Consider the following 67,271-nt stretch of genomic DNA (forward strand, 5'->3'; position numbering starts at 1 on the left):
AGTCAAGGTTATGGAGATTTCGGAGGGGAATGAGGATGAACCGCTCTCGTTGGCAGGGAAACTTTGTAAAGTACCCGAAGCCTTTGAAAGCTATGTCTCCATAACCACCCGTCAGTACATGGGTCACGTGCTCGGGTTGGTAAAATCTTACTGGCCGACCACGCATCTGGACGCACTAGGGAAGGGCGCAAGGTCTGATTGTACTAATGATTAGTTCAATCAATATTTGCAAGAGACCTCTGTGGTAGCAGATCAAATAGTGGAATCTCTTAACAAGCCTGATTTTCCTTGAACTCTAAATGTAACTGATTTGGCATTTGGGCCGGAAGTACTTTTGGACAAATATTGAATATTTGTGTATTGTTTAAGTACTTGTTATATGGTAGGATTGTGGAATCCTTTGGTATGTCGAGTAGTTGTACTCGAAGGACCCGAGTGCTGGCAGCATCGTGCCTACTCTGTTATAATAGTAGATACGAGGAATTGTATCCGTAGGTGTCTTAGGAGGCAAGGTATTCTCGAATGGGATCGAGTTTGAATGGTTCTGAAGCAGAACTCTAGTGCTGGCTGGTTAGGATTGAATCCCACAGGATTAACCAAGTGGGAAAAGCACTATAAAGATGTTAAAAAGCCATAGCTTTTAAAGCGGATTTCCTTTATAAAGGAAATGCTCTATTGGAGGGAAGCTCACATGGACTTTGTTGTCCAACGGGAGTAGAACTCTTATCGAGTATTTGGAGAATTAGGAGCTTAAGATATTCCTTGATAGATAGGTGAACAGGAGGCTCTTGTCAACCTATTTTAGAGTATCAAGAACTTATTCGTACTCCTTGAGAGATTTTCGTAGTTGATCAGTCAGGATGGACCTTGCTTGGTCACCCAGATAGTATAAAGCTATTGTGAAAATATCCCAGACTACTCAATCTTATCGAGTAGTATATCCTATACATGGACTGGATTAATTTCTAGAATAGAACTGTTAGGATTGAACTCCGCTGAGTTAACCAAGACGTAAATATCCTATAAATATCCCAAACTTACTCGAGCGAGGCAAGTAAGGTGTCCTACCCGAGGACTAAGAGTAACTCTTATGGCAAGTCTGTTAGGTATGAACTCCGTCGAGTTGCCTAAGATGAAAATGCCGAAAGAGTATCCAGAACCTACTCGAGCCAGCGAGTAGGGTGTCCTTTTAACCAAAGACTGGAGTAATCCTTAAGACAGAACTATTAGGTACGAACTCCGTCGGGTTGCACAAGACATAAATGTCGAGAGGATATCCAAAACCTACTCGAGCCAGCGAGTAGGTTGTCCTAAACACGGACTGGAGTAATCCTTAAGATAGAACTGTTAGGTATGAACCCCGTCGGGTTGCCCAAGACGTAAATGTCGAAAAGATATCCAGAACCTACTCGAGCTAGCGAGTAGGGTGTCTTTTTAACCAAGGACTGGAGTAATCCTTAAGACAGAACTGTTAGGTACGAACTCCGTCGGGTTGCCCAAGACATAAATATTGAGTGGATATCCAAAACCTACTCGAGCCAGCGAGTAGGGTGTCCTAAACACGGACTGGAGTAATCTTTAAGACAGAACTGTTAGGTACGAACCCCGTCGGGTTGCCCAAGACGTAAATGTCAAAAGGATATCCAAGACTTACTCGAGCGAGGCGAGTAAGGTGTCCTACCCAAGGATTGGAGTAAATCTTCGGACAAGTCTATTAGGTACGAACCCCGTCGGGTTGCCCAAGACGAAAATTTCGGAAGAGCAGTCAAGGGTAAACCATAAAAACTACTCGATAACTGCTCTAGTGCTGAGCATGACTTTCGAGGTGGAGTATTGGTCGTATGAGCGAAAGCCAAGTAGTCGATTTATGGAAGAAATCAACTTTTATTTGGATTTGTCAAAATTACAATATTTGTAAAGTGACAGACTCTGACTCTTAAGACCTACCCCTTTCCCATTTGGAAGTGAGCAATGGTTTCCATGACTGAATAAAACTATTCGACAGTAGAACTAGTCGATACGGGGGTCGACTAGATTTTTGGTAGGGTCTCCTTCAGGAGTGGTGCCCCAAGGGCCTTGCGGAGTGAGTCATACTGAAAGATCGTGTGAGAACTCTTCGGGTGGATGAAGGACTTGCGTAGCAGTGCTTTATTGATCCTATTCCCGCCCTGAGACGATTCTCCTTGGTGCGGGGAGCGCGTTTTACCCTGAGGACGGGTATTGATGGTTGCCGACTTGTACTTGTAAGGATCACCGGGGTGTCCAACCCTAGAGGGGGAGGGGTGAATAGGGTCGCTAATCGCTTTATATCCTAGGGCTCAATCTATTTGCATGAGATAAACCTAACATGTCCTACACATGCTAGTTATGACTAAGGTTTATCTATGCTACTCTCTACTTACCCCTAAAAGACTTGCAACCTATAGCCAATCCTAATCAAACTAACTAGGAAAGTAAAGGTACGCAAGATAGAGTAAATGCGGAAACGTAATACGGTAAGTAAAGAGGTAAGGGAGAGAATATGCAAACTCTCGTGAAGACACCAAGACACACAATTTAACATGGTTCGGTTAGGACACCAAGTCCCTCCCTACGTCCACGGCTGTCCAACAAGAACAAGTGTGATGCCAAGTCTCTTCGCTTGATCACCGTCTTGCGTTTGCCACCAAGGCTTCTGGCAAGCAAAGGCTAAGTGGCGCCAAGTCACCAAGACAAGGCCACCGCCACCGTCTCTCTCAAAGCGTCACCAACGGCACCGTCTTCACTATTGGAGCTTCTCACCAAGAGGGGTCTCCTTTCCCGCACAAAGTGTCGTTGCCGCTCCACACCAAGTCGGAGGGTCACACGATGAGTACACAGTTGTTTGCCGTAGCAAGACTTTGCTCAAGGGAGCTCTCGCAAGAACTAATCCCTATACAAGTGCACAAAGCACTCTCTCAAAGCTTCTCACAAGCTAGATATGACACTAAGCTTTGCTAGGATGGTTGGAGATGTTAGTTTGCTTGGGCAACACTTCCTTCAACTTTTCTGGCGTCCAAACATATGCAGCAACCGGCCTTGGGGGTATATATAGACCACACACCCCAAAAGAGCCATTGGAAAAGTGGCTGACAAAAAGCGCTATCACCGGTTAAACCGATGACCCACTTTGTGTCATCACCGGTTTAACCGGTGAGCACCTTTTTCCAACTAGCCGTTATATTTCAACGGCTACCTTAATCAACCGATGTAATCAACCGGTGAATGTATCTTCATCACCGGTTTAACCGGTGCATGTAACTATCCCAGAGTTCCCGAAAACCAACTCTCTGGACAACTACACCGACGTAATTGACCGGTGTATCATCGGTTCAACCGATGTATGCATTTCCCTTGGTCTTCTTCTGCCGTTGCACCGACGTAATTGAAATATGGCATGAGAGGCCATTTTCGCTACAGTACTTCTTGAAGGATGCGGAAGCTTTTGGTGCTATACGGTAGTTGGAAGAAGGGTTATAAGCCTCGACTTCCTCGTGTTCTTTTCTCCTTGAGATGATGACGTTGTGCGCATCGCGACCAACATTGATCACGTTGCGGAGGTTGCAGTTGGAGTAGTCGTAGTTGTCGTCTTGCTGTTCCTACTGGCTGTTGGCGAGGCGCTGACGCCTGAACGCCCTTTTCTGGTTCAGCAAACGACGACGCTCGTAGAGATCTTCTGCTGGTTGTTGTTCTTCTAATTGCACAGTGACTGTCACTGCTGGAGGAGGTGCAGGCAGATCCTGCTTGATGGTAGGTTGGGCCTGATTGTGGGAGGAGTAGTTTCCATGTTGTCGGAAAGGTACTCGTCGAAATCATCAGAGTTGTAGTCGCTGAGGTTGAGATGCTCCGCAGAATCGCCCTCAGGTTCCTGAACTTCGGAGATGCGAACCTTGAGGATTTCCCGGCAAAGATCTTGAATCTTTTGGTCTTATTTGCTTGAGGACGGGTCTAGAGGGGTGCTTTGCTGGAAGGGTGGATCCATTGGCTGTGAGCCAGAGGTATTGGGATCTTGTGTCTTCCTTAGGTGCACGGTCCGTCCTTGCGGCATTGCATATATGACCAAGTTAGGGAGGGAGTCCTGGTCGGACTTGGAGTTCTTAGCCGAGTTGGACTCGACTTGCTTGCTGTACTAGATTAGGTCATCCAGCTCATCCTCCAAGTTGGAAGAGTACTCGGATTCGGTGTCAGTTAGTCCACCGATTTTAAAGTATGTGTGCTTTGGGTGAGCGAGAAGCGGGATGCCCATCTCTACACGGAGGGCGTTCTCGTTCATCCAGTGTAGCCATGATTGAGTGGGAGTCAGCCCTTCAGGCTCCTTAATCCAGGGTTTGTCGAAAATAGACTGACTGGATTGTTCTGGAGTTTTGGCTTTTTCCTTTTTAAGTTTGGCCGGTTCCCAAAGAGCGTTGCCGTGTTCGGGTCGATTGGCCATAACGTCCATGAACAATTCGACGTTGTCAGACCAATCTTCGAGATCGTCGAATAGTTCGAAGTTGTCAAGATTGTTCATGAATTGATCAAAGTCTTGATCGAACGAGGACTCGACTGGTTCAGGAGTCCGAATGTGAGCAGGTTTTGGTGAAGGGCTCTGAGGTATCCTGGAGATAGACTGTCCCATCCGAACAAGCCGGGGGTTTGTCTCACCAGTTCCCCCACAGATTCCTCCTCCCGATTTCAGCTCCTCATATTGCAGGTTGTTTCAGCTATCTTAATGCAGTCGGCGAGCTTGGAATCCACTCGATCGATCCCTGAGAGTATATCACCCGACCTTTTCTGTGGCGGGTTCAACACTTCTAGGTTCTGCTGTGATGTAGATGAGCCTATAGCAGCTTCTGCAAGTTTGATGCAGCCCTCGATTGATCGTGAAACTTGTCCTACTCCACTGAGTAGTTATAAGTTGTTGATCTTGGGGCGTTTGATCATCTTGAGATGAGTCAAGTATTTTTCGAGAGTTTCGGAAAAGTGGAGTTTTTCGGAATCAGAGTTTGTGTCGAACTCGACTGAATCGAGAGTTTGAGTTGGAGTTGACACGTTTTCTGGTTTGTCCTAGTCAAGTTCGGATAGAACTCTTTTTTCGTCGAGATCTGCGGACTCGCGAATGTCGGCGAGTTGGGGGTGGTTTTCGGTTTAGGCGAGTCAGGCGTGACAAGGTGGCTGGAGAAGCCGCCCGATCCGTCAGCCATGCATGCCCAGGAACCGAAAATAAGAGTTGTGCCCATAGGCATGTTGTTGGCGTCGCTTGATCTGGCCATCGAATTTGCCGATGAACTCGCCGAATCCCCTACCTGGGGCGCCAGCTATCGGTATTTACCGCCAACCCTGCTCAAGGTACCCTTAGCAGTAAGGTTTTGTAACGACCCGAAAAATTCACCAAATAAATCACGCGCTAATAATATTTTACAAAACTCTTTTTCATCGTTGAGCTCAGTTATCCCTAAACCCTAATTCCCTCCCAGTTTTTCCAATGTCCTGTCATCCGATTTCAAACGCCGACCGAACCCTCCTCTCTTTTTCCTCGCCGCCCGTCGCGATCGTCGCCGCGAATCTCTCTTCTCTTTTTCTCTCTCTCCTTCCTCCCCCTTCTCCCTGCCGCGTGCACCCGAGCGCCGCTTGGCCGCAAGCGCCACGCGTGCCCCACCTCCCCTGGCCCGCGCACGCGTGACCGACGCCGCGCGTGGCCGACCGCGGCCGCAGTCGCCGCCGGCGCGCACTCGCCCTCTCCTTTTTCTCTCCCTTTTCCCTTTTCCCATTTCCTCCTCTCTTTTTTCTCCATTTCTTTTCCCCTTTTTCCTTTTTCCCTCTCCCTTTTCTCTTTTCTTTTCTCTCTTTTCTTTTTCCCTCCCTCTCCCTTCTTTCTCCTTCTCCCTCCTCTGCTCCGCTCCCGCGCGCGCCCTGCCCAGCCCGCGCGCTCGGCTCCCGGCCTGCCCTGCTCCGCACACGCGGCCCGGCCCGACTCCCCACGCCTCCTGCGAGCAAACCGCCCGCTGCCCTGCTCCGCACGCCCCGCTCTCGGCTGGCCGGCGCAGGCGCTCGCCGCGGCGCCCGTGCACCGGCCCCCCCTCCCTGGCTGAGCGCCGTGCCGTGCCAAGCTGACCCGAGCCGTGCACGCGCGCGCGTACGCGCTCGCCGCGACACCGGCCGCCCGCACATGCAGCCGTGCCGAGCCGCCACCCGAATGCGCACGCCGCCTAATGCCTTTCCCCGCTCGCGCGTGCACCGCGTGCCCGCACCCCCGCCGCTGCCACCTCCGCGTGCCCACGCCGCGTGCCGAGCCGCAACGCCGCGAGCTCCGCCGAGCCCACGTGCGCCGCCCCGCCACCACCGCTGCCACCTTCCTGTGCCAGCACAGCGCTGCCCGCGCCGCCGCGTGACGACATGAGCGAGCGGCCGGAATGCCAATAATGCGCTCGCACCGCTAGCTAGCCTCCGCCCGTGTCACGCCAAACCCCCACCGCCCTGCCGCGCCTTTAAAAGGGCCCTTTCCCTCGCTGCCGAGCTCCACAAGCCACCTCCATCACCACACGGCCCCCTCCCGAGTTCCAGCGCCGCCGCTCGCCATTGCCGCCGCCGGCCACCACGGAGCTCCCCTCCCCACTGCCCCTCGGCCCGAATCGAGGTAGGAATTGGCACCCCCGAGGCTCCCTGGTGCTCCTCCTCCTCTCCTTGACCGCCGCCGGCCCTCTGGGACAACGATCCGGGGCCACCGTCGCCTGCTGCCGCCGGGGCCAGGCCATCTCGGGCCGCCTCGGGCTGAGCTGCGGCCGGGGATCCGACCCCCGTGCTGCCCTCCCCCTTTTCCCTCTCATCCCGACCGTCCCCGAGGCCCGGGCCACCGGCCAGGCCGTCGCCGGCGAGCCGCCTCCCCCTCCCCTGTTTCCCAGCGAGGGGAAAGGGGGAAGAAAGGCAGTTTTGCCTTTAGGCCCCGCCCTTCTCTCTATTGCTTTAAGAGTCCTTCCACCTTTCTAACTATTTTGCAAAAGAAACCCCCTCTCTTATTATATTTCAAAACAGACCCTCCCACCTTATGAAAACATTTAAAATAAGCCCCTGCCCTTTCTAGTATGCCCCAGACATTTCTGGAAATTACAACCTAGTCCTTCCCTTTCCAAAACTAATTACAAACAAGTCCCTGGACCCTTACTTAACCCCTAAAACCTTATACAACCTATCATTTCATGCGCCAAAACAACACCGATTGACCCGAAACTTTGCCACGCCTTTTCTAATATAGTTTTGGGCCGTGCCATTAAGAAACCACCCAAAAATATCACTCCTATCTCCATATCTTAATTATCTCCGAATCGAGCTCAACGATAAAGTTTTTATTTCTTTTTCTTGATTGTGTGTTTGTTTGTATGTGTCGTAGACCACGGTGTGAATGAAGGAGAGCCCGTCGATGAGCAGTTCTGTGAGCAAGCGAATGAGGACCAGTTCCGCGACCCCGAGCCTGAAGGACAGTGCTTCGACCAGGACCTTCCCGAAGGCTTCGAAGACGGCAAGTTCAATCCTGCCCTTTGATGCATGCTTTTGTCCTAATTTTTATAAACACAACCTATTGACCTATTTTACAAAATTGCATATGTTTGCCTGCTAAAAACACGGTTGGATAGCCACCCCTTGATTTGTTATAACCATTCCTTGACCACCTAGATTAATGTCTGAATGTGTTTTGTTTGGATGTTAATCGCTGCTAGAACACTTAGGACCTTATACACAATACAACTTGTTTTATAAAGAAAATGTGTGCGTATGTGGGAAGGGAAAATGTGGAATTTCGAAAGATGAGTTTAGACGGGATGGATGACATTTCTGTGTGATTTGCCGATTGGTGTGCTCGTGCCTGTGTGGCAGAGCAAGGAAGGGAGATATCCATCTTGTCACCACTAAGGACCGAGTTGGTGTGTCATCTCACCTAACTCCACTATCGTGCAAACCACTCGACCGTTGAATGGGCAACGGCTTAGCATAAACCCCACTAGTTAGTCTGATGGCCATCACGAGAGCTGAGAGCAACGGGTGATCAAGGAGAAGGGATTAGCTCTGTGTGACTTATGCCCCGGTTACAACCTCTGTGATAGGTCAATGACCCCTTGGTGCATCCCGTGATGGCTAGTCAGGTCTAGCTAAGGTGGGTAATGGCTTTGTTGGGATCTGCACCGACACTAAGGTGATCGAGTTGCGGTACCCCGCTTGTGGGTAAAGTTGCACACCTCTGCAGAGTTAAGAATCTATTCGAATAGCCGTGCCCACGGTACTGGGCGAGTTACGGTGTGGTCACATAACTAGTGTTTATTTTGGGATGGGTTGGCGTGAGTTGTTTTGAAAATGTGTCCGGCAGTTGTGCCGTGTGCTACGGCGGATGAGGAGTCCGGTAGCAGTCTTAAAACTTGGATCCTGTGTGGATCAACCCCTCGTGTTACTTGGTACAAGAAAACTAGTTTTAGAAATGCTTGTTTTCAAATGAACCCTTGCATAAAATATTGTTTTCCGCAAAAGTAAACCTTAACCTTACCCTTGAATTACCCTGTGCATATTACTCTGCTTATACCCCCTCCGTGGGTGTGGTTGGACTTGCTGAGTACGTTTGTACTCACCCCATTCTTTATTTTTACAGAAGAAGATCCAGACGTTGTACCCGACGACGTTGAGTAGGGGTACCGTCCTGCACCCAGCCTTGCCTGTGGATTAGGGTCACCCGCAGGAGATACCGCATGGCGCAAGACTCTGATGACTTCCTTTTTATATTTAATATCGTCGCGTGTGTGTGGATTGTAATCCTCGCGATAGTGGCGCTTCTCTGCTCACTACCGCATAGAGTTGTACGGTAATGAACCATCTGATATAATAAATGTGTCATCAGCCTCCTGGAACACATTTAAGTCTTCTCTTATGAGGGGACACTTCAGGTTTGTAGGTAGGAATCGACTGCTTTGGAACTCGATGGTAGAAGGAACACAAAGATTTAGACAGGTTCGGGCCACAAGTTGCGTAATACCCTACGTCCTGTGTGGTTGTTTGTATTGCCTTAGGTGTTGAAGATTATTTGGAGGGGGTCCCTGCCCGCCCTTATATATCCGGGGGGACAGGGTTACATGGAGAGTCCTAGCCGAGTACAGTTAGAGTCATACTACAACACAATCGGGTACTTTCATTTGTATTGCAGCTAGTTCTACGCCTATTCGTGTAGTTACAAAAGAGATAAGGTACATCCATAAGCTATCTCTTATTCTAAAATATTCTATGTCTATAAGCAGTTCTGCTGCCCCGGATTTGATATAGGGTGCCCCTAATCATGGTACCCGACAAAACCAAACACGGCCATGGAACCGAGGGTGTGTTTAGTTCATCCGTTTTGGAATTTTGAAATGGAACTTTTTTACATTTGAAGTATTAAATATAGACTAATCACAAAACTAATTACAGAACTCGTCTGTAAACTACGAGATGAATTCAATGAGCCTAATTAATCTATCAGTAGCATATTGTCGGCGTCCCGACCCGGGGGGCCTGGATCCCAACTAGTAAATGCTGCGTGTTTCCTCGTCCCAGATGATGATGCAAGAGGCAACACAGTAATGCACGGTTTATCCTGGTTCCGGCCGCGGGGCCGTACGTCCAGCAAAGGGGGTGTGCGAGGGCACTGTATTATCTTGCACCAAGAGTGCTTGTAGTAGGGGATACAAGCGAGTCGAGAGAGGGAGGGAAGCTCCCAGGTCTCTGCTAGAAGAGGAGTCGGGTATGGCGATGATCGTGAGTGTAGGTGACCGCGATAGCTGATGTCCAGAAGAGTCCGAAAAGGGAGTCAGCCAGTCCCTTTCGCCAGTCCTCCGTTTAAAGGAAGCCCGCCTCCTCCTTTTATAGTCACAAGGAGGGGCGGTGTACATGAGTGGGGGTGTGGAAGTCATAGTTTTCCCCTGAATCGCGGGGGTACAGTGACCGAACACTGTAGGAAGTACACTGTGGGGCATGGCGTCAGGCGTGGCAGTCGTCCTGGATATCGTTCTCGGTCCTGCAGAGATCGCGCCGGCGTCCTGCCAGCCCCTGCGGGCGGCGTGGTCATCACTGTAGGATGTACGGGCCTCCAAATATGGCGTTCCGTGGGCCCTGCAGGTCAGGGTCCTGCGTGCCCCAGCGGTGGCGAGGCACGCAGCGGTCCCGGACCCTTCTGGACAAAGTACCGGTGTGCGTACTAGGGTCCGGGGGTTGCGTGGAGGTCCCAGACCCCTCGAGGGGGGAGGTCCGGGACTTCAGCTGCGTGTGCTGAGCATCCCTCGAGGAGGGGTACGTGGCATCGCCGGGTCCTTTTCCAAGCAGGAGGCGGGTCCGGGGCCATGCGTATGATGAGGTGGAGTCCGGTCAACCGGAGTTGGCAGAATAGTAACGGGGACTGTGCTGAGCGCGTCTTGTCCCGCGTCGCAGGTTCCACAGTACCGCCACAGCGTCCGGGATGGCGGAGCAGTGACCGAAGTCGGCGGATGGGACTCCGGTCGCAGCCATCATGAGGAATGGCGGTCTGACACCGTCTGTCCTGGGCGCCGTGGAGGAGTGGTCGGCTTTTAATTCCCCCGTACGGCAAGCGGTTGAGCGGCGGGGCCGTTTGTCCTTATGCCGAGGGGTGTCCTCGAGCGAGACGGAGGTGCGTTGCTTGCTCGAGGGTAGTTCCGCTACCCTCGAGCGAGGCGGAGATGCGGGGCGTTGCCGAGGGTCTCGATAGGAGCCCTCGAGCGAGGCGGAGATCGTCCCGCGGGCCCGAGAGGGGTGCGAATGGGCCGCATGCTGGGCTTCGTCGAGTCCTTTCCTTTCTTTCAGATTGGAAGGAGGTCGTGTGCCTTCGTGGGCCCAGTTATCTTAACATGTGTTCGTGTTTTAAAGCGATCTTAGTACCCCGATTAGGGTGTCCCTAATCGTGGTACCCGACACATGTTTACTGTAGCTTTACTATAGCATTTTAGTGTCTAACCACGATCTATTTATGTCCATTAGATTCGTCTCGCGATTTACAATCTATTTGTGTAATGCGATTTTTTTACTATATTTAATACACCAGGCAGACGATTTACACTTTTTAGAATTTTGAAGTTTGGATGTAAACACACGCCGACTCCAACTCAAGCGTAAACTAACTGAACCCGTGCTGCTTGTCTCTGCTTTGCTCACCAAATCCTCTGTTTGATGATTGCGGTAGCTTGACCCACGCCTACCTGAGCCTCTCATGTCACTCAACTGTGGGCCACAAGTACATCGGCTCACTTGTCTGTTGACTGACGAGCTTTTTTCATTTTTATATTTAAAAAACAAAATTTCAAAAATATATGGCGAATAGGAAAAATTTTAAAAATGGGTGTCTGTCGCCCCCACTAATGGGCGATAAGGTGTCTGTCGCCCATCCAGTTGGTGACATGACCTAAATGTAAAAAAATTTACATTTAGGTCCTGGCGCCCAGGGCGTATTAAACAGCAAACTTGTAAAATTGATATAAATTCATAGTAAAATTGGAAAAATACAAACTCAACTGTTCTGGATTCTATGAAATAAGATCTACAACTTCTGTTACATAAAGTTTTTCATTTGATCAATGTATCGAAATCAAGAAAATAGTTCTTGTACCTAGAAAAATATGAAATAATTCATTTGGTCTAGTTGTGCTTATCTAAAATTTACCAAATTTTTTTTATAGCTCTTAGGAAATAAAATAATGGTACTGTAAAATTTATGGGTTCTAATACTCAGTATAGCAGCATGGATAAATAACTCATTTAAACTAGACATATTGCAAGATCTAATTTAAAAACTTATTCTAGAAATGTTTTCTGTACCTACCAATTTTGTACAAGCCTATGCTCACCATATGCAACACTCTGTACAAAGATGACATGCATCCAAAGGATGGATCTTGAGATTTAAATAAAAGTGCATTAAACTGGTATTTAAAATAGAGCAAGATACATTGATCAAATGAAAAACTTTATATAACAGAAGTTGTAGATCTTGTTTCATGGAATCCAAAACAATTGAGTTTGTATTTTTATGATTTTTTTATGATTTTATATCGATTTTACAAATTCACTATTTAATGCGCCCTAGACAACCGAACCTCGATATATATTTAGATCTGTCGCCACCTGCATGGCGACATGAAAATGAAAAAAGCGCGACTGACGACCCATCTTCTGGGCCTTCCTCCGGCCTCTCTCGAGCCCCCACCAAAATACCCTCGGCCGAGAGAACCCAGAAAATCGCAGCGCGCGAAAACGCAGGTGAAGCCCGCCCACTCGCCACCGCCGCCAGCGCGCACAGCAACCACCACCGGCGGCGACCGCTCCGGCGGAAGACTAGGAGATGGCCCCGCTAGTGCCGATGTCGCAGCCATGGGTGGAGAAATAGTATGCCCCCACCCGTCCCCTTCTCATTCCTCCCAATTTTTCCCCGGATTCGGAATGGAGCCCCCGTGACTTCGCTCTAATCGCGCCGGTTCCTCCTGCAACTGCAGCCGGCCGAGGCAGGTGAAGGACGTCGCGCACCAGGAGGAGGTGATTCGGGTGCTCACCAACACCCTCCAGACTGCCGATGTGAGCCTCCGCTAAACCCTAACCCTCCTCCGGTCCCCCAAATTCATCGTTTCTATTCGCAAGAACCCCTTGGAGATCTCTCTTATTTGCTGTTTGGTCCCTCGCAGCTGCCGCACATGCTTTTCTACGGCCCGCCGGGCACGGGGAAGACCACCACCGCGCTCGCCATCGCCTACCAGCTCTATGGGTACACCCTCTTCCTTGACGTTTTCTTTTTTTGTCACTTTGGTTTCTGTCTTCTCGGTTTGGTTGCCTAGTATGAATAATGTACTGTGTAATATTGGATTGTCTTGTACTTTCCACTGCCAGTGTAATGGCAGTGGAGCGATAGATGGCTATTGTGCATCTTGCTACGCTCAATCCTTTTTAAGTGACCAAAAGAACAGTGATACCTCTAATTTCATTGCATGCACTGTCCGTTCTAGCTTCCTAGGTTCCATAGACATCCTTTTAATTAGAATAGTTAGAACTTCTGTTGAATGACTTGTATGTGGATCTACATAGGGGTACGCAAAGTTGCTTTGTTTATGGGGAAGTTGCTCAGTGGTCGTTCCCATTAAGGATGGACCATCGAGATGTTAGAAACTCAGAATATTGACTTATTTGGCAAAGATTGACATGTCTGTTTGTAAAATCTTAAGAATTGAACTGAACATCCTCAAAGTGTAAATCTTTATTTCTAGGTCATTGTTGATTCCTAGACATGCCAGTCATTAGCCAATATATATGTTTGTGTAGCCCTAATGAGTTGAATGATACATAGTTAAGTTGCAACTCAAGTTAATTATTTCATGCAACTGAAGAGCAGCAAAAAATGAAACTATATGTGTTTAAAACATCCATTTAGAATGAGCTCTAATTATTACAAAAATAGCAAAGTTCCACTTCCTCTTGAACTTGCAAAAAATCTTAACTTATTTAGAATGATTGTCAACCAATTTAGCTTCGCCTCCTTTATCTGTTTTAGGCACGTGATGGCTATCTCTCTTATTTATTCATGAAATCTCTGTAATCGTGACAAGTAAATAAAGAAATGGAATTAGAAACTCTTTTTTAAGTAAACTATGCAACACTACTCTCAGAAGGTTTAAGGACTCACAGTTTTCTGGTCCTCTTTCCATAACACAGTCCAGAGCTGTACAAGTCGAGAGTTTTGGAGCTCAATGCTAGTGATGATCGCGGAATTAATGTGGTGAGGACGAAAATCAAGAACTTTGCTGCTGTTGCTGTTGGTACTACACGGAAAGCGTAAGCTCATCAAAATTAGAAAGATTTTCAATGCTCATTTGATTTTTAAACTCCTGACTAGTTTTCTTGCTGTGGTGGACTTCAGTGGTTATCCCTGCCCACCTTACAAGATTATTATACTTGATGAAGCTGATTCTATGACAGAAGATGCCCAGGTATATTGTCACATACACTCAATCTATTTGGAATGATTTAGACCTATTGCATATGGTAAGTTTGTGATATTTAATGCCCTTCTGTAGAATGCTTTGAGGCGTACTATGGAGACTTACTCCAAAGTGACCAGATTCTTTTTTATATGCAACTATATCAGCAGGTATTTTGTCAACTTGATCTTATATTCTTCTATGGTACAAGTATTGATATTCTGAAATTCATTATTGTTAATCTATGTTACAGGATAATAGAACCACTTGCATCGAGATGTGCAAAGTTTAGGTTCAAGCCTCTTTCAGAAGACGTGATGAGCAATCGCATTATGCATATATGCAATGAAGAAGGTCTCAATCTTGATTCTCAGGTATTATTTAAATTAGGCTCACTCCTGATGGATCAGATGATACTTAACTGCGTCATGAATTATTATGATAATTATAGGGTGAACTATTTCGCTCATTCTTTATGCTAATGATGATTACTCATGTTGAGATGCTTTGAATTTTCAAATTAGGCTCTATCCACACTGAGTGCCATTTCTCAAGGTGATCTTCGTCGTGCTATAACCTATCTTCAGGTCAGTTTTCTGAATCTGCTCTTTTGCATAATGCTGCAGTCAGTTCTCAGTTGACCTTAGCTTCATATACCTTTTCTTTTTTCAGAGTGCAGCCCGCTTATTTGGATCTTCTATTTCCTCCGCTGACTTGATCAGTGTTTCTGGGGTACAGCACCATTCACTTTTCTTCTCTTTTGTCTGTGATGTGAAGAGGCTAACTTACCTCATTACAAATTTTCTAGTTCCTATACTATATGATGCTGGAGCGTATGGTTTTTTGTTTCGGATAGTAAGTTAGTAACATTATTTTACCTTGGCGCATGGGTTTGAAAAGTTCATATTTTCTATGGTTTCTCTCTACAGAACTTGGTAAAGTGGATCTTGGTATTGTCTTCAGTAAGGAATTTTTGGGATATAAAAGAATTTTTGCTTTGCTTGGAAATTTATGTCATGTCATGACAACTTCTGTCGTGCAAGTAATTGAAGGACTGAGCGAACAGTTAGAAACTGCCTTAGCTTTCTTTGGAAACTGAACTCTACCATTCATCATGTTGGCCTCCCTGTGTCAGGTCATCCCGGAAGATGTTGTCAAGTCACTGCTTGCAGCCTGCAGGTCTGGTGAATTTGACGTGGCAAACAAAGAAGTTAGCAATATTATCGCCGAGGGATATCCAGTTTCACAGCTGATGGCACAGGTCATTTACTTACTTTTTGTATCTAGATATCATACTCTAGTTATTGTCATCTTATAACTACCACTAACTGAAGTAATTATTCAGTTTCTAGATGTGATTGTTAGCGCAGACGATATTCCAGATGAGCAAAAGGCAAGGATATGTAAAAAGCTTGGGGAAACTGATAAGGTTTGTCGGACTTAAATTACATACTACATTAATTCAACATTTTTCTTGTTATCTTGAGTATTATTGTAAAGGAAACTTGGAACTTTCTCTTCACGCATGGCCAGTCGAGTGGTACCTTAATGTTGAAACCTGCCATTTTGGAGTTCCATTTATTCTCATTTAGTGTGCATCCACTACCATATCCATACATGTCCAAAATACTGAGCCTTCGGAATTATGTCTCTCCATTACATTTTCTTATTTCTTTTCTCCCTTTGTGGGGAGTTTGCAGTGCTTGGTCGATGGTGCAGATGAGTATCTTCAACTTTTGGATGTTGCCAGCGAGACTATTCGTGCTCTTTTCAACATGCCACAAACGTTGGTGTTCTGAGAGAAGTTTACAAAGAGGAACGCTTCTGGTAATGACCGATTATGAACATTTGCAAGCCCTGGAAGGTGTCTTTCTCGGTGCTTCTGAGATGCCGCACAAGGCTAATCTCCATCGCTATGCTGTCACTGCATTTCCGGTAGACTTGTGATGGGTTAAATGTGATGAACTCGCCCAAAAACTTTAACTGAACTGCACCTGTGGATGTCCAGTATGGCACGGAACATTTCTCAACTTACATCTTGTGCATTATATTTCCTTTCTTGCTCCCTGATGAGGTGACGCATTGATGATCATGGCAGATAGCAGCCTAACATTGGCATTTCAATTTTCGGTGACCTCCAACTCCGGAATGCATCCAGTTGACGCGCTCGTCATCCCTAAGGATTGGGCTTCACATGATATAACACGTTATTACCCAAAAAGGCTAACTCCTTATGAACAAATCCTTGATCTTCTCTAACGGAATCATGGATAGAGATTGCTACTGTCCTTTTGTTTTTAGTGACAATGCAATTTGATGGGAAACACCCGCATTTTCAACTACAGAGAACAAAACTGCTCTAGGAAAATTGTATGGCAAGAGGAACACAGCAACATAATTCATGCATTCAAAAGGCGAAATTTAGTTGCTGAGTACAATTTGCTCCAAGAACTCGACATATTTACATAAACGCCTATTGGTCATCATGCCAAATGTGCCCTAATTTTTGTAATACGGTATCAATGCACACTAAAGGTTGTGTGCTAAGTTAGATGCTTTTAGTCATGCGTAGTGTGCTCAGATATTTCCCTCTTTTTTCCTCTTACCTAACATATTTTCATCACATTAGTCAAGTACTCCATCCAATACCTGTAGGGATTGTTTCGAAAAAACTTACAAAATTGTTAATCCACAATTACATAGTTACCTACGCATATATAGAAGCAATTGATATGTATAAAATTCTATAATGTATATAAAATTCTAATCCGTCTTCTATACATATACAAAAAAAAAACTTGACCTGCGGGGGTAAGACCGCCCCCACGGTATTTTTTGAGAGGTAGAATGACCTTTTCACAGCAGGCCAAGAAAATCCCCGAACCCATGCCCCACCCGTACACGGGGGCCCGTCGCCTTGTGAGTTAGGCCGGGCTCCACAGTGCTTTGGACATGAGGCAGGCGAGGGGATTTTTTTAACCTCAACCTGAAATTCGCTCCCATGAGGAGTCGAACCCAGGACCTGAGGAGTGCCGCTGGGTTCCCCTAACCAAGTCAGCTAGAGGTCCTTTGGCCTTCTATACATATACAGTGCTACCATCTTAAAATTTACCCAATACCCGTCCATACTTCAACAAAAGTAGCCATCATTTTTCGGTTGGAGTTACACAATTGCCACCTCACCATTTCGTAAATTCCTTCCCTTCCGTGCGTGTTTTGCCTATTATAAGATTATTAGGAAAGCATAAACTAAACTTAAACCTAATATTTAGGTTTGAGCTTTAAAATTTATCCCGGCCAGTTGAACCCTACTAACTGTACGTCTGTTCCACACAAAATTCAAATCTAGGCCGTGTTTGGTTGCGCTCGGTAAAATTTTTGAAAAGGCATCTTTCTACATTTGAAATACTAAACATAGACTATTCACAAAAATAATTACAGAACTCGTCTGTAAATCGCGAGACGAATCTAATGAGCCTAATCAATCCGTCATTAGAGGTTGTTTACTGTAGCATTAATGTAGCAATTTAGCATCTAATTACAGCCTAATTAGGTTCATTAGATTCGTCTCGCCATTTACAGACAGCAGTCGCAATACGTTTTTTATTTCGTCTAGATTTAAGTCTCCATGCATGTGCCGAAATTTTTTTTTTGAATTTTGAATTTCGTAACCAAACACGGCCCTAGAGGAAGAAATTCGAATGAGCTGAAAGTACTCCTCGATCGGCTCACTCCCCTTGCACGTGCTTCCGACCAATCGCCGTGGTCCCCTCGCTCGCGGGCACACTCTCCGGGCTCCCACCACCTCCGCCTCTTCCGCCGCCGCGAGCGCCGGCGACGATGCCGCGCAAGGCCTCCTCCACCTCAGGTACGCGCCCCGCCAAGCCCTCTTTGCGCCTCGCAATTCCCGCACCCCCCAGAACCCTAACTCCGCCCCTCTTCCACTCCAGATGCGCGGGCCAAGTGGCGGAAGCGGAAGCGCGCCGCCGCCAGCCCTTCCCCGTCCAAGCAGCAGGCCGACCACTCCGACGATTCTGACTCCGCCGCGGCGGCGAACGGCGACGAGGACGCGCCCCGCGGCGCCTCTGCCAACGGGGGCGGCGGAACCCTAGCTGCCGGCGGCGGCGGCGGCGGCGATGACGACCCCGTGCTCGACCTCCGCGGGGCGGAGGTGCTTTCATCTCCCGCCGAGCCGATCTCCTCCTTCCCCGTGGCCGTCCGCCGCTCCGTCGGCCGGCCTCACCCCTCGGTGCTTGCTATCGTCGACGCGGAGCGCGCGGCGGCCGGTGCCGACGGTGCTCCGGCCGCCCCAGCCTCGGTACCCGTTCTCGAGAACATTTCGCACGGTCAGCTCCAGGTGATCTCGGCGATGCTGCCCGACCACCCGTCCCTGTCACACGACCCTGACAAGCCGTCCACGTATGTCTGCACCCCGCCTCCACTCATGGAGGGATGTGGAGTGCACAAGCAGTTCTACGGCAGACTTCACATCGTGCCCAGGCACTCAGGTTTCTTCTTGGCACTAAAAATAATTGTTGCCATTGACACTACCTGGTAGAACAAACTATTAATATGAATTTTTGGGGGGCATTTGTCCATTCCTGATTGTAGATTGGTTCATGCCAACAACGGTGCACAGATTGGAGAGGCAGGTTGTGCCGCAGTACTTCTCTGGAAAATCCCAGGGGCAAATACCAGAGAAGTACATGATGTTGAGGAATAAGGTGATTGCAAAGTATTTGGAGCGTCCTGGGAAAAGACTCGTGTTTGCAGAGTGCCAGGGGCTTGTCACAAGCACACCTGAATTGTATGACCTGAGTAGGATAGTTAGGTTCCTGGAATCTTGGGGGATCATTAATTACCTTGCAACGGGGTCTGTGCACCGTGGCCTCAGGATGGCAGCATCACTAATCAAGGAGGAGACAACAGGGGAGCTGCAACTGGTATCTGCACCGATGAAATCGATTGATGGTTTGGTTTTGTTTGATCGGCCAAAATGCAGTATCCGGGCAGATGATATAGCTTCTGTGGTGTCAACTTCATCTGCTTCAGTGGTGGCAAATGGTGATATTGATTCTGCGAATTTGGACGAGAAGATCTGGGAGCGCTTATCAGAGACTTTTTGTAGTTTCTGCTCACAAACTTTGCCCAGTTTACACTACGAGTCACAAAAGGAGGTGTGTGCACAATAAAAAATTTCTACTTAGTCCTACTTCATTCTTCATATTTTTGCTCCTTAATTATGTCGTCAGGAATCTTGGTTATACAATCCACTTCACATACATATCCTCGTATTGGTCTTTGGTTATACAATCCACTTCACATGCATATCCTCATATTGGTCTATTTTGTTCATCATTAACTATGTAGAATGATACTGTTATTGGTTATCGTACATTCAAAACTCAGCATTTGTTTACCACATGACTCACTATTCAAAATAGCTGACCATTTTAATTAACGGCATTTATTGTGACCACCAAGAGTCCATTTACTGGCTGTGAAGCCTGCCATGTATTATTTGATTTTCTTAATAATCTTTCTGAATTGATTGAGTATTTGGTTTTAGTGCATTATATGCATTACACTGATTTTTCCTATATATGTGCTTTATTTCGAAGCGTCATATTTTAAGAATGATATTCATTTTAATGCGGTCGTTCTGTTAAGGCGGACTGATATAATTATTTTGATTTCTTTTGTAAATTTGATATTTTCATCAAAGAAGCATATAAATGAGACTATCAGCCTAACAAGTTGGTCTTATTTAACTGGTGGAGCAGGCAGACATTGCTCTTTGTTCAGATTGCTTCCACAGTGCAAGATTTGTTACTGGGCATTCAAGCTTAGATTTTCAGAGAGTGGATGGGATGAAGGATCGATCAGACACTGATGGGGACAGATGGACTGATCAGGAAACTTTACTGTTGTTGGAGGGCATTGAGAAGTTCAATGATAACTGGAACCATATTGCAGGGCATGTCGGAACAAAGTCAAAAGCACAATGTATTCACCATTTTATTCGTCTCCCAGTGGAAGATGGTTTGTTGGAGAACATTGAAGTGCCAGAAGCATCCCTACCATCCAGAATTCAAAGCAATGGGTTTTTGCATTCAGATTCCAATGGCAGTACTTCAGGTGTGTTTTCTATTTGTTAAACAAACTTTCTCATTTTATTACACTCTGGTATTCAGATCGCAAATTTTATCAGCCTCCTTTATTTTTGGCTGATGATTTGTTCTTTAGGTTGTTTACATCAAAGTAGCCAATCTGGAAACCAGATTCCATTCATTAATTCTGCTAATCCGGTCATGTCACTGGTGAGTTACAAACTTATGCACTTCTATATTCAAATTTGCATACTGAAATGTCTGAATGCATTGACACTTGTCTTCACTGGCCTTTTATATGGTCCAGTGATGTGCATACATCTGTACTACAAATTTTAGGTTTCTGTGACTGATCTTTTTTAACCAAACCCTTACTGTCTCAAAGAAAAATTATCTGTGAACTTAATACCGTGTATATGTAGTTGCCAACCATGACTCTGGAGTTGCTATTTGCTAATCCATGTTCTATGCTGTATTACCTTAGAAATTGATTCGATAGCGACTAGACAGTTTACTGCAGCTTGTTTGATTGATAGCTGATCAGGCATCAAAATTAAAAAGACATACAATTCTGGTGGAAAGCTGTACCCACATTTGTCTTTTAGTTATAATTTGCTGCTCAAGTTCACAAAATACTTGATTAGGGCACCAGTTGTATAATCATAAGGGCCACTCCACGATAATTGGAAATCCATGTGTGTACACTTGATCAGAATATCGAGTGCAGTTACATTTCAGTGTGAAGATGCTATCTCTGAACATGCACCACTGGTGGGTTGGAAGCCATATATTAAGGGAACAAAAGGAATAAATAGGTTAAAAAAGTTTTGCGGATCATGGTTGTACCCCAGCACATGCAGTTTTGTGTTCTTATTGTATCTGTCAATGGTCAATCTGCTGCAGAGATCTATATATCTCCGGTCTTACTTATTCAGAGATGTTTTGCAGGTTGCGTTTTTGGCCTCTGAAGTAGGACCAAGGGTTGCAGCAGCCTGTGCAAGTGCAGCATTATCAGTTTTGACAAGAGATGATTCCAGGTAAGCCACCTGGGCTGCAATAAGGGATGTCTAGTGATGTAATTAATGAACATTTGCTGATTCTGACTTGTCATGTTGATTTTATACCTAGAATGCAATAAATAGTTTTTTTATTAATAGTACTTGATTTATTTTCTCTTTTGGTCTCACATTACTGGAGCTATATTTTAATATGGTCTTTTCCATTCTGTTAAGGATGTGTTCAGAAGGCATCAATGCCGTGGGTCATTCTGCTCGTCAAAATTATGGTAAGTGTTTTGTTCCACAAATTAGTAATTCCCTTTCTTTTACAATCTTATTCTGCAATATATTATATTATAAAATGAAATCTTATTCTGAAACAGGACCCTCGTCGTCCATCTCTCCTGAAACTGTCAAACATGCTGCCATTTGTGGCTTTTCAGCTGCTGCAACAAAGTCCAAACTTTTTGCAGATCAGGAAGAGCGCGAAATTCAGAGATTAGCTGCAACCATCATAAATCATCAGGTTTGTTGCAGTACCAAATTTATGGGTGTTGCAATTTTGCTATGTTGATGTCTGGCCCTCATACCTTTTTTGGTGTTGTTTTGCATTTTGGTGCACCATTACTGTGTCAGTGCTTGCATCTTTATGACAGAAGAAAAAAGAAACCCTGATTCTGAGTTAAGTTAGCTATATCTCTGGAAGAACCTTTCGTTCTTAGTTGATAAAAAGTTGAATCTCAAGCACCCTTGACATAATATTGGTTGCATATTTTGATATGATACTTCCAAAGTCATAGTTGTATTTGAGCAACATTGACCAAATAGTGAGATGAAGAGGAGGTTTTTAGGATGAAAGATCCACTGGGAAAAAAACACAAATTCCCATTTTTCAAGGTTTGGCATTTGCCTAAAAGTTCAGTTCTAATCTTTCTGATTCTCAGTTGTTTTATAGTTTGAAGGAAAGCAATTGTTCTGGCATAATATTTTGGAGTTTTAGAGTTTTAGGGCAGAGGTGCCCCAGTCTTAACTATTTCAGAAAAGACCATTAACCAGTTTACAGCATCGAAGATTCTCCAGGCAACCTTTTGTAATCATCAACAAAATAATTAATCTCGAGCATCCTTGAATTTCTGAGATGATTTCCCGTCTTGTCTTTTGTTTTGGTATTTCAAAGTGATGGCTACAGTGTTACACATCGATAAACATTGAGATTTTGAGCATGAAAGAAAGACTGGGAAAACACACACAGTCTCCATTAGGCTAGGATTTGCATTTGCCTAGCCGGTCAGTTCTTAACTAATCTGGCCAATTCTTGGTAGTTTCATAGTTCGAAGGGAAAAAAAAACTGTTCTGACAGTATTTATAGATAATTCAACAAAAAAACCCTTAGGCCAGACTGAACTAGGTAACTGAGCCGGAGGAGTGTCATGGTGATGACACTACCATGACACTCCTCTCACATCCCATGACACTCCCCCTTCTCTCTCTTCTGCCATATCAGCAAATTTAATGCTCATGATACTCCCAGTCTCCCACCCCCATTGAGATTGGCTTTATACCTCACTCTTTAAAACAATCTTTTACTAACAAGCATGAGGATTCAACCAGCTGGGCCAATTGTCATCCTCAAACCTGTCCTAAATGGATTTTGGCTTTGAAACTTTAACTGCCCTGGAACTTGTTTTAACCAGCTGTACCAATTATTGTTCACAAACCTTTCTTAATGTGGTGAGGCCTTAGGACCATTTTCCTTTGATAAAACTTTTTGAAATTTATACTAGTAATGCTGGATAAAAAGCAAATGATCTCACTTTCAGCTTGACATTTTTGTGGACATGCAGCTAAAGAGACTGGAGTTGAAGTTGAAGCAGTTTGCGGAGGTTGAGACCATGCTCTTGAAGGAAAGCGAACGGATTGAGCTGATGAGGCAGCAGCTGGCAGCTCAGCATGTCCGAATATTATCAACCCGGTTACCTTCGACGGGTGGCACTCTACCAGGAGGTGGCAGTACCATGTCTTCAAATCCAATGAATCAGGCCACCAGCATTAGACCGCAGATGATGCAGGTCTCGATGCCGCAGTCCAGCATGCCGTCCATGTATGCCAACAACATGCAGGGGCATCCCCAGATGGCTGCTCTGCTGCAGCAGCGTCAACAGATGCTCTTGTTTGGGCCTCGCCTGCCGCTCTCAGCAATCCACCCTGGCACACCATCCTCGTCTTCGCCCAGTATGATGTTCAACCCTGGTATGCCCAACTCGGCTGCTCCAAATCACCACTCGCTGTTGGGACCACCCTCAGGGAACAATTCAAATGTAGGTTAATGAGATAAGTGTTTTTTTCCTCGTCCCGGATCTATAGATTCATGGGATGTAGCCCCTGATTCTGATGTTTGACCATTATTGTAATTCGATTGAACAATCACATATAGAGGTTGTTGGTTACCAGCAATAGGTTTTCCATTGTCTGTAGGCTGTGGACCGTGTGTATGTGGTTTGTTGGTCTGATAAGACTGATGTTGCTAGTGGCTAGGCAGTGCATAGAGAATGTAGAGGTTCGTCCTGATTAATTGTTATTACTGTTCCTAAGTTCCCAGGAAGTCGGGGAAATTGGATCCACATGTATTCCTAATCATCTGTGTTTCGTATTTGGTGTGCGAAAGTGGTCTATATATTTGGAACTTTTCTGGATGTTGACGTGGTCTAAACTCTGAATTGTGCTTTGATATCTGGGACCTGGAAGCTCGATTCGGATGCATCCATCGGATCACATCAATGATCACACGGAAATCAGCAAACCATGGATCATTTCATCGGACCGCATCAGCATACAGGGAGCCTCCCTGAGGGAGGGGCTTATCGTAGTCACAACTCACAAGATGTGCCTGCAAAACCCAGCGCTCGAAAGCCTCCAAAACACGCACATCGCGTGTAACGTACGGTCAGAGTCAAGTCAAAAAGTCGTGGAGTCACCAAGAAGTACTTGTGCCTTTTTTATAATAAGCATCTGCGCCTTAGGAATTCTAAAATAAATTAACAAAAAAGGTAAAATGATATGTTTGCTTCTATTTATTTTTATTATCTATATTTGGTACCGATTGATTTTTGCATACACATACACTTTCTCTAACTAGATAAGATGTTTTATTTTTTGGAACAAATTTTAAGTGCTAGAATGATTTGTTTTTTTTTTTGGGACGGAAAGACTAGACTGCTAGAGGAAGAGGAATAGCTAATAAGAAATCCAATGAAAAAAAACTTGGGAATTTGGTGATCCTACCCTTACTTTGAAGGCCAATGGTGATTTTGTCCTTGTTTTTTTAACTTTGCGTTTTTACCCTCATTTTTCTCAAACGAACCCTCCGTCTACCCCTATTATATAACACCGTTGGTACTGGTTAAAATAAACTGCAAAAAAAAAAAAGAAAAGACAGGCGATCGAAAGGACAAAAGTGCCCCTGCGGCTCCTCTCTCGTCGTCATCCCCTCTCCCCGTCCTCTCATCCCGGTTCGCTCCCGGCGGCTGGCGGTGGTGCTCCCGCGCAGCAACCCCTCTCTCGTCGCCCTCACCACCTCCCCCATCGTCCTCACCCACAGGATAGCCATCATGGAAGAAAGGATGAAGGCGGCTGAAGGTTGAAGGAAAATCTGACGACTTGGGCCCGCATGTCAGTCGCCCTTCCCGTTCCTCGCGCGCCCGTTGGGCAGCTGGGGCTCCATTGCCGCCGCCGCCTGGAGCTCCGTTGCCGCCGCGATTCGTCGCCTGCGGTGAGCCGGGGCTCGATTCCTCGTGTGGGGAGTTTCCCCTCCCTCCCTTCGGCCGATTCCGCCCCTTAACTGGCCTCCTCTCTTGCTGTGCAGGAGCCCCGGCGAGCCCCTCCCGCCGGTGCCGCCTGCCTTCGCCACGCGCGCCGTCCGCCGCCATGGTGAGCTTCGCCTCGCCCTGGAACACGTCGTGCGCGCACCTCCCGCCCTGCTTCGACCTCGCCTGGCCGCGCCGCCGTTCGCAGCGTCGTGGGTGCATCCTCGCCCTGGGTCAAGGCGCCGGCCTGCCTTGACACGGCTTGGGCCACACTGACCCCTTGGGCCCACATGTCAGTGAAGGTAGAGAGAGGGAAGCAGCTGAGGTAGACTTGTCCTTTTGCATAAAAGTTAACACCGTTAGGTGTACTTAACAGACGAGGGGTAGACTCTCCCTTCATGTTGAAAAAGTGAGGGTAAAAATGCAAAGTTAAAAAAGTGGGGGTAAAATCACCATTGGAGCTAAAAACGAGGGTAGAAACACCAAAACCCCAAAAAAAAACTTTAGCAAAGCTAGCTACTCCCTCCGTTTCAAATTATAAGTCATTCTAAGATCTTGGAGAGACAAACCATCTCAAAGTTTGATCAAAATTATAGAGAGAAACAAAAAGATTTATGACATCAAATAAATATACTATAAAAATATAGCTAACAAAAAATTTAATGATACTTAATTGGTATCATAAATGTTATTATCTTGTTATATAAATTTGGTCAAACTTGAAAAACTTTGACTCTCCAATATTCTTGGAATGACTTATTTATTATTTGGAACGGAGGGAGTAATTTTAGTGAGCGAAAACATTGACTCTCAACTGATTTTGAAACTAAAAGTATCAAAACTAAAACGGGTTATACTGTTCTGATACTATTATGCTAAAATATTTTTATAAATCAATATTTTGATCAAATACCGGTTTGTATTTTAATCATTCCATGGCCCAAAATAGATTCTTCAACTGGATACCTGTAGCTCTGCACAGTAAGTAGTATAGGCACTAGTTTTTTCTCAACAGTAATACCTTTTTCTGAATTCCTCTGCACAATATGCACTCATTACAAAATGATGCAAAGCCGATGAGCCAGGCAATACCTTTCCTTTCTCCCCACAAACAATCAACACAACAGTCACTGTTCCTTGACCCCCATTTCTCCCTTTCCATGCTGAGGTTGCCTTTGCCTAGGTGAGTGACGAATGCAGCTGAAAAGGTCTAAGAAAGACCCTGGAAAAGGGAGTAGTATAGTTAACTGAAGGTCCCTTCCATTGCATCTTTTTGTTCCTTGCTGCTGCAACAAATCCAAGAAAGACTTTCCCCGGGGAAGGGGAAACTTCCACTGCACAACCCACATACACACCTTCATCTTCCTCCCTATAAAAACCAGCCGGCCATCGCCACACCACCCTCCTCTCACCATCGATTCTCTCCCCCTTTTCTCTGAGTCACAGCTGAGGAGAAAAAAGAAAAAGATTTCAGGAGAAAAGGGGGAGAAGACAAGAGGCTGCCTCCCCTGCTTCCAGGTCCAGGCTCTGTCTTGCTCCCCTTTCTCCCACCCATGGCTCCGAGGTGGGCCCCGCCCGCCGGCCTCGTGCTTCTGATGCTGCTCCTAACGCCGGCGACGGTGCGCGGGGACAAGCCACTGAGGGGCGGGCCGTCCGGCGCGGGCGCGGAGCTGGAGGCGTCCTCCGCCGTCTTCCCGCTCTACGGCGACGTCTACCCGCACGGGTGCATCCCCCCTTCCTTCTCTCCCCCCTCTCTCTGTTTCCTTCCCCATGGAGCCATCCGTTTCCGCCCATTCCCCTTCGCTTGACTCCAAGAGCCACGAGGAACTAATCAACTGATTGCAACCTTCGGTCCCATCTGCAACTCCATAGCTCCCTTCTCTCTGAAGCATCAGTATTCAGTAGTATTTTTTATTAGCATCATGATGTCTTTGATGTGTAAGATCAAGTTTCCGTGACAAAAGAAAAAAATGATCCTTTTCGTTTTCTTCGCAGCTTGTACTACGTGGCCATGAACATCGGCAACCCGCCGAGGCCATACTTCCTGGACGTCGACACCGGCAGCGACCTCACCTGGCTGCAGTGCGACGCGCCCTGCATCAGCTGCAACAAGGTACCGTTCCGTCCCCGTCACCTTCCGTGGCTTCTCTGCCTTTGGATTCAGGCTGGCACACGTCTGCCGATTATTTCCAATCTAGGTGCAGGTGTTATTTCAAGGTCCATTGTGGGGGATCTTGACATTATTTTGGCACAAAGTTTTTACCTTGATTGACTAGTCTATAAATGGCAATCAATTCAGTTCAAGAAATGTTTGTTTTGTTTCAGTCAGACTTGGTTTCCATTTCAAGATTTGGTGTCGGGTCATTCCCTAACTTTGCATCACATCACTGATGAAACATGCTATTTCTTTCTAGCCCAACATATCAGCTTCAACTTGGAATTAGCTTTTGATGTTGCCTGTTATGTGAACTGTTGGTGCAGGTGCCACACCCACTCTACCGACCAACAAAGAGCAAGCTGGTGCCATGTGTGGATCAGCTGTGTGCATCTCTCCATGGTGGACTAACTGGCAGGCACAAGTGTGACTCACCGCATCAGCAATGTGACTATGAGATTCGGTATGCTGATCAGGGGTCATCCATTGGTGTGCTCGTCAATGACAGCTTTGCTGTGCGCCTTGCAAACACCTCCGTTGTACACCCCAGTCTAGCATTCGGGTATGCTACTTGCATCTTGCGATCAGTATACAACTTTGAAAAATCAACTTCTTCAAATTTTCCTGTGGTTGGTTTTATTTGTACAGGTGTGGATATGACCAACATGTTGGCAGTAGCAGTGATGTGGCACCCACTGACGGAGTTCTTGGGCTTGGAAGTGGATCAATTAGTTTGCTCTCACAGCTCTCGCAGCATGGGATCACCAAGAATGTTGTTGGCCACTGCCTCAGTTTAAGAGGAGGGGGCTTCCTCTTCTTTGGGGATGATCTTGTGCCTTATTCGCGTGCAACATGGACTCCCATGGCTCGCAGTGCATTCCGGTGAGCACTATCATCCTTGTATTTTATTCTGGATTCATCTGAGAGTGCCAGAGGGAATGAGGTTTCTTGTTTGCAACTTTCCCCACACACAAAAGTAAGCACCTATTTTTAAACATCAGCGATTAATCATTGCTAATATGGGAAGGGTTTTTGGCAAGTTTTAAAATTGTGCACTTGTCATATTTGCCATGCTAAATTTTCTTAAAAATCATCAACATTTGCATATTCATACTTTGTTGAGTTGATTATTTTAAACTTTAACTATGTGGAATTGCTGGATGTATATGCTAGTAAATTGTGGCCTTATTTTCTCCGATTGAATTTGACATTACCTTGTATTTCGTGAATTACTATTCTAGCTTGACATGACCTTGCATTTCCAGGAATTACTACTCCCCTGGTTCAGCAAGTCTCTACTTTGGAGGTCGGTCACTAGGTGTGAGGTCAATGGAAGTAGTCTTTGACAGTGGCAGCTCATTCACATACTTTGCTGCACAGCCATATCAAACACTTGTCACTGCGGTAAATTTCAAAACATTTTTCACTTGTAATACCACATGACTCTTGAATAAACATGGAGCTAGTGAGGTTTTGCTCTTGCAGCTTAAGGGCGAGCTAAGCAGGACGCTGAAAGAGGTGTCTGACCCCTCCCTGCCTCTGTGCTGGAAAGGGAAGAAACCATTCAAAACTGTGCTTGATGTGAAAAAGGAGTTCAAGTCATTGGTTTTGAGCTTTGCCAATGGAAAGAAGGCACTCATGGAGATCCCGCCTGAAAACTACCTCATTGTCACCGTAAGTAGTACTCCATAACTCTATGAATTATTGGCAATGAATGAAAGTTTTTGGTGGCTGAAGTCTATTTATGTGTTTGTGCCAGAAATACGGGAATGCATGTTTGGGCATCCTCAATGGATCAGAAGTTGGTCTCAAGGATCTGAACATTCTTGGAGGCAGGATATTCAGACAAAACCAGTAAACCTAGTTTCAGATTCCATGACTTGCATAACAATTGATATTCTTTTGTCTTCTCTTGCAGACGTTACAATGCAGGATCAGATGGTGATTTATGACAACGAGAGAGGGCAAATTGGATGGATTCGTGCACCCTGTGATAGAATCCCCAAGTTTGGATCCTCTGCCCTTCTGTGATCATTTCACACCCCCTGTACAGCGAACATAAATACCCTTAATTTATTTCTATTTATTCGACCAGCGACAATACCATTCATGAATTTGAGGAAGGTTATTGTTGGCCTCAATTCCCTGGGATCATTGGTCTTCCGGACGAAGATTGCCCAGCCTATTACCGCTCAAATAAAGCGTGATTACCAAGAGAAGGCCACTGCTCACCAGAGTGATGAAAGACTAGAAGGATGGTCATCTGGGGGAGAGGCTGAACAAAGGGTTAGGAACATCATGTATTCTTTAGGAAAAAGAAAAGGAAAAGCTAGTCACATGTAAACATCATATTGTTCATATGAAATATAATGATCGCCTTATTATGAGACATTGGCTCATATTCAGTATACAATCTTATCGAGTTTTTCTTTGTGTATTGTTTGCTTGGTGCTGTATTGATGTAATATCCCTGTCTCAGGTGCTTTGAAATTGAAGAAATAAGACTAATATGGGTTGTATACTTGTATAGTTGCCAAAATGATTTAGGGACTATATGTAACTGGTAGGCAGCAGCTTGTATCAGATTATGCTCTCAGGACCAGCAGTAAACTTGTATACTTTTACTAAGAAAGGGTGTTTCTTACCAGACTTTCACCTTGTTTGTTGCAGAAAACAGTTTTTTTTTGTTCTAGCTGAATTTCTATATCTTGCAATAGGCATTATGTTTGTTATATATTTTTGTAAATTAAAGTGCTCATTTTCTTGAGCACAGTTTTTTATAACATAAGGGAAACCAGCATTCAACCATTCAAGGGTTTCATTAAAGCTAAAGTTCAGAAGTAGACATACAGTAGGATAATACAGGGTCCCAAGCAAACTTCACAGTGATGATCAAGATAACAGACGTAAGAGATGCGATCCCTTGCACAAAATGCAGAACCTGACCATAACTAATGTCACTCATGCTAAAGAGTTGTCCCACTTAAAAATACATTATTAACCACTACAATGGTCCCTGTTAACCTTGACCGACCAGCGACAAGCCTGAAATGGAGAACCTTATTTTATCAGGCATTTGAGGTGCCTGTTCTTGATCCCTTGGCAGAGGCTGCCCCCAATGCTACACCAGGGGAGGAAAAACATAGTCCGCATAACCAACACCCAAGTCAGATCGCTCCTCCAACACCCTCATGATCTCTCTTCTCATTGTTGAAATCATCTCGTACTTCATCTTTTCAAGGATAGTTTTCCTCGCCTCCAGAATACGGAGATTGGCCCTCAAGAGTGCCCTCTGGGCACGCCTGTCACGAGCACCTGCTTCATTCAACTCTGTTGGTGTAGCATAGGCGTCTTGATATGGGACTCTATGGTGATGACAATCATATTCAAAAGAAGGGTTGGTATTGAAAGGAGGACAAGGATAGATCATATGCTGTACTCCACGTTTTCTTTCGTTAAGAGCAGGTCCATGATGAGGAATCTGGTGGTCTGGGGTGTTCACAAGGACTCTTAGTGCTGCAATGCTGTTTACAATTCGCTCCAGGTCTTCATCAATCCTATGGATAGATGCGTCAAGCACGCGGTTCCTAGACGTCTCTAGCATCATCTTGGCTTCATACTTGCACTCCAACAACTCCGGGTTAAGCAATCTAAATCCCTGCCTTCGTGGTCGGGTCTTCATCTTCATCATTGCAGCGTCTTGAAGCGATGCTTGCTCATGCAATTGAAACTGAACTTCATTAACCTGACCAACATCATTGATGTTCAGATCCTGCAGCGCGGTGTTCACCTCCTCAAGGCTGGCGACGACTCTGACGTTGGCCATGGTGAGATATGGGAAGGACGGAGCGGCGGCGCTCGCGGACAGCGACGGAGGATGGGATGGGGACGGGGACGCGGCGGGGAGGGGGAGGGGGGAGGCGGAGGCTAGCGTTTGAGAGAGGGCGGAGGCGGCATCGCGTCGAGACGAGGGAGGAGGCGAGGGCGAGGCTGCTAGGGTTTGGGTTTTATGTTTGTTATATATTTGTTATTCATAACATATTCATTGCAAGCCTTGAAATGTTTTGCTGTGGACCATCCAATTAAAACAATGAAATCCAAGTGAGGACGAACAATTGCATCAACAATCTGATGCAGTAGCATCTGCGGCCTACGGGTTACAACTTACAACCTTACACGTCTTCCTTGGCTGCTGTCATACACAAACATTAACTGCACTGCGAGTTTCGGTATCAGGCTAAACTATAGTTGGCCATTAGGCCCGAGGCCCGTGGGCCGGCCCAAAGCACGAGATTTAGGCCCGATACAAGGCCCGGCCCTACACGAAGTCAATCGGGCCCGGGCCGGCCCGGCACGAATAAAACCTGCTAACTCCCCACCTCCCAAATCTGGCCCATCAATAAAAATCTCTACCACTCCAGCCTAATAGTCCATGAATATATACATCACCAAACCCTAACTCCACACCTCTCTCCTCTCTCCTCACCCCTCCCTCTCCCTACCTCCCCCGCGGCGGCGGCGCGCCGGCGCCTGCGCCACCCCTTCCCTCCCCGCGGCGCTCGGCCGCCCGGCGCCCGCACCTCCTTCCCTTCCCCGCAACAGCAGCGCGCCACCCGCACCTCCCTCCTTCCCCCGCGGCGGCCGGCTTGCTCTACTCTCGTCTGGCGTCCGCATCTCGTCTCCCTTTCCCGCGGCATGGATGGGGGCGGCGGCAAAGCGGCTCCGCGCGCTCGGGATGGCGGCGAGGCGGCGGCAGCCGGGCTGCGGACGGTGGAGAGGCGGCGGCCGTGCGCGCTAGGACGCCGGCGGGGCGGAGACCGCACGAGCTGCGGACGGCGGCGAGGCAGCGGCTGCGCGAGCTGGGGACGGCGGCGCGGCGGCGGCCGCACGGGCTGGAGACAGCGGCGAGGCAAGGCCGCGCGTGCGGCCAGGGGATGGCGTCGACGCCGGCGAGGCATGGCCGGCGGCGGAATCGGCAGGACGGCGGCGGCACGCCGTGCCGGCGTGTTAATCGGGCCGGCCCGACATGGTAAATGGGCCTTCGTGCCGTGCCCGGGCCCAGACCTTCGGCACGTGGGCCGGCCCGGCACGGCACGGCACGAATAATTAAACGGGCCAATCGTGCCGGGCCTAATCGGGCCGGGCCTAAGTCGGGCCCGGGCCGTGCCGTGCCGGGCCGGCCCATTGGCCAACTATAGGCTAAACAGCAACTAGCTGCGGCGGGGTTAGCCACTGAAGGGCCGGAAAGACTTGAACGCGCCGACGAAGCCGGCGATGGACCCTGCGGCAGCGGCGACTGACACGAAGAGGCAAACGACGGCGAGCGCCTTGAGGCAGATCCACTTGGTGCTGCCGCGCGTCACGGCGCGCTGCTTGATGTACATCTCGACGGGGAAGTAGACGGTGAGCGGCCAGAAGGAGAAGGCGCCGATCAGACCGACGACGCTGCCGAAGAAGGGCAGCGCCATGGCCACCACGGTGGCGAGGCACACGAACGCCGAGCGCCACGCGAGGCGGAGCGCGGTGGGCGCGAAGGGCCCCACGCGGAGCTCCTTGGAGACGAAGGCGCTGTCCGGCCACGCGGCGGCGGCCCGGCTCTCGACGAAGGCGAAGATGGGCTGGCAGAAGACCTGGTAGGCGCCGACGAGGTGGATGACGATGGCGGCGTTGGCGACGTCGACCAGCCAGAAGGGCTCGTAGAAGCCGAAGCCCGTGAGGAGGTTGTCCGGCGCGGCGTTCCCGAAGGTGGCGTAGCCCATGCACCCGCAGAGCGTGTAGAACGCCGTGGTCGTGGCGATGCTGATCGCCGTGGCCTTCTTCATCACCGCGGCCTCCGACGGCGGCGGCGCCTTGATGGTGTCCTGGATCTCGATGAGCACGTTGGAGAACGAGTAGGCGAAGGCGATGTTGCCCAGCGCCTGCATCGTGTGCCAGACCTTCTGCGTGACGGTGAGGCCGCCAGCCCCGACGGCGACGCCGGTGAGGGTGCCCCGGAACGCGCCGTTCGCCACGGTCTGCGCGACGGCGAGGCCGAGCCCGATGCCCGAGTAGGTGAAGGACATGACGGAGGCGACGATGGACAGCCACTTGATCTGGTCGAAGTTGGGTATCTGCGAGAAGACGATCTGGACGGCCCCGAAGGCGATCATGTAGGGCACGCTGGAGCTGCGGCACGCGTGGTCGTGGCCCCTGGCGTGGAAGCAGTTGGCCCTCCAGACGGCCTGCATGCTGATGGAGGCGGCGATGGTGTAGCCTACGGCGATGGCGGCGAGGTTGACGTACTGGACGACGCCGCAGAGGGCGACCTTGGCGCCGCCGAGGATGGCGCGGACGGCCTCGGTGTAGGAGTAGCTCCGGCGGCCCGTGGCGGGGTCCCCGGCGCGGTAGCACTCGGCGAGGAGCGTGGAGGTGTAGTACATGACGCCGCCGAAGAGGAGCATGACCGGGGGCCCCGCCGCCCAGCCGAGCTGAGCCACCGCCCAGGGCAACGAGAGCACGCCGGAGCCGATGACGGCGGTGACGATGTGCGCGCTCGCCGTGAGGACCGTGCCCGTGCGGCGCGGGCGGCCGTCGTCGTCGAGCACGGCGGAGGCGGCCAGGTTGCCGGCCTCCAGGGACACCTCCGTGATGCTCATTGCTGTGCGGCGGCGGCGGCGGCGGCGAGAATAGCCGCGTAGGTGGACGCGATAGCTGATTGTGGTATTCATTGATGAAGGGTAGGGGACGGTGCTATAAATGGAGGGTGCGGCGCTGCGGCGGCGCCTCACCACCGTGTCAGACGAGGAAGAAAAACCCAACACGGCGCGGGTGCCAGGTTGCATCCAACGATCCGAGCGCCAATCCCTACTTTGAATGCGAGTCCGAGTAGAATTCCTTGTCTTGTTTCCATATGTTGATCGAAACAAACGGGATCCCTGAATTCCTTCCGGTTTCGACATTCGAGGTACGACTACGAATTTGGTTTCCCTGTTCATTTCAGCATTTCTCCTCAACTTATGCGTCTGAAACTCTGAATTTGGCCTTTTCAAGAAAAAAACAAACTCTGCTCCCGTTCTTGAGGTTGTACTCGACAGTGGCATCGCCGGTCTTGAGGTCGAGGGTGCGCGTGCGGGCCTGCGCGTACCCTCGCGCCGGCCATCCTGAACACGACGGTGCCGCCGACGATGGCCATCTCCCTCACGGCGGTGAATACCTCGTGCCGGGCTATGATGGCGACGCTGCTCCCGTTGTACGTGCCGGCCTGGAACACGAAGTTCATGGCCATCAGCGCGTCCTTGCCGGCTCCGACGTAGCCACGTAGTAGGTCCCCTGCGCGCGGCCGAGGAGGCGGGAGGAGCGCAGGCCGGGGGCCTCCATCCGCGGGTCGTCGATCACCACCACGGCGCCGAAGAAAGGTCTTGGACGCGTTGGTCGCCGCCGCGCGAGCCACCTGCACCGCCGTCGGGTCCGGCGGGCCGCTCACCACGTCGTGCCAGTACTACTCTCTGATGTGCGTGCGTCTCCTCCTTCTCACCGTCACCGGCAGCGGCGACCACCGCCAGGAGGGCCGTCGTCAGGAGGAGCACGGCGGTGGCCATCGCCGCGACAATGTCTAGCTAGCCAGAGTACTTGCAGTAGCGTCGTCCTGACTCGGAGGAGGATGTACGTCTAGGACCAAATATATAGCTTATGCTTAGCGTGTCAGACTGGCCTTGGAAGGTGAGAATGATGACACGAGATCGTGGAGGGAGGGACTTCATCATCAGAAAAAGAAAACTTGCAGTTACTGAAGGTAGAGGACACCACAGATAGGAAGCCTTAATTTTCAGAAAAGTCAACGCCTTCCAATTTGAACCACCATTGGCGAGGTTAGGTATATGTTCAAACGTGCAGCCCGGCTCGACACTGCACTAACACTATTTGGCACTGACACTATTCGACACTAACCCTTAGTCATGCTGTGCCGTGCGACACTGCGTGCTGGCCACTCGGCCTAGGCACTGCACTATAGGCACTTAACTGTGCCGTGTCGTGCCGGGGGCACAGTTAGCATGCCGTGTTAGTGCCGGCCCAGGCACTACCACCACAAAAAGGCTCAGGAGGACGAAAAGAGAAGAGGAGTTGAGCAGGAGGACGACGGTGTAGCACAGGAGCAAGACTAAATGGCTCGGGATAACGACCATCGGCGGCCGGAGCGGGAGAGGCGAGCGAGAGGCGGGAGGTGAGCGTGAGAGACGTCGCTCGTTCCATATATACACCGGTCGCTGTAACGGGTTTTAAGTGGGCTCCTGGTCCAGTAAATCTGTAAGGCTAACGACTAGTAGATCGGGTCTAACGGCTAATATCAAATAGGTACCGTGCCAAGTCGGTACCGGCCTATTATCCGTGTCGTGCCTATGCCAGCACGCAGTGCTGGGGTTACGGCCCACGCACTACACTACGCCCGTGTCGTGCTGGCATTGACACTAAATCCACCATGTCGTTTCGTGTTTTTTAGTGTTGTTTTCCGTGCCACTCATCTGACCCGGCCCATTTGGACATCTATAAGATTAGGTGTTTTTTTATCAGAACATACCTGTATTAAAGTTAAGGATACCGTACAAAGACCTGTACAAATACAGATACATTCAGAAAGGATACAGAGGACATCTATTTTGCAGACAAGTCCCTCAGAAACAAAAAAATACAAACAAGCCCCTAGGACCTTCTGCATCGCGAATCCTCCAGAGCGCGATTTCACCGGCCGCCCGCCGAACTCCATCGCCAGCTCGCCGTCTTCCCCATGACCGCCGGAGCTCCATCGCCACGAGGCTTTGAGAAAAGTCGAAGTAGACACTCACCCGAACGGACGAGATAAAGGCATCGCCGATAGCCCATCGACCGGGGCCGCACCCCAAGCTCCGACGACCTTGGACCAAAGCTCGCCGCCGACCATCATCGGGGGAAACTCGAGCTCGATCCACTCGCCAACCATCCGTCAGACCCACAGTCGCCGCTGCATCTTTGCAAAAAATGTCCCAGCTCCGCTGCAGACGTCGCGGAAGAACGCCAGCAGAGCAAGGAAGAAGCCGGAGGGGCCGCCGCCACCGAGGACGACGCGCCACCGCCGACCAACTCCTGTACAAATCTCTCACACAAGGAGACCTACCTCCACAGGCTCGCCGTCGGCGGGAGGCGAGCACCAATGGGGCGAGGACGAACCGGGGAGGGCCTTATTCCACCAAGGCGCCGCCGCCGCCGCCTCGACCGCGCCGCCGGGACACAAACCCTAGACCTACTAGTACGACCCCCGACCGGCGGGAGAGCAGCGGTCTCCACCGCCTCGCGAAGCCCAGAGGGCCATCGGAGGCGAGGAAGACCGCCGACCCCGCCGGCGGAGACCCGAACGCTTGCTGTCGCCTTTCTCAAGAGATGGAGACGCTTCGAGAGAGGACGCGGTGGCTTAGGTGCTGGCCCAAGGTTGCAACTGCAAGGCAACGGGGGACCGAGCCTTAGCTCGGTTGGTGTGCTATCCAGGTGCGGAGGCCACCGGGCGCCGGTTCGAGCTCTGCTCGTCCCGGGATTTCCCACCAGGAATAGTAGGTTCCTGTAGAATTCCGTTGCCTCTCACTCGTGGAGCCACAAAGAGATTGCGACGCGCCCGTCGCCTACGGAGTCTTGGATGGACCCGGTGATCTCACGAATGACGCGATTTGGTCTGAGTGTAGTTGTAGATTTGTTTGTGTACGCATGATGTGAGTGTGGTGTGCGTGTGTAGAGTTGGTGTGAGTTATACATGAACATATTCTACAGTTGTATCTAGATGAGAGGTTAAAAAAAACTGCATGGCAACGACTGAATTGGTTATGACCGTTTAAATGGGACGGATTTGGGCCTAAGGCAACTAGGGCCACGGCCCTAGTCGCGGCCCAAAAAATCTCTTGTACCTCTGTAATTTTCTACGGCCCAACGAGAATTTATATAGAGTGAGCTGGGCCAGTTCGTTTCGCAGCCCACCAACGGTCCGCAAGGCGCAAGCTGTACGCGCTCGCAGCACCCACCCGCCCGCCTAACCTAACGAGCGCAGCGCCGCCGCCCGTCGATTTGCTTGCCCGAGCCAGGCTGCTCGTGCTCATCTCCCGGCGGGCGGCGCACGGCGCGGCGTCCCAGGATCACCCAGCCGCTCGGCGTCCAGGGCTCCAGGCGACCAGCGGCCAGCGTCTGGCGTCCTCCACAGCTCCACTCAGTGACCATCTAGCACGGGCATCGGCAGGCTAGCAACCAGCATCGAAGGCAGCAAGCCCCAGGAAGCAAGGTTAATTTTTTATTCTACCTCCCAATTAGTCTCTCTTGCAATTAGTCTCAGTTATGAAAATCACTAAGACAGAGTTGAGAAGTAAGATAGGGAATGATTGGTTGAATCATCGGATGACATGCTATATTGAGCGAGATATTTTTGCTCGCATTAAAGATGAAAATATTTTACACCATTTTCAAGAATTGAAGACTCCTTTGATAAAGTTGCCTCCAACACTACAAAGTGGTATTTTACATCCAATTATCATTTCCACAGTTCCACTAATTAGGTGTATTTTGCATATTACTTGCCTAATTCCTTTGAAATATCCAACTCACTTGTGTAGGCTCAGGCTCAGGTTCAGTTCCTTCCATTGATGAAGATATAGATATGGTAAATTGATAGGCGAGATCAACCGACTCGGCACTTGTTAGGTATTTCTTTTCAATTTTTTTCAAATTTTATTGAGTTTGGTATACAATTAAATTTGGAACTGGAGATGTAGTCTAAATCATGCAATTTAAGCACTTTTCGGTTATTGATATTATGACTATTACTATGTGGATTAATTTTAGTGCTTTAAGCACTTGGATAAGTGGCCCTAGACGTGAAAACCTGCCAGCTCCGTCTACACATGCTGATAAAAATCTTTTGACCATTCTGACTTAATAGTCCTTGTCCTGCCTTATGTTATCTAGATGAATAAGATTGTAGTAGCTTTGATATTTCAGTTTATAGTGATTTGCTCATAACAATGATTCAGTGTGCACCTAATGGATGATGTCTTGTTAGAAGCTCAATTCTAACTCTCATTGAGCTGAGAGGATGACAATGAACTTGGGGCAATTTTCTGGTTTTCTCATATTCACAAACTCAAAGCCATGCCAACCCAAGGGGCTGGGGATACATACTTATAGGCAGCTAGGGCAGGCAGCCAAAGATTGCTGCAGCGAGGCAGCAGTCAAGCAAAAGATGCTGAGTGCTAGTCTAAGATGCTAGTCAAAAGAACTAAAGCTAGATGCTGTCCTAGCAAACCGACTGTCCTAGCAAATTGAAGATATGCTAAAGAAATAGATGCTCTGGTCCTTGCAAGGACCCTATGCCTTATCCATTCAGCACAAAGACTTATCCATCATTCTCCCCCTAAGTCTTGTGCGTCGTCTTGTGGGAAGATTGGACCATCCCGGTCCTGGAGCAGAGCTCAAGGAACTTGATCCTCCCAAGGGGCTTGGTGAGCAGGTCCGCAAGCTGGTCCTTGGTGTTGATGTAGCTTGCCTTGATGCTCCCGTCCTCCAAGCAGCCTCGGATGAAGTGGTACTTCACCCGAATGTGCTTGCTCCGTTCATGGAAAACAGGGTTCTTTGATGGATAAGTCTTTGCTGGTTGGTCAGCATTGTACCTCTGCAGCATCTCTTTGCTGCAGCACATGGTCCTTGAGGGACAGTCTGTACTGGTGGTCTGGTGGTCTTTGTGGGGCTGCAGCATCTTTCCTTACTGCAGCACGTAGTGGTCTTGCTGCCCCTAGGACAGCATCTTAGAGGACAACATATTTGACTGGTTAGTTTTAGCTTTTAGACTAGCATCTTAGACTAGTTTGGCATGTGCCTTGGCTGCCTGCACCTGGCTGCCTATAAATATGTACCCACCTCTCCCGTGGAGAGTATGGCTTTGAGTTTGTGAATATGAGAAAACCAAAAAATTGCCCCAAATTCATTGTCATCCTCTCAGCTCAATGAGAGTTAGAATTGAGCTTCTAACATTCTTTGCCAGGGCCAGAGCGGACTTGCTGTCCCCCCTGAGCTCCACCGCTTCAATGTCTCTGCAGAGGAGATCACCAAGCAGTCGAGCGAGCCAGAGCGCCTGAGTCGAAGCGGTGGAGGCCGCTATGTACTCAGCCTCGCAGCTGGACAGAGCCACCACCTGCTGCTTGACCGACTGCCAGCTAACGAGGCACTCGCCGAGGAAGAAGAGGATCCCGCTTGTGCTCTTGCTGGTGTCGATGTCGCCGGCGTGGTCGCTGTCGCTGTACCCGATGAAGTGTGCCGTCCCAGGGCACCTCGGGTAGTGGAGGCCGTTGTCGAGAGTCCCCGCAACGTAGCGGACGATCCTCTTCACAGCCTGTTGGTGCTCCGTCATCGGTCGCTGCATGAACCGACTAACGTAGCCGACGGAGTACGCCAAGTCCGGCCGTGTGTGGGCGAGGTAGCGAAGGCTCCCCACAAGGCGCCGGTACTGGGTGGCGTCCACCTCCACCGCCGTGCTGTCACGGCTCAGCTTCAGCCTCTCCTCCATCGGAGTGAGAGCTGGGTTGCAATCGGTGAGCCCAGCTAGCTCAACGACGCGCTTGGCGTAGGCGGGCTGTCGAAGCGTGATCCCGGAGTCGTCCTGGTGCACCTCGATCCCCAGGTAGAAGGAGAGAGACCTCAGGTCGCTCATCTGGAAGGTGGCTTTCATCTCTTCCTTGAACGCCGCCACCTCCGCATCGTTGGTGCCGGTGATCACCAAGTCGTCGACGTAGACACCCACCAGCAGGGCATTTGCTCCATTGCCCCGCCGGTAGATGGCCGCCTCGTGCGGGCTTTGCTCGAAGCCCATCCCCTTGAGCGTAGAATCCAACTTGGCATTCCACGCCCGTGGTGCCTGCCGCAAGCCATACAGGGCCTTGCGCAGGCGTAGCACCTTGCCCTCCTTGCCGGGGATCGCGAATCCCGGCGGCTGGTGCACGTAGACCTCCTCCTTCAAGTCGCCGTTGAGAAACGCCGACTTGACGTCTATGTGATGGACGCGCCAGCCCTCCTGGGCAGCCAGCGCAAGGAGGAGTCGCACGGACTCCATCCGTGCCACGGGAGCGAAGGCATCGTCGAAGTCGACTCCCTCCTGTTGCACGAAACCTCGTGCCACTAGGCGAGCCTTGTGCTTGACGACGGTGCCGGCCTCATCCCTCTTCAGCTTGAACACCCACTTAAGGGTGATCGCGCGGTGACCACGAGGGAGATCAGCAAGCTCCCAAGTACGGTTCTTCTCAACCGCGTCCATCTTCCGACTGCATCGCGACACGCCATGCCGCGTATCCCTCGGCCTCTGCGAAAGACCGAGGCTCGCCGTTGTCGCACGTGAGGTGCAACTGCCTCCAGATCGTGAGGCACCAGTCCCGGCACCGGCTGATCGCCGAGAAGGTCCTCCATCGTACGGTACCGCAACGGCTCGCCGTCGTGGTACGCGTCGACGCGCTCCTCGTCGTGAGAGAGCGGAGTAGCGAACACCACCGGGCTGTGCTCAGCGCGAGCAGGTGTCGGAGTAGACGTGCCCAGAGGAGTGGCTGTCGGTACTGGAGTGCGTGGTGTCGCCGGCTGTGGTGGTGCAGGCGAGGAACTCGTCGCAGCCGTAGTCGCGGCTGGAGAGCGTGGTGCTGTCGGTGTAGCAGGCGCCGGAGTCGGTGAAGGCTCGGGGATTGGGGTAGGCGCGCTCGGCGAAGAGGAGCTGCCTACTCCCCCAGCTCCCTCGAAGTGGACGTACTCGACGGTGAAGCCGTCGTACGTCGGAGCCGAGCCGTCGTCCCCCGCCTTGTCCCACGCCCATCCTCGCCCTTCGTCGAACACAACGTCGCGCGCCGTGCGCACACGCTGTGTCTCCGGGTCGAGAATGCGGTAGGCCTTCGAGCCCTCCGCGTAGCCGATGAACACTCCCGGAGTGCTCCTGTCGTCGAGCTTGCCGATGTGGCCAAGCTCCTTGGCGAACGCGAGGCAGCCGAAGACCCTCAGGTGGGAGACCGCTGGCTTGCGCCCGTGCCAAGCCTCATACGGCGTCATGCCGTCGAGCGCCTTGGTGGGCGAGCGGTTGAGGATGTAGACGGCCGTCACCACCGCCTCTCCCCAGTACAAGGCCGGCACCCCCCTCTGCTTGAGGAGGGCCCGAGCCATCCCCACAACCGTCTGGTTGCGCCGCTCGACGACGCCGTTCTGCTGCGAGCTGTACAGTGTGGAGTAGTGGCGCTGGATGCCCTCATCCGCGCAATACGCTGCGAACTCGGCCGCCGTGAACTCGCCGCCGTTGTCGGTGCGCAGCACGCGCAACTTGCGGCCGCTCTCCGCCTCCGCAGCAGCCTGAGCACGCCTAATGGCGTCCGCAGCCTCTCCCTTGCTGCCGAGGATCATCACCCACATGAAGCGGGAGAGGTCGTCGACGAGCAGCAGGAAGTAGCGCCGTCGTCCTGGTGTGGCCGGTGTCACCGGACCACACATGTCCCCGTGTACGAGCTCGAGCCGCTCCCTGGCTCGGAAGCTCGCCTGCTGGGGGAAGGAGTGTCGCCTCTGCTTCGTCAGTACGCAGACGTCGCAGAGCTGCTCCACGTGGTCGAGGCTCGGGAGGCCTCGCACCATCTCCTTGGCGCTAAGCCGCCTCAGGGCCTCAAAGTGAAGGTGCCCAAAGCGCTCGTGCCACTGCCATGCCTCGTCGTACCTGCGAGCTGCAAGACAAAGAGGCTAGGCCACCCCGACGTGGAGGATGTAGAGGCGGTTCTTCCGTCGAACCACCCTGGCGAGAAGCTGGAGACGGCGGTCCCAGATGCGGAGGACCCCGCTGTCGATCACCACGCGGGAGCCGCTCTCATCGAGCTGCCCATGGCTGATGATGGAGTTCCGCAGCGTCGGGATGTAGTAGACTCCGGTGAGCATCCGGTGCTCTCCGGACTTGGCGGTGAAGATCACGGAGCCCACGCCCTTGATCTCCACGGCGGAGGAGTCTCCGAACCTGACGGAGCCACCTACGTCGATGTCCAGGTCGGAGAAGAACTCCCGCCGCCCGGTCATGTGGTGCGTGGCGCCGGAGTCGAGGTACCAGCCGTCGACCCTGTCGTCGTCGTAGCCGTTGCCGAGGAGGACTCGGGCACGCGGCTCGTCGAGGTGGAGTAGAGCGGTGGCAGGCGGTGCCGCCGGATGCGGCTCCATGTCCTCGTGGAGTAGGAACAGAGCCGGCTCGTCATCCGGCTGGGCCTCCGCGACGTGGGCTTGGCCCCCACACCTCCGCTGCGGGCAGTCCCTGGCCCAGTGGCCGGGCCTGCCACAGTTGTGGCAGGCTTCGTCTCGTGCCGCCTTGGGCCTATCGGCGGCCCCGGCTTGGGCACCTCCGCGCCACCGCGCTTGCGGCCACCAGTCGAGGAAGAGGGCTCCCCCTCCTGTCACCGCGCCGGGCCTCCCACTGCTCCTGAGTGAGGTGGAGCTTCCCACCGATGGAGATGCCTCCCGAGGGAGGCTGTGGCTCGTCGCTGTCGACGACCTTGAGGCGACCTATCGCCTCCTCGATCGTCATGGTGGAGAGGTCCAGTGGAGACTCGATCGAGCGAGCGGTCTGGCTGTACCTCTTGGGGACGCAGCGGAGGAGCTTCTCGACAGCTCTCTCCTCGTCGTAGGTGTCGTCGCCGAACTGCACCATCTTCTGCAGCAGAGTGTTGAGACGGAGGGCGAAGTCATCGACATCCTCACCTGGCTTGAAGGCCAGGTTCTCCCACTCCTTACGAAGTGCCTGCAGAGTGGTCTTGCGGTCTCGGTCGCTGTCGATGCGTGCCGTAGCGATGGAGTCCCAGGCCTCATTGGCAGTTTGCTTCTTGGAAAGCGTGAATGCATCTCGGACGGGGCTGCTGCGATGAGAGCATCCAGCGCCCGTCGATCCTCATCGTAGTCGACGTCGCCGTACCGGACTACCTCCCACATATGCCGCACCTGGAGCTTCACCTCCATGACCGCGGCCCACTCGACGTAGTTGGTCTTGGTGAGGATGGGCCACCCATCGCCGGGACCGACGTCCCTGATCACCGCCTGGAAGCCGTGGTAGCCGGGGGCGCTGCTGCCGCCCTGCGCGCCGCCTCCTGGGCCGCCGCCGCCGGCCTGCGCGCCGCCGCCAGGGGCTCGGCCGCCAGCCTGCGGGCCGCCGCCGCCGCCGGGCGCGTGAGCCACCAAGTCGCCGCCGCCGTGCGCGCCGGCGTCCAGGCCGCCTCCGCTGAGCGCACCGGCCTCCGGGCCGCCGCCATGGGGGTGCGCTGCTGCCCACCGCGCGGTCCGCTCCCGCGCCCTCTCCCTCGCCAACTCCTCAAGGTCCATGTCGGCGGTGGTGTCGCCGGTGATGGAGCCGCTGAGGCTGCCGCACAAGGTCTCAACTTCAACCTCCGCCGCACGAGCTGCATCTTCCGCCTCCTCTGCTTCCACCTCCGCCCTGGCCGCTGCCAGCTCCGCTGCAGCCAGCCTGGCCGCCCTCGCCGCTGCTGCAGCGGCTTGAGCCGTCGCTCGCCTGCGTTCCTCTGCCGTGGCGAGCTCGGCGTCTCGCTGACGCCGTGCGCTCGAGGCGACCGAGCGCTGAGACGGTGCGTCGGACATGGCGCGCCTCCAAGGGGCTGCTGCGTGGAGAAGAGAAAGGGAAGGGGGAAGCAGCCGGTGCTGCGCTAGCTGCTGCTGGTGGTGGCTGGGCTGCTACAAGCGTTTGGGAAGGGGAGGAACAAGAGATATCCAACCTACAGGAAAGTACGGCTCTGATACCAGTTGTTAGAAGCTCAATTATTACTCCCATTAAGCTAAGAGGATGACAATAAACTTGGGGTAATTTTCTGATTTTCTCATATTCACAAACTCAAAGCCATGCCAATCCAAGGGGCTGGGGATACATACTTATAGGCAGCCAGGGCAGGCAGCCAAAGATTGCTGCAGCGAGGCAGCTGTCAAGCAAAAGATGCTGAGTGCTAGTCTAAGATGCTAGTCAAAAGAACTAAAGCTAGATGCTGTCCTAGCAAACTGACTGTCCTAGCAAACTGAAAATATGCTAAAGGAATAGATGCTCTGGTCCTTGCAAGGACCCTATGCCTTATCCATCCAGCACAAAGACTTATCCATCATGTCTTTCTTTCAGGTTTAGGTGCATACATGTCAATTGACATTCAGGATCTCCAGACAGTTACTTTTTAGAAAAGTGTGTCCAAAAAAGTTATTCCAAACAGGGCCTATCCATATTCCACCCTGTCCGCCGCCATGAACACTGCCGACAGTGTGGCAGCAGCTGCCGAGAAGGCACGGCGCAAGGACAAGAAACAGAAAAGGAAGAAGTGCAAGGATGCCATTGAGGACGGCGCTGCAACAGCTGAGGAAGGCACACCCCACGAGAAGAAGAAGCAGAAGCAGAGGAAGGATGGAGGTGAGTGGGAGGAGAAGCCGGAGAGGCTGAAGCCGACTGTGAGCATCGCTGTTGCCGGCTCCATCATCGACAATGCCCAATCCCTTGAGCTCGCCACCATGGTCCGTACCCCTACCTAGTATGGTGGATCAGTGATTATGATTCTCGCAGCACCAAAGCTTAAAAGGGCATCTCTCCTGTTTCAGCTGGCTGGCCAGATCGCCCGCGCCGCAACCGTCTTCCGCATAGATGAGGTCGTTGTCTTTGACAGCACTCCGGCTTTAGAGAATGGCGGCACGGGTGATGGTGAAGAGAGCGGTGCATGTTTCCTTGTTCGGATATTGGAGTATCTGGAGACACCGCAGTACCTACGCCGGCGCCTTTTCCCGATGCACAAGAACCTGAAGTTTGTGGTGAGATGTCAAGCAATGTTGTTCTGTTGGCATTTGATGAATGATGATTTCTGCTGGTGCTAATTACACTGTGCTATTTCTGGCAGGGATTGCTTCCACCACTCGATGCGCCACACCATGTGCGCAAGCACGAATGGTCTGAGTTTCGTGAAGGTGACATCTCTCCTGATACTGTTGGTTTCAATTTTTAATTGCTAAACTCACAAGGCATGCTGAACATTTGGAATGATGCACTAAATCTTTATGCTTCTTGGATACTGACCATAAATGTTTATTTTCTAAATTAAATTATGGTCATGTAGAGCTTGCACATCTTCCCTTTCGTATATCCTGTTCGTTCAAAGGAGACACTTGAAGGGTGGGATCTTTTTGACACTGCTAAACTGTTGAAAGTAAATTGACTATTAGTAGTATGGTGGGGAGATATGTAATGCAATGTACAATTAGGTGGAGAAGTGCAAAAGAATTTGGTTACACTGAATTGCATATAACTTGCTAGTACTGATAAATACAAAGCGAAAAAGAAGTAAAACATCTACCTCGGTTGGGGGGGGGGGGGGTCTTGGGTTTGTTCTAAGAAGGTGCCGTGCTTCAAACCTGAGTGGAGTTGGAGTTTCAGTGACCCCTGGAGTTAAATGCCTTAACAGGTCCCCCTCGAGAACCTTGGCAAGTAAGAAAAAGATAATTGTTACTATTCACAAAAAAAACTGCCATCTTTCTGTTTCTTGGAACTTATTTGGAGTATGAGGTTGAATTTAAAATGGTATTGCAACTTAGACGGCATGTAGCATGTGTATTAGGATTTTCTCATGTTGATTTGGTGTCCAAATTAAATGTCTTTGCATCTAATTGGGTGTATTACATTGCACTATGTATCTCTGCTAGCATAAGGTGTTTGTTCCACTTATTTATCATCATATCCAACTAATTCATGTTGGATAATCTTCATCTATCACACATATTGGCATTTTTTTATCCAACAGATGCTTACATGTTACTGAATTTAGACAGGTGTAACATTGGAGGGTGATCGCTCAAAGGGGACCCTTGTTGATGTGGGCTTAAGCAAGGTATTATGGTCCTTTTAGCGTCCTTTTCATGTTCTCCACAACAGTTGTCTAGGGAAATATTTTTGCTGTGTTAGAAGATATGCTAAATAAGCTTTTGTGCAACCCTGGATGGCTGGATCCCTGCATCTAATAAAACTATGCTAGCAAAATCTGATGCACATGGTCCATTGAAATGTTATTTGTTGGGTTGAAGAGGTTAAGATTATTAAAATACCCATTCAGTTCTTATTGTTTTCGAACTGGGCTGTATTTGAGATAGATTATGATAGAAGTCGATGTGCATTCGTGGTTTGCATCATCCTTGTAGTTTATAGTAAGGACGGGTTTAACTTTTGCAATAACAATAGGTTGCAATGTAAGTAAATATTTTTATACTTGACATAACAGTCTAGAAAACAACATGTGTTCTACTTGATAATGCATATCTTCGGTAAATTAGAGTGTTCCAAATTCCTCAGGCAGCAACATATTACTGTGGAAAAAATAGGCAGCGACATGTTACCGTGGAAAAAGTAAGCAGCAACATGTTGCCATGGAAAAAGTAGAAAGTGTATTTGTCTTTACTTATGCTTTGAACCAACTTGAATCAAGTGAGGAACTAATTGATCAGCATAATATTGTATTTCTTAGTGTCCCAAAAAGAGGCTTGTAGTAGTTGCGTCTCATCTTGTTCCGGGGTTGTTTATGAGCTTAGGCAACTTTTAAGTGAGGAGACTATCAGACCTGACAACCTATGGGAATATATAAACTGAGCAAACCCTTAAATATATCCTGCTTTGGTTAAGTGGTTCTTTTCTCTAGTTCCGTTAATGTTTTTTTAAGACATATGCTGAAGCTAGGCATAACAACCCTAAGATTCTGACTGGTCTCAATTTATCATTTATAGATAAAACAAGATTTCACAATGTATATTATCTCATCTGCACTTAAATGACTTTATATATATTATATAAAATAAATGAACACTTCGATGCAATGGATTTATACTGATTCTAGTTCATCATGATTCTGTAGAATGTTTTAGTTGAGCAAATACTAGAACCAGGGAAGAGAGTAACTGTAGCCATGGGATCCAATCGTGACCTAACAACAGGTAAACAGCTTATTTCATGGATTACTATAAATACTACCATTGATATTTCTTTGTTGGTTCTATTGTCTGAAGAATTTATAATCTTGAGTAATCTAGACAACCCTGATGAGGGCAACTCCTATGCATTTACATTTGTTGGTTCTATTGTTATAGCAAACTTTCAAGAGAAGTGTTATGGTGCTTGGAAAGTACCTTAGGTTCCTCCCCTATAAAATAATCGAACCTTTTATCTTCATAAGAGCAGTTCAGGAACTCAAAGGTTTATAATCGTCAATGGGATGCATGTCACATGGGTTGCGGGGATGGACACAGCTGAGGCGTGGCGTGAGAAGTGTTTGTACGTTCTTTCTTTCGGTTGCGGGCAAATAAATAGAAGAGAACACCCTGAGAAGCTAAAGCTTCATCGCAGCACAAAATCCTCTGTGTTCACTCATGTCGTGTGAGTTCATCATCGTGTTCTTGAGTTGATTGTGTTCCAGCCAGAGCGCTCTGTCAGTCTTTCCCATGCTTCAGCCTATCCATCATTGACCTTTTGCCAAGACCCAAGAAGAGGAAAAGGCCGTGCTGTGCCAGATAGGCAGCTCATAAGGACTGAACCAAAAGGCCCCTCCCTCTATCAGAGGAAGAAGGGCATAGAAACCACCTATAGTTTGTCAGAGGAAGAATGTCACGGGGGACTCATGCGTCGGTCCAGGCAGCAAACAGGGACAGGTGCACGATGGGCAGGGCTGCCAGACTGGCCAGGGCCAGGGCACTTAGTTGCTGTTGAAGTTTTATGAATATTATTCGGCTGTGATACTCAGAAAGTCAGAAGGAAGATCTGTAGTACTGGAACAAAGATATTTAAGAAGTACTAAACTACCCTCTGCTCTAACTTTGATGAGAGAATGAAATTATTTTTCTACTCTTCCACCTAATCATCTGATTTGTACCTGGTATCCTATTTTGTGGTGCCATCCCATGACTTAAGTAGAGGTACATTTCAGTTTTGATCGATGGACCTGAACTAACAATTAATGTTCTTACGGCGTTAAGGCGAGTTGTGGCGAGTCACCACCGCCTAGCCGCCTAGGCGGGCTAAAACGCCTAGGCGGGCCAAAACAGGGGAGCGCCTTGTCGCCTAGGCGACGCCATAAGAACAATGCTAACAATATTGGGAAGGTACCTAAGGTTACCTTCAAGCATGTAACACCTAATTTTTTTTCAAATGATATGCACTCATTACGATATGTACTGTGGTTGTTGTCTCCTATTCCAAATTTTGATGTCCCTCATTTCAGCTCGAAGCTCATAATTCTGGTTGTTCTGAATTTATTCTTTGATGTATGTTTTGGACTATGTACTGTGTTATTTTGCCATTGTACTGTAACTGCATTTTACTTGCACGCAGCTTGCGTAAGGAAAGTTGTTCCCCTCTCCACCCCCAGGGAAGAGATGGGATCTTATTGGGGCTATAAAGTGCGTTATGCTTCAAGTTTAAGTGGTGTTTTCAAGAATTCCCCGTACAAGGTGCAGTTTTTGCATTCTCAATTTGTTGTTCAGAAAAATTGAGTTATTGTTACTTCTACCCTCCCTTGATTCATTCATTTAATATTTTCACCATCTCTAGGAAGAATATGACCATATCATTGGCACTTCAGAGCATGGACAAATAATTAATTCTTCGGAGCTGACCTTACCTTCTTTTAGGTATGCCATCTGTGATCCTCAATTCCTCATGGACCACCTTGAGAGAATCTGGATAAGATCCCTTCTATTATTCAGTTTTATGTGCTGAATTTGCTAGGGTGCTTCAGCTTTATTGAAGTACAGAAATCTGTATACAAAAAAAAGCCTTTAGTCCTAACAAGTTGGGGTAGGCTAGAGCTGGAACCCAACAAGAGCCACCAACAAGCGGACAGAACGAGAAAACAAGGAAATGCAGTTTTTGTTAAATAGTGTTGGGACGTTGGGGAATGGACCATAGCTCCTGAAAGAGGCCATGGTGATCAGAAAGTATGACTCGGCACAAATAACAGGACTACACGGTGTTGGAAACACCATGACCCCCTCCAGCTGCATCACAGCGCACTACCATGAAGAGGAGGCTCTAACTGGTGGAAATATAGCCCATAGTGCTTTCAAAAATCCCCAAGCCAATGCCTTCCATACTTACTGTACCTGGGGCAGAAACGTAACCTTGATGGTTCCTAGCTAACCCCAATGCCTATAAATACCCACCCTGCGGCACTAAAAACCTTGAACACACCGTACCCCTAAAGCCCTACGGAACCTTGCCTTCCTGCTCCAGGGCCCCAAAATACTTATTTGGCATTGTAATCAGGAACACTTTATATTTCATCAAATTGTCAAATAGTTACATGAAAGTGTGGTTTTTGTTTAATAAAACTGGAAGCAGATCTCTACCATTCTTAAATCCAACTGCAATTTGTGAACATGACCAAAGTTCTTGTTAATTGCAGTAGCAGCTTCCATATTCTTTGTTTTAAATTGTCATGAGTGGATAAGTTTTAAATCAAGGAATTATACACTTAATTAATGAACTGATACATTGTAGTAAAATTCGTTCTGTATAGGGATAAGTATTTATACTATTTCCATAATCTGATGGCATGCATTGTAACCATGCGTCTAATGAGAAAAACTCACAACATGTATGTAGGTACCATTATTAGAGTCTATCTAGCCACTTATGAGGCTTCATTTGGCAGGCATCTTCTGATTGCATTTGGTGGACTTGCTGGTTTGGAAGAAAGCATTGAAGAAGATACAAATCTGAAAGTATGGTTGTTCTCTTTCTTACAATACTTCCAATTTCTAGTGCAACATGATCTTGCATGAAAATTTGGAGTTAAGAAAGTATTCTCTATGGTTGAATTAAGAGCACTTAAACTGTTAACATTGCATGAAAATCTGTGCTAATTTGGTAACTGAAAATGTTCATCGTTCATTTGTGGGGGCTCTTTCATTTGATTAATTATTGTCATACTATTGGTGTTAAAGTTGCATAAGTCTGTTGAATTAAGAGCACTGTTAACATTCATGAAAATCTGAGCTAATTTGGTAGCTGAAAATGTTCATCTTTCATTTGTGGGGACTCTTACATTTGATTAATATTGTCATACTATTACTTCGTTGGGTGTTAAATTCGCATACTTCTCTGACAGGGCAAACATGCGAATGATGTATTCACATCTTATTTGAATACGTGCCCCAACCAAGGAAGCAGAACAATAAGAACAGAGGTACCTGCGTTCTAAGCTTTAAAAAAGTCCATTTGTTATAAAATCTGTTTATGCTAACAATAATAGCCAACTTTTCCCAGGAGGCCCTTCTCATTTCCCTCCAATACTTCCAAGATCCCATCAGACGAGTAGAACAGCAAATGTAGGTTGTGATACAGACGCATGCAAATCTATTCTTGTTCTTGGGCAACAAAAGTGAAGCTGCTTGCTATAGAGCTCCAGCGGTGGCATTGGAGTTTGCTCACAGAAATTTTTGGCCTGTTGCCTATGTGTCAGTGAATTTTAGTCAAGAGGTCGCTGTTGTGAACATCTTTGGGCACTTACTGAAGCGGTGAAAATTTGTTGTGGAACTGATTTCGCCGAAAGGGCTTCGGTGTTTGGTGCCCATCTCAATGTATCCAGTGGTTGGCCACGGGACATGATCTGTATCGTTGTTTTATGACCATACAGTAGCAATGGACTGTTGTTATGTCTTGGTAAAGATAAAGATTGACTTGTTTCCGTTTTCCCCCCTTTCTTTGAACCAAACTGCAGTTATCCTTGAGTTCTACGAGTGATTTAGAGAGAAACTAAAAAAACCTACGGTTATTTTGACAGGCGTTGCAAAAACCTACAACTTTTGGTACTTTTTGCAAAAAATAAAAAACTATTTTTGCAAAATAGCTAGAGTTTCGGTCCAAAAAAAGCTATAGTTTTAACAAATTTATAGGCTTTTGCAATGTCTCAAGTTATGGTTTTATGCATGTAGGCGTGCGGGCTATATAAATCATACATGTAGGCGTGCCTAGAAGCCAGAACACCGGGGCCCAATAAGCCAGGCCGACTTCTCGGCCCATGGGAAAATAAGAAGTGGGGTCAGCATTCTTATTTCGAGCTCATAAATAGAATTTTGGTTTCTCCCTAAAAAAAGAATTTTGGTTTTGGCATTCTGATTTTCTATCCCTGTTTATTTTAGCATCTCCACTCTGCTGCATCTGGATTATAGACTCCACCCACAAGACACGGATCGGGTGCAGTCTCTATAGCAACTGTAACTTTAGCCGTTGCAAGATCTTGAGCGTCCTAAAAGAATCCAAGGGTCAAATGATGTATACGGGGACAGACGCTGGTTGGAGGGAAAAGGCAGGACTTGCGCTAGCTGGAGGGAAAACGCGCGGACTTGGCGCCATTTTCATCTATGCGCGAGAGTGAACCTGCTGGTGAGGCAGGCCAGTGACCAGCCGCGCTATGGAACCTCCCTTGGAGTTGCCTCCATCTACAGATCCCGCCCCACCTGCTCCTCCATCCATTGCTGAAGTCATTGCTCCTCCGGCGTCTCTTCCTATGACTTGTGGACGCACCAGTGCTGCTGCTCGTGGGCGCGACGCATCGGTCGTCCTCCAGCTCTAGCATCCCACTGCTGAAGGAGGCGCAGCTGCATCAACTCCGGTGCTGAGCAAAATTCGTGCAACGAAGACGAAGAAGGCCGGCGCTGCACAGCCACCCTGCGGCCCCGCCCCTATGCAATCTCCTGCAGCGCAGAGTGGACCGGCAAGTGCCAGAACAGCTGCAGGCCATGGTGCCATGGATGGCGCCCAGCAACTGGTTGAGGAATCGCCTACTGAATGTATTATGCACAATTGTGGAATGGCTGCAACTCCTTTTTGGATTCCACAATTTGGTATGGCATTCAGTAGTTTTGATGAAGCTTGGAACTTTTGGGTCATATATGGTGGTCGAATGGGTTTTGATGTTCGAAAGTGTTACACAAACACAAGTGATATTGATGGATTAGTGACATCAAGTAGGTTTGTATGTTTGTTCCAATCAAGGTCCTCGGGCTGAAAATTAAAGATATTGTGTTGGCAAGCGTAATTGCGCTCATACAGTAAAAGGTTATGGGTGCAGCTTTGATGTTAGTTTTGACCATGCTATTTTCTTCTTTATGTTTCTATCCCTCTGCATCTCTCTTTCCAGAGTTCAAATGTTGTTCAAGATGTTAGCAATCCTCACTTCTTGGAAGGGATAGATGACTAGCAGTTTTAGCAAAGCTTTAGTGCATATGCTCTTGCCTCTTTTGTGAATGCAAGTCTGCTACTGGGTGAAGCAACGAAACTTTTGTATATGAATACCAATAGCGGACCTTAGTATATGTAAAAGAATCTCACCTTAACATATGCTCTTTTGGTAATCTAAATTTAGAGGATATTAAATTCTCAATTTTTAGTGAAATACAGATAATATTATTGTATTTAATTTCATTATAACATTTATACCTTCTCTGTTCCTGGATGTTTTTTTTTCGAGTAGTATTGGCTAACAGCAAAAGTTGGGGGGAGGGGGGAAGCTGTAGAAAAGTATAGGTATGTTGAAGTATTAGGCAATTGCATGATTAAATTCTAAAATAAATAAATCATGAACATAACTAGATCTAGCATAAACAACTCTATCATACTAGTAGTAAGGTACAACATGATCATAAACTCTGAGAACAAGATTAAGAACTAGATGAAAACACAGTTTACGTACTGAGCCTTGGCTTTTGGAAAGACGAACGGAGTTGACCGGACGAAGACAGTCCTGTTGACGGAGTGCAGCAGCCGGTATCGCAGACGACGGTTCGCCGCAGCGCCTGACGGACGAAGGACGAGCCGTGATGAAGATTTTTGAGCAGTCGCGCTAGGCGCCTCCCAAAAACCTTATTCGCCCCCACCCGGTGCAGGATCTCGAGGACGGAGGTTCCGGAGACCTGCTCTCCCGATCGTCGGTGCACGCCAGCGCTCGGGATGGTGCAGACTACGAAGGCTGCGCAACAGCGAGAAGGAGGCTAAACCCTAACTCGAGTTGATATGTTTTTGGCGAAGGCCGACAGGTCATTTATATAGAGAAACCAAACCATTCTTTGATTAGGATTTCCAAATCTCACAGACTTGGAGTCCAAGTTGGTTTAGATTTCCATATCTCGCAGACTTAGAGCACAAGTCACCCAAAAATAAAACAACAAAAGAAAGCCGCACCCCTGCAAGGCGAGGAGCCGGATTTCGGCGGACCATTCACGCGGACGTCGTGCACCTGCGTATTTCGCCACGCCACACCCCACCCGGCCCGGCCCGACGAGGCGACGCGAGCGAGCGCGCCACACACATAGCTTGGAGAGGTGAGTATAGCTCCACTATTTAAGTTAGCTATTCTCACCTTTCACAAACAAGGTGCGACTATAAGTTGCACCACAACCTCACTCATGCACACACATATGGGCCTTTGAGATTTATTAGGAATTTTTTAATATTGTCAATGGGCCTAGCCCAAAATTCTAACAATCCTCCACCAGATCTGAAAATGCCCATTTAGAGATTTACCTGTATCTCACTACTGTTTAATATACCAGTGTTTCGATGAGGACTATTAAGTTGAACTCTCATCTAGAACTTCAAGCTACACTTATCCACAACTTGAACAATGAACTACGCCTTGAATTGCAAGTTTGGTGCAAACAAGTTTCATGCCTGTAGCCTACTCCTCGGGTGGAGCATATATGCCGTACTCCCTGGTCTTTTCATGCGCATGCTAGAGAATTACCCAAGTCTCATAGACTGCGACGTTTAAGAGTCGGGCTCATATAGGTGTGTTTCTTTTAAGAGTGTTCTGTAGAACAACATCTTTGCTTATCAAAGCCAATAGAACCACATTAAAACATATAGCCGACGTGCCTTACAATATTTGAGAGTATTGCATCTCCACTTAGAGAGGGTTTAGAAAGAATTACTCTCCTCAGTTCAACAATAGCTTGTTCTTCCCAGGTCCTAATTCACGGGATCTCCGATCACATAGGTTGGGTTACACTATGGCAACTTACAAGGGTCTCATACCCATCTCCCTCGATGCACCTTCTATCACATTCCGTGATAGCCCTTTTGCAAAGAGATCTACTAGGTTCTTATTTGTTGAAATATAAGTCACACTTATCACTTCGGAGTTTCTCAACTTTCTGACAGACTTTAGTCGTCTCTTGGCATGTCTTGATGACTTCGCATTATCCTTAGCACTATTAATTTTGACTATCACTGTTTGATTGTCACAGTTCATAAGGATAACCGGCACTGATTTTTCAACCACAGGCAAGTCCATCAAGAGCTCACACGGCCACTCTTCCTCAACCGTGGTTGTGTCCAAAGCAATGAGTTCTGCTTCCATGGTTGACCGCGTCAAAATGGTCTGTTTGCAAGACCTCCATGATATCACACCACCTCCAAGGGTAAACACATACCCACTCGTGGCATAAATCTCATCAGCATCAGATATACAATTCGAATCACTATATCCCTCAAGCACAGCGGGGTGCCTAGAATAGTAAATTCCATAACTCATAGTACCACCTAGATAGCGCATAATCCTTTCAAGTGCATGCCAATGATCAGTACCTGGGTTGGACATGAACCTGCTCAATTTGCTCACAGCAAATGATATATCAGGTCTCATTGAGCTAACTAAGTACATGAGTGAACCAATTATCTTAGAGTATCTTAGTTGTTCTTTAGCAATTTTTTGTTCTTTTCGAGTATCACACTGGGATCATAATGAGTCGGAGAAGGCTTGTGTCGGTACCTCTGGACTAAGGTACCCCCTCTTGCTGTGTCAAGACTCGCGTAGTTATCCGTAACTACGCCCTAAAGAGCTGAACAGCCGGACCCCTGGGGTCCGGCTCCATCTCACCGGACCAACGGTCCCGGACCCGCTTCCCTCTCGGGGACGGGTCCGGTGCCACCATGTGTCCCGGAGAACAGAGCGCTCAGCCAAAACAGCCGGGGCCCCGGACCTCCCACCGGGTCCTGGACCCCCAAATACTATCCGGACCCCTCAGCGGGGAGGGAACAGACACCCCGCCTGGGGGGGTCCGGAGCCGCCACGTGTCCGCAGGCGCAGCCACGCGCGCGGCCGCGAAGCTTCCCCGAGAAGACTCGCCCACCTACCGCATTCAATGCAGGAGACGTAAGTGTGCTCTGCCATAGCAGAGCCTGAGGTGACTTTTGCCAGGCTGTACTATTGACCGTGCGTTACCAAGGCGCACAGTGCAGCCTTTGGCGCCGCCCACGCCACGCACGTCAGTCTGCAACACCGGTTAGACACGACAGCTCGGCGATAGAGTATCATAACGCTTACGCGGTAGACCCAACAGTCTACGCCGCAACCTACACCGCCTCAACGGGCGCCTCGCCGATGGGACAGGTGAAGACTCCCCTCGGTCAGAGAGTCTACAGGGCGATGAAGTGTATCCGGAAGGAGATTCACAAAGCACTGTTAATGTCTTTTTCATGATAAACTATACACCCTTGTTGGGCCACCTGTCGGGGTCCAACGCCTGTGTACGCGTCCTCCTTGCGCTATAAAAGGGGGATGCCCGCTAGAGAAGGACTCAAGTCTCAAAAGGCACACTAGAGCACACTGAGACACAAGCTGGACTCAGCTCCAGGCTGACCCAGACTCAAGCAATACAACACACAGTGGACGTAGGGTATTACGCTCCGGCGGCCCGAACCACTCTAAATCCCCGTGTGTTCTTGTGTTCTTGCTTCATAAGTAGATCTGTCGAATCGCTTGCACATCCCTGAATAACCACCCTCAGGTATTAGGCGGGTGCACTACGCCACCCGGCTGTGGCCGTCCTCCTAGAGCCACGACAGCTTGCTATTCACATAGACAAAGCGGATCAATATCTTCTCCACATAATGAGATTGCGAAAGAGTAATCTCATTCTCACCCTTAATCAGCTTGATATTCGGAATCACATCAGCTTCACCCAAATCTTTCATATTAGAACTCTTTGATTTAACATCATTGATCACATCAATGTTCATACCAAAAATCAGTATGTCATCCACATACAAGCATAATATGACTCATGCACCCCCACCATAGCGATAGTACACATATCTATCAGTCTCATTTATAACAAAGCCCGCAGAAGTTAAAGTTCTGTCAAACTTCTCATGCCATTGCTTAGGCACTTGTTTCAGACCATACAAAGACTTCAACAATTTGTACACTTTGCTCTCTAGACCCTTCACTACAAACCCATCAGGCTGATCCATATAGATCTCCTCATCTAGCTCTCCATTCAGGAAAGCTGTCTTAATGTCCATCTGATGAACGATAAGACCATATGATACAGCTAGGGAAAGGAGTGCTCAAATAGTAGTCAATCTAGCAACAAGTAAGTACGTGTCAAAAAAGTCTTCACCTTCCTTTTGTGTGTAACATTTGGCCACAAGATGAGCCTTGTACTTCTCAATAGTACCATCAGGCCTAAGCTTCTTCTTGAACACCCATTTACAACTCACAGGTTTGCAACCATAGGGTCGCCCAGTGAGTCCCCACGTACCATTGGATAGAATCGAGTCAATCTCACTTTGAACAACTTCTTTCCAATCATCTGCATCTGGAGATGCATATACCTCAGCAATAGTAGTGGGTGTGTCATCCACAAGGTACACAGTGAAGTCATCACCAAAGGATTTTACAACCCTTTGTCTCTTTCTCCTTCAAGTAGCTTCACTGTCATCCTTCTCAAGGATTTTCTCATGCTCAACTGATTGTTCAGAAGTCTCAGTAACAATAGGAGAAACAGGTTCAGGAGTTATCTCAGAACAAAATCTAGACGTGTTATGCATATTTTTCATAGGAAAAATATTATAACATTTTTTTGCATCACGAGATTCCATAATACTATCAACATGCACATTAGGTATTTCAGATTTAACTACTAAAATCTATAAGCTATACTCCTCTGAGCATATTCTAGAAAGACACAATCCACTGTTTTAGGTTCCAACTTACCTTTCTTGTTGATTGGGACATTGACTTTCACCAAGCATCCCCATGTGCGCAAGTAAAAAAGCGATGGTTTCTCTCCCTATCCATATCTCATATGGAATTTGGTCTTCATTTCTATTTGGAACTCTATTCAGGACAAGACTCGCAGTCAATAAAGCCTCCCCCCATCATGATTTAGATAAACCAGCATTGTCTAACATGGCATTAACCAAGTCAGTCAACGTCTGGTTCTTTCTCTCAGCAACTCCGTTTGACTCGAGTGAGTAGGGAGGCATCCTCTCATGAATAACACCATATTCCTCAAAAATTCATCAAAGATTTTGGGAAAATATTCACCACCATGATCAAGCCTTAAACGTTTGATCTTCCTCTCTAGTTGATTTTTTTGAGAAAAAACTCTATAGCTGATTTTCAACTTCGGTCTTATAGATTTTAAAATAGTCAAGCGCTTCATCCTTAGTTTGCGACAAATAAATATAGCAAAATTTATACGCATCATCAATCAAAGTCATGAAATATCTCTTTCCACCCTTTGTCAACACACCATTCATCTCGCACAGATCAGAATGTATGAGTTCGAGAGGTGCCAGGTTTCTCTCCTCGATTGCCTTGTGAGGCTTTCGAGGTTGCTTCGATTGCACACAACTATGGCACTTCGAACCTTTGACAATAGTGAAATTAGAAATCAAACACATGCTGGATAATCGAGACATCAAGTCAAAGTTAACACGACATAAACGAGAGTGCCAAATACTCGCATCATCATTAACAAACACCGCAAATATGTTCACTGACTTGTTACAAAAATCTGCAAGGGAAAGGCGGAACAAGCCTCCGCAATCATAGCCTTTACCAATGACTTGTCCATGTTTCGACACGACTAATTTATTGGACTCTAACACTACCTTAAACCCATCCTTGTACAGAAGGGAGCCGCTCACTAGATTCTTGTTGATAATTGGGACATGCTGCACGTTCTTCAGCTGTACGATCTTCCCCAAAGTAAACTTCAGATTTATCGTACTAACACCTATCCAAACTCTTGTATTCCTTCATTTATATGAAAAGGTGAATTAATCAGTCATAAATGCACCCGACTAGAATTCATATAACTAGTATGATATAGCTCCACTTGTCACTGTCAGCAAAGCAATTACTTACATGACATCTCCTGGACATATTCTGGCCATCTTTGCGTAACAGGGTGATGAAATATGCAATGCATACTTGGAACATTCTAGAAGATTGTGAAAATCATAACAAACTAACTTTGCAATGCATGAGGATAAGATCATGCTAAGGTAAGAAGGTTCTAGAAGAGTGAAGAGCAAGTATGAGTAATACTTAATTATCATGCTTTATGGTGAAGTGTAGAACTCTCTAGAGGAAAGTTATTTGTATGATAGGATAAAGATGGAGAAAACTCTAAAAATGTAGTAGAGTGTAGAAGGTGGACATATGACAACCACATATGAACCATGGTGTCCTATAATTAGGGGTGTCCCCCTCCCCCTTGCCATACTATGACATAAGAAGTCTCAAGTAGAAGATGGCAAGGTTGCCGTGTAGTGTAGTGGTGTCATGGTAGGTAGCCATATAAAGAGTGTAAGTATTATCTTGTATTGTATCAAGTTGAGTTGTGAATAAAGGTTTGAGTTTCCTTGTAAGTGTTAGTCTCCCAGTTTTTAAGTACTTAGTGTATAAGTTGTGATCTATCATAGGCTGGCTTTGCCACCTGGGATCACAAAAGGTCTAGGCTTCATCGTAGGAAGGCTCTGCCTCCCGAAAGCCTGCTTCATCTGTTGGTAGACTCTGCCACCCGGAAGCGAAAAGACAGCTCTGCCGTCAAACGGACCTTATACACTAAGTAGCTAGAAATTGAGAAGGCTAACCAACTCTAGAGTAAGTTGGTGTGTCTTAGGTGTAGATCTCTGCATAGTGGGTATTAGGATCACCTCGGTTCAAACACAGGGCTCACTGAACTCATGTGGGTTGATGTGTCCCATCGCGAAGCAGCTGTCACCGATAGCCACCTGCTCCAGAGTCACGAATTCCATCTTCTTGATACAAGTCGCACCTTTCAGCGACATCAGACTCATGGACAATTCTAGCTAGAAACTCTTCGACCTGGGATGGGAGAACACTTCTGACGAAGATGGTGCCTCCGACTGTGGCTTGGCATACGCGAGATACATGCTCGCAGGTCAGGACGAAGGTTTTATCTTCATTGCTTGTGATAGCAAATCCTGAGCCTCGAAAGATTTTGCCATCTGGCTTATAGATAATAACAAAGAGTACATATTTTCTTTCGCGCATGGCGAAAGTGCGGAGGTGACGGGTAGGAGTCCTCATATCCAATCCTGTAACATATAGAGAAGCCAATCAAAAATCCAATCCCACACAGTGTTAGACGTGACCAGGAGACCTTTTCTGTAACGTGTCAGGTGAGGGGCCACACGGTGTCATGGATGATGGGGCCTCTATGTCAGCACATGGGCCCATAGATCAGAGATGGCGTCAGTCAGATTGTGGGACCCACTTTTTTGCGCGGCGCCAAGCCATTACCACCCTCGTTGCAGCAACTGTTGTTAGCCTTCATGCATGCAACAAGTATATTTGAACAAAATGGCACTAAAGAACATTCAAGCAAAGGTACAAGGACCCCTCTTGATAGTAGAACTATTAATCCAGTCATTTTCATCCACTAATCACCTTTTGACCGGCAAAAATAGAAAAGCCCTAATGTATACCTTTACCTTGAGCTCTTGCCTTGCACATCATCTCCGAAACACTCCACGACATCAATAAATCCTCATTTATTAATGGACTAACCTATAATCATTATCTCAAATAAAATCGTTATTCCATAAATGTTGTCATTAATTATCAAAACACGAATTAGGGGCCTAGATGCTTTCAGTCGCTGAAGTCATTGCTCCTCCGGCGTCTCTTCCTATGACTTGTGGATGCACCATCGCTGCTCGTGGGCGCGACGCATCAGTTGTCCTCCAGCTCCAGCATCCCACTGCTGATGGAGGCGCAACTGCATCGACTCCGGTGCTGAGCAAAATTCATGCAACAAAGACGAAGAAGGCCGGCGCTGCACAGCCACCCCACGGCCGCGCCCCTATGCAATCTCCTGCAGTGCAGAGTGGACCGGCAAGTGCCGGAACAGCTGCAGGCCATGGTGCCATGGATGGCGCCCAGCAACTGGTCGAGGAATCACCTACAAAGTTTGTGCGCTTGATAGTTACCAGTTTCAGCGTAGTTGAATTACTAGTGTGAATCGCCTACTGATTGTGTTATGCACAATTGCGGAATGGCTGCAACTCCTTTTTGGATTCCACGACTTTGTAGGGCATTCAGTAGTTTTGATGAAGCTTGAAACTTTTGGGTCATATATGGTGGTCGAATGGGTTTTGATGTTCGAAAATGTTACACAAACACAAGTGATGTTGATGAATTAGTGACATAAAGTAGGTTTGTTTGTTCCAATCAAGGTTCTCGGGCTGAAAACAAAAGGTTTTGTGTTGCCAAGCGTAATCGAGCTTATACAATAAAAGGTTTTGGGTGCTGCTTTGACGTTAGTTTTTGAGCATGCTATTTTCTTGTTTATGTTTCTATCCCTCTGTATCTCTCTCTTTTCAGAGTTCAAATGTTGTTCAAGATGTTAGCAATCCTCACTTCATGGAATGGATAGATGGCCGGCAGTTTTAGCAAAGCTTTAGTGCATATGCTCTTGCCTCTTTTGTGAATGCAAGTCTGCTACTGGGTGAAGCAAGCAAAGCTTTTGTATATGAATAGCAATAGAGAACCTTAGTATATGTAAAAGAATCTCAGCTTAACATATGTTCTTTTGGTAATCTAAATTTAGAGGGTATTAAATTCTCAGTTTTTAGTGAAATACAGACAATATTATTGTATTAGTTTCATTGTAACATTTATACCTTCTCTGTTCCTCGATGTTTTTCTGAGTAGTAGTGATGAGGGGGTGTTTAGTTGGTGAAAAAGTTTGGATTTGGCTCCTGTAGCACATTTCATTGTTATTTGATAATTAATGTCAAATCATTGATTAATTAGCGTCATTAGATTCATCTCGTATGAACCAGTTAGATTATGTAATTAGTTATTTTTTACTGTATTTAATGCTCCATGCATGTGTCCGAAAATTGTTGGCCCCTTGAATGGTTCAGATGCAGAGCTACTGTCATCTGCCGCATGCACGTATGCATCCATCCTTCTATGATCTATCATTCCCTGTAGCAAAACAAGCTCTCCTGGTACAAGGCATGCGTCCCATCCCTACTGTGCTTCTGTACAACAGAAATAATTAATCAGCTACTAATTAGTTTATGAAACATATACAGGGCGTACTCCAGCTAATTGATCAAACCATACCATGCATGTGATGGATTAATAAATTTAAAGTTTTCTGCCCGAGTGATTCTAAAACAGTATTGAACCAACCCGGAGGTGTGGTTGTACTTGTATGTACGTGTCTTGTGTTATAATAACTGCGCGGAAGCGATAACTCTAAGAACACAAAATCAGATCACAAGATCACACAAACGAGAACAACAACACCGAGGCACGATGTTTTTTAACAAGGTTCGGCGATGTGTCTACATTCTCGGGACATGACTACGGGCGCTCTTCCCCATAATCAGCAGCTACACCGGCATCCGGGCACCAACACGGCAACGCCGCCGCCCACACCAGCCGCCAAGTCGTCTCTCGGTTACATGGTAATGCCCTCATATTTATGGGCCCTTAGGATACAACGTTGTAACATTCCGAAAATTTACTAAAATAAATTGTGCGCTAAAAAATTTTTTTTGTCGTTGAGCTCGAGAACCCTCAAAAACCCTAAACTCTAAATTCCGAGGCTATTTCTCTGTCCCGAACACCCGTTGTCCCATCCTCCTCTGTGCGCGACGCGCGCGTGGCCGACCAGCCGTAGACCACGCCGCGAATCCCGCCTGCACCCGACGCACGCGACCGTCGCGCGTGGCCGGCAGGGGCCGCATCGCGTCAGCGCGATTCCCGCCCTTCCTCTCTCTCCATTTCCCTCTCCCCTCCTTTTTCTTTTTCTCTCTTTTCTTTTTCCCATTTTTTTGTTTTTCCTTTTCTTTTTCTTCTCTCTCTCCCTCCTCCTACCCCGCGCTCTCGGCCCCCTCCCTCTCTGCTCCCGTGCGCCGCCCGGCCGCACTGCCTGCTCCCCTCCGCCGCTCCGGTTCGACCCCCCCCCGCCTTCCCGAGCAGGCTGCTTCCTACCCGCCGCCCCCCGCGCGCCTGCTCCCCCGCGCGTGCGCACGCGCGCGCACGCAAGCATGCACCGCGCCGCGGCCGCCCGCACAGCCGTGCCCGCGCACTCCGCAAGCACCCGCGCGCACGGCGCGCCGACCGCGCCCGCCACGCCACGGCCGCCTGGCCGCACCTGTGCGCGCTGAGCCCCGCCGTCCGGCCCCGCTCGCCCGCGCGCCGTGCCCCCGGTCCGCGCGCGCCACACGGCCGACCACCGTTGATGCGGCACAGCGGCGTCGACCACGGCACAGCGCCGCCTGCGGCGGTCGCCCGAGGTGTCACGTCGCCTCGCCGCTCGGTTTTCGCACACCGTTGACGCCCCACCAGTACCCCCGCGCCGTGCCGTCGCATCACCGTGGTGAACCTCGCCGCCCCGCGCCATTAAACGCTGCCTGCAAGCTTGCCCCGCCGGCCAGCACCCGCTCCCACCTCCACCGCCTTGGCCGCCTATAAAAGACCCCGCAGAGCCCTTCCCGAGCTCCACCGCCACCGCCGCACGGCTTCTTCCGAGCCCCAGCGCCCCACTGCCACCTCCAGCGCCGCCGCTCGCCTTTGCCGCCGCGGAGCCCCCTCTCTACTACCCCTCGACCCGAATCAAGGTGGGTTTGAGCGCCACCGAGACCCACTGGTACTCCTCCCCTTCCTATTGCTCGCCACCGCGCCTCTGGGACGCCGGCCCGGGGCCTCCGCCGCCCGTTGGCCGACGGCCTCCGTGGCCAGGTCACCCTGGACCGCCCCTGGCCGAACTGCGGCTGGGAATCGATCCCCGGCGCCGCCCGGCTCCTTTTCCCCCTTCCTGAGGCCGCCGCCGAGCTCCAGGGCCGCCGGCCCAAGGCCGCCGGCGCCCTAAGCACCCCTCCCCTGTTTTCCCGTGGAGAGAGGAGGAAGAAAGGGCCATTTAGCCCAAAACCCCCTCCCTTTCCCTTGATTCAGAAAAGAAACCCCCCACTCCTTGCTATTTTTGCAAAAGAAACCCTGTCCTTTATCTTATTTTAAAATCAGACCCCCACCTCATGAAAACATTTATAAATAAGCCCCTGACCCTTTTAGATTGACCCATGAAGTTTCTAAAATATAAACCAAGCCCCTGCCTACTTAGTCTTAATTACAATTAGGTCCCTGGACCCCTGTTTGGGCCCTGAACACTCCTTTGACCTATCATTTCATGCGTCAAATGACCCCGGATTAACCTAAAATTTTACCACGCCTCTCTTAACTCAGTTTTGGCCGTACCATTCAGAAACCATTCAAAAATAATACTCTAAGCTCTATATTTCATGCATTTCCGAACCGAGCTCGACGACAGATCTTTACTTTTTCTGTGTATTGATTGTGTGTTTGTTTGTGTGCGCTGTAGACCACGGAGTGACCGAAGGAGAGCCTGTCAACGAGCCGTACTGTGAGCAGGAGAACGAAGACCAGTTCCGCGACCCCGAGCCCGAAGGACAGGACTTCCCCGAAGGCTTTGAAGACGGCAAGTTCAATCCCATCCTTTGATGCATGTTTCTATCCTAGTTTTTATGAACACAACCCAATGGCCTGTTTTATAAAGTTGCATATGTTTTACTTGCATGAAAACACGGTTGGATAGCCACCCCTTGATTTGTGATGACCATTTCTTGACCACCTAGATTAATGTCTGATTTTGCTTGGACGTTAATCGATATTAGAACGCTTAGGACTTTACCCTTAATATGATTTATTTGATAAAGAAAATGTGTGCGTGTGGGAAGGGATAAAATGTGGATTTTCGAAAGATGAGTATGGGCGAGATGGACGGCATTTCTGTGTGATTTGCCGATTGGTGTGCTTGTGCCTGTGTGGCAGAGCGAGAAGGGAGACATCCATCTTGTCGTGTCTAAGGACCGAGTTGGTGTGTCATCTCACCTAACTCTACTTTCGTGCAAACCACTCGACCGTTGAATGGGCAACGGCGTAGCATAAATCCCACTAGTTGGTGTGATAGCCATCAGGAGAGCTGAGAGCAACGGGTGTCTAAGGAGAAGGGATAAGCCCCGAGTGACTTAAGCCCGGTTATACCTAAGTGAACGGTCAATGACCCCTTGGTGCAACCCGTGATGGCTAGTCAGGCTTGGCTATGGTGGGTAATGGCTATGTTAGGATCTACACCGACACGACGGTGTTCGAGTTGTGGTATCCTACTTGTGGGAAAAGTTGCACACCTCTGCAGAGATAAGAATCTATTCGAATAGTCCGTGCCCACGGTATTGGGCGAGTTATGGTGTGGTCACATAACTAGTGTTTCATTGGGATGGGCTGGTGTGAGTTGTTTTGGAATTGTGTCCGGCAGTTGTGCCGTGTGCTACGACGGACGGGGAGTCCGGTGGCAGTTTAAGATTGGAAACTCCGTGTTACTTCTGAAAATGATTTTCATAAAGGCTTTCTTTAAAATAAACCCCTGCATGAAATATCGTTTTTCAGCAAATTAAACCATAACCTTATCCTTGATTTACCTATGCATATTAATCTGATATAACCCCCTCCGTGGGTGTGATTGGACTTGCTGAGTACGTTTGTACTCACCCCACCCTTACTTTTTACAGAAGAAGACCCAGATTTCGTGCCAGACGACGCCGAGTAGGGTTACCGTTCTACACCCAACCTTGCCTGTGGTGCCGGCCCTGTCGAGATGCCTCCGCTGTCGCAGTACTCTGAGCCCGTGGTAGACCCTATGTGGTTTGCGGTCTGGTGTTATGTCGTAGCTTGGTTAGTTATTATCATTATCTGTATCGAGTGTCCTCCAAGGTTTGTACGGTTTTGAACCATCTGATGTAATAAATGTGGCATCAGCCTCCTGGGACTGATGCTTTGTATCACATATAAGTCTTCTCTTATGAGGGGACGCTTCAAACGTACGACTCAAACTCTATTCCTAACCTACCATATTACAACTCAACTCCAGTCGTAACCAAATTGTACACATATTCGACACATATCCAACAAACTCCACCTTAGCAAATATGCACGCCACCTTGAAGCCGTTCATGCTCGAACCTCTATGTACCAGACTTGAGTTGTCTCCCTTTGCTGCTCACTTAGAACAGCCCGACGAGGCCGATCCCGCCGTCTTGTCGTCCTTCGGACAGAACACCGCCACTGTTACAATGCCATCCATGACTCCACCTTCAACAACGCTTCCCATCAGTTTGTATTGGTGTGTACTTGACTTCTCACCAACCATGATTGTCTTGCCTTCCCGCATGACTCTCAAGGTCTTCTTATCAAGCGCCGCCTGATACAGCCATCCTTCATCATGCAATAAACCAAGCGAAATTAGATTCCTCCGTAGCTCCGGCATATGCTTCACACTCTTCAGTAGCATCTCATGTCCATCACACATCTTGAATTTGATATCACCCATTCCTATGATACGATAAGCCGAATCATCTCCCAAGTGAGCAAGACTGCCATCCTTCTCAATGTATGATGAGAACCACTCCTTCTTTGGTGTTGCATGAAACGAGCTAGCTGAATTCACCAACCACGCTTCACAAGACTTTTCACTTGATATTATGAGAACATCACCATCGCTATCCGAGTCATCCAGTTTCTTGGCAATCACCACACTTGCGGTTCCTCCGCCGGTCTTCAGTTCCGGACACTCAGACTTTTTATGTCCCCATCCCTTGCACTTATAGCAATGCGGTCCCTTTTTCTTCTTGTTGCCCTTCTTATCTTCACCACTCTGATCCCTCCTGACCATAAAAACACTCCCAGAAGACTCTTCAAGTGAATTATTCTTCCTCCTCTGCTCATGAGAAAGCAAAGCTGAAACAACATCATCCACTTGCACCTTCTTCTTGCCATAAGTCAGCGTAGTAACCAAGTGATCATAAGACTCTGGCAACGAACACAGAAGAACAATCGCCATGTCTTCATCATCAATCTTCACGTTGACCTTCCCAAGATTAGCAACTAATTGATTGAAGACATTCACGTGCTCAGCAAGATCTGACCCCTCCTGCATCTTCAACCCATACAGCTTCTGCTTCAGATACAACTTCCTGGTTAAAGTCTTGGACATAAACTTCTCGGCCAACTTGTCCCAAATCTTCTTAGGCGAGCTTTCATTCATGACATGGTACATGATCTGATCAGCGAGACACAACCTCATCGTTGCACATGTTTGCGCCTGCATCTCCTCCCACTTATCATCATCTACCTTCGCCGGCTTCTTCTCGCTGAGGGCCCTCGAGATACCCTGCTGAGCCAACAAGTCCTTCACTCTCGTCTGCCACAGCCTGAAGTTTCTAGTGCCATCAAACCTCGCCACCTCAAACTTGGAAGCCATCGACGCCATCTGCCTGTTGCCACAGATCGCCAAAAATCAATCACACACATGTACTGTACACACCACCACGTACCTCCAACACGACATGTGATCTCCTTCCTCACGTTCCGCCACAGACGCTGCACGATGCTGCAGCACCCACCTCCTACGTGTGCTGTGCTGACCTCCTCGTGCCGTCGCCGCCATGTACTCCTACACAGCCACGCCTCTCGCAAGCCTTGTCGACCTCCTTGCCGTCACACACGACAACGCCGACCCGCCTCGAGCGCCGCCCGTTGTTTGCCTTCAATCGCGCAAGCCTCGATTAGCAAACAACTCAATTGCTTCTACTTGCAATCTCCGTGGACTCCTCTGTTTATATGGAGGTAGAATAGAACGCCGCACGTCCAGAACTCTAAATCAATTCGGACTCTACTGGCCGCTCCTTCCTTTCAATGTCTCTTACGGTTTCCTTTTTTTTTTTCTTCCCGTGATGCACATGTCCACCGATCAAAAAAAAGGGCATGCAATGTGGGCCCACCGTGGCCTATTTCTTCACGGAGTCAAGAGTCTCACGGCATGCTGCA

The 67,271-nt window shown here is 48.6% G+C and overlaps 4 protein-coding genes and 1 pseudogene across 6 annotated transcripts; 4 read left to right on the forward strand and 1 right to left on the reverse strand.

Annotated features, from left to right (window-relative positions):
- Positions 1–12,213: 12,213 nt before the first annotated feature.
- LOC120663728 (replication factor C subunit 2) lies at positions 12,214–16,047 on the forward strand. Its single transcript, XM_039942624.1, has 12 exons — positions 12,214–12,402; positions 12,510–12,588; positions 12,696–12,775; positions 13,717–13,836; positions 13,922–13,991; positions 14,079–14,152; positions 14,236–14,356; positions 14,507–14,569; positions 14,655–14,714; positions 15,118–15,243; positions 15,328–15,411; positions 15,683–16,047. Exons 1-12 carry the CDS (start codon positions 12,359–12,361, stop codon positions 15,779–15,781), a joined length of 1,020 nt encoding a protein of 339 aa, XP_039798558.1. The 5' UTR covers positions 12,214–12,358; the 3' UTR covers positions 15,782–16,047.
- Positions 16,048–17,690: 1,643 nt separating this feature from the next.
- LOC120663729 (SWI/SNF complex subunit SWI3C-like) lies at positions 17,691–23,740 on the forward strand. The gene is made up of 9 exons (XM_039942625.1): positions 17,691–17,850; positions 17,933–18,490; positions 18,594–19,159; positions 19,766–20,120; positions 20,229–20,302; positions 21,041–21,129; positions 21,325–21,377; positions 21,474–21,616; positions 22,935–23,740. Exons 1-9 carry the CDS (start codon positions 17,823–17,825, stop codon positions 23,415–23,417), a joined length of 2,349 nt encoding a protein of 782 aa, XP_039798559.1. The 5' UTR covers positions 17,691–17,822; the 3' UTR covers positions 23,418–23,740.
- A 2,498-nt stretch (positions 23,741–26,238) lies between these two features.
- LOC120663730 (aspartic proteinase Asp1-like) lies at positions 26,239–29,567 on the forward strand. The gene is made up of 9 exons (XM_039942627.1): positions 26,239–26,616; positions 26,889–27,006; positions 27,375–27,610; positions 27,697–27,930; positions 28,314–28,452; positions 28,534–28,722; positions 28,808–28,880; positions 28,967–29,054; positions 29,144–29,567. Exons 1-9 carry the CDS (start codon positions 26,447–26,449, stop codon positions 29,253–29,255), a joined length of 1,359 nt encoding a protein of 452 aa, XP_039798561.1. The 5' UTR covers positions 26,239–26,446; the 3' UTR covers positions 29,256–29,567.
- A 1,605-nt stretch (positions 29,568–31,172) lies between these two features.
- On the reverse strand, positions 31,173–34,625 carry LOC120667003 (annotated as a pseudogene).
- Positions 34,626–37,058: 2,433 nt separating this feature from the next.
- LOC120663731 (putative methyltransferase C9orf114 homolog) lies at positions 37,059–50,787 on the forward strand. Of its 3 annotated transcripts, none has more exons than XM_039942629.1 (12): positions 37,062–37,321; positions 37,650–37,737; positions 44,198–44,580; positions 44,665–44,871; positions 44,958–45,024; positions 45,883–45,941; positions 46,956–47,034; positions 48,425–48,543; positions 48,644–48,723; positions 49,746–49,815; positions 50,202–50,279; positions 50,346–50,787. In XM_039942629.1, exons 3-12 carry the CDS (start codon positions 44,317–44,319, stop codon positions 50,409–50,411), a joined length of 1,089 nt encoding a protein of 362 aa, XP_039798563.1. In that variant the 5' UTR covers positions 37,062–37,321; positions 37,650–37,737; positions 44,198–44,316; the 3' UTR covers positions 50,412–50,787. The 3 variants fall into 3 exon arrangements, 2 of the variants coding, with proteins under 2 accessions (XP_039798563.1, XP_039798562.1); XM_039942628.1 differs by having other exon boundaries at positions 37,066–37,321; positions 50,360–50,787; XR_005670606.1 differs by lacking the exon at positions 50,346–50,787 and having other exon boundaries at positions 37,059–37,321; positions 49,697–49,815; positions 50,202–50,217.
- Positions 50,788–67,271: the final 16,484 nt, after the last annotated feature.

The sequence above is a fragment of the Panicum virgatum genome, chromosome 3N (assembly GCF_016808335.1).
Source record: "Panicum virgatum strain AP13 chromosome 3N, P.virgatum_v5, whole genome shotgun sequence".
NCBI lineage: Eukaryota > Viridiplantae > Streptophyta > Magnoliopsida > Poales > Poaceae > Panicum > Panicum virgatum.

What these genes read in the sequence shown, in the direction of transcription:
- LOC120663728 (XM_039942624.1), top strand. Translation starts at nt 12,359, where the DNA reads ATGGCCCCGCTAGTGCCGATGTCGCAGCCATGGGTGGAGAAATA. An exon ending in CAGCCATGGGTGGAGAAATA is followed by an intron (nt 12,403 to 12,509) that starts GTATGCCCCCAC and finishes CTGCAACTGCAG; the next exon opens with CCGGCCGAGGCAGGTGAAGG. An exon ending in GTCTCAATCTTGATTCTCAG is followed by an intron (nt 14,357 to 14,506) that starts GTATTATTTAAA and finishes TTTTCAAATTAG; the next exon opens with GCTCTATCCACACTGAGTGC.
- LOC120663729 (XM_039942625.1), top strand. Translation starts at nt 17,823, where the DNA reads ATGCCGCGCAAGGCCTCCTCCACCTCAG. An exon ending in CAAGGCCTCCTCCACCTCAG is followed by an intron (nt 17,851 to 17,932) that starts GTACGCGCCCCG and finishes CTTCCACTCCAG; the next exon opens with ATGCGCGGGCCAAGTGGCGG. An exon ending in TTCCAATGGCAGTACTTCAG is followed by an intron (nt 20,121 to 20,228) that starts GTGTGTTTTCTA and finishes TTTGTTCTTTAG; the next exon opens with GTTGTTTACATCAAAGTAGC.
- LOC120663730 (XM_039942627.1), top strand. Translation starts at nt 26,447, where the DNA reads ATGGCTCCGAGGTGGGCCCCGCCCGCCGGCCTCGTGCTTCTGATGCTG. An exon ending in ATGGCTCGCAGTGCATTCCG is followed by an intron (nt 27,931 to 28,313) that starts GTGAGCACTATC and finishes TTGCATTTCCAG; the next exon opens with GAATTACTACTCCCCTGGTT. An exon ending in ATCAAACACTTGTCACTGCG is followed by an intron (nt 28,453 to 28,533) that starts GTAAATTTCAAA and finishes TTGCTCTTGCAG; the next exon opens with CTTAAGGGCGAGCTAAGCAG.
- LOC120663731 (XM_039942629.1), top strand. Translation starts at nt 44,317, where the DNA reads ATGAACACTGCCGACAGTGTGGCAGCAGCTGCCGAGAAGGCACGGCGC. An exon ending in CCCTTGAGCTCGCCACCATG is followed by an intron (nt 44,581 to 44,664) that starts GTCCGTACCCCT and finishes CTCCTGTTTCAG; the next exon opens with CTGGCTGGCCAGATCGCCCG. An exon ending in ATGGTCTGAGTTTCGTGAAG is followed by an intron (nt 45,025 to 45,882) that starts GTGACATCTCTC and finishes GAATTTAGACAG; the next exon opens with GTGTAACATTGGAGGGTGAT.